This window comes from Amia ocellicauda, chromosome 7, assembly GCF_036373705.1.
Source record: "Amia ocellicauda isolate fAmiCal2 chromosome 7, fAmiCal2.hap1, whole genome shotgun sequence".
Lineage (NCBI taxonomy): Eukaryota > Metazoa > Chordata > Actinopteri > Amiiformes > Amiidae > Amia > Amia ocellicauda.
In genome coordinates, this window is record NC_089856.1 from 5,939,306 (window position 1) to 6,007,364 (window position 68,059).

At 40.1% G+C, this 68,059-nt stretch overlaps 1 protein-coding gene and 2 pseudogenes across 1 annotated transcript; all 3 read left to right on the forward strand.

Annotated features, from left to right (window-relative positions):
* The first annotated feature begins 19,955 nt into the window (after positions 1 to 19,955).
* Positions 19,956 to 24,029, forward strand: LOC136752623 (E3 ubiquitin-protein ligase TRIM35). The gene is made up of 6 exons (XM_066708106.1): positions 19,956 to 20,626; positions 21,474 to 21,569; positions 21,661 to 21,891; positions 22,014 to 22,036; positions 22,122 to 22,240; positions 22,659 to 24,029. Exons 1-6 carry the CDS (start codon positions 20,237 to 20,239, stop codon positions 23,195 to 23,197), a joined length of 1,398 nt encoding a protein of 465 aa, XP_066564203.1. The 5' UTR covers positions 19,956 to 20,236; the 3' UTR covers positions 23,198 to 24,029.
* A 1,493-nt stretch (positions 24,030 to 25,522) lies between these two features.
* On the forward strand, positions 25,523 to 50,775 carry LOC136753804 (beta-1,3-galactosyltransferase 1-like; annotated as a pseudogene).
* A 284-nt stretch (positions 50,776 to 51,059) lies between these two features.
* LOC136753806 (E3 ubiquitin-protein ligase TRIM35-like) lies at positions 51,060 to 58,129 on the forward strand (annotated as a pseudogene).
* Positions 58,130 to 68,059: the final 9,930 nt, after the last annotated feature.

Sequence of the window (68,059 nt, forward strand, 5' to 3'; positions counted from 1 at the left end):
CAAGAATCAAAGCGTCACCACAGAACATGGCCATTCTTATGTCCAATATTTTCCAACACTTAGACTAATGAAAATAAAGTCCAATCAAATGAAAAACAAGACAGCCTCCTAGTCTTAACATAGCTACAGCCAGAAGAACAGTCTCTTACAGAGCATCGTGGAGAAAAAGCACAGCATCCACAGAGGGATGTTTCAGTCCAGTCCTGCTTTCTTCTCTAACTCTTCCAGCTGCGCTGAAGACACGCTCGCTGCTGCTGCCGCTGGCGGGGACACTAAACACCGTGCGAGCCGGTCTGCGCAAGCGCGTAGCATGCTCTCCGTGGGATTCCTGTGTGCGTGTGAGCGTGAGCAGACTGTGTCATGCATGTCAGTGTGATAAGTTATAAAACGTCTTTTTATGTTTGTTTTACCATCATCAACTTCTCATAGTTTCTTTTAATTAATTAATGTCTAAAATATAAAAAGGACAGGAGCCTAAAACAGGCCCAATACACGGCCCGCGTGTGAACTATGGCGTGAAAATTGGCCCGAAGCCCGGCCCAAGGGGTGTAAATAAGACGAGGCCCGTCGGGCTCGGGCTGAAATGCAGGGCTCTACTGTCCACTGCCAAAAGCACCTACAATGGGCACGTGAGCATCAGAACTGGACCACAAAGCAATGGGAGAAGGTGGCCTGGTCTGATGAATCATGGGTTCAAGGTATTGACTTAACCTCCAAATTCCCCAGATCTCAATCCAATAAAGCACCTGTGGGCATGGCTGTATGCAGGGTTTAAAAAATACTGAGGTTGCTAGCGGAGTTGGGAGGCGAAGAATATTGATTTCCCTGATTGACATATGTGAATTTTAAGACGCTGGATAATAATAGCTTTAAAACCATGTCAGTGTGCAGTAGCACACTGCCTGTCCCTTTCTTTGTGACTTTGTGTCTCCTGCCAAAGTGTAGTAAAAATAATGTACCCAATAATTTGAACCTATAGGCTTCACTGTAATTACCAAAGAACACATTTCTCTGTGGTAATTAGCCTACATTGTTTGAATGGGATCAGGTCAGTTTTTGTTTGTGTTAAACAGCACAGTAACATAATGCTAATCATATTTTGGACACAGTGGGTAGTACCTGCTCTTCCTCTCTCATCTCCATCATCTCCTCTTTTTCTTTTTCTCTCAGTCTCATCTCATTGTTCCCTGTAGCTTCCCTTCCCAAAGCTGAGCTTTAATTGATATAGTCTTTTCATTTTCATCTGTGTCAGTAAAGAAAGTAAACACAGGGTAAATTTATATTTAATTGCAAATGTTACCGGCCTCTGCTAGGATAATCTTGCAATGAAAATAAAAATTTATAGTAGTACCTCATCATTTTAACATGCATTTCAACCTTACACAAACTGATATGAAAGAGATATGAAAGCATATCATAATATCAGTCCATCATTGGGTGTTAGCTGGTAGCTAGTTTACTCATGATGGACGGCCACTGTTTAATGAAGTGCGACCGTGCACTGGAGCTATTTGTCAGATGATGTCTGACTGCCATCAATCATGGCAATGAACTACAAGCAGAAGACTAATAAACTTCTCTAGGTACCTCAAAACGCTTCGGCGGATTAAGGTGCCTGCCCTGCCCGGTTTGTTGACAGTTGACAAATCTCTATGGCTCTGAGTCCAGCACAGTTGAGCGCAAAGCCCCCCAGCGCATTTCATTGGTCAACTCACGCAAGCAGTCACTTGAGAAGGTCGGTTATCTTTGCATTATACGGTCTTTGAGGCACCAAAGAGTTTTTATTAGGCAATTATTTTATGACTTTTAATATATACCTCGAAAAAAAATACAGAGGTCCAGACCTCGGTGTCCTCAATGGTGGATACGGCCATCCCTGTGGGATGTGCTGGACAAGGCCCCACCTTGCAACTTACAGGACTTAAAGTATCTGCTGCTAACATCTTGGTGCCAGATACCACAGCACACCTTCAGAGGTCTAGTGGTGTCCATGCCTCGACAGGTCAGGGCTGTTTTGACTGCAAAAGCGGGACCTACACAATATCAGGCAGGTGGTCATAATGTTGGCTGATCAGTGTATATGGCGTTTCAGCTGTTAAATTCCTCAAAATTAATGAGCTATAAATACGTTCTGTCCAACCGCCAGACCCGCAGTTCTTGTGATGGGGTAGTCAAGTATTTTGTGTCAGGATCCAAATTTCTTGGTCAAGGTATATTCAAGGTCCAGTCATCAGAGGGGGGGAATCACACACACAATTCCCTCACACACACAACTCTGTGAATTAGTAATATACCTAGTTGCTTATATTTAGTACATTCATGTGACAAAGTACAAAAATAAAACGATTAAATAAATGTAAATATTAGTATTAAAACATTTTCAGACCACTTTTAATTTAATTTGTTCAATAATTTTTTAGACATAGATAAACATAATATAAACTTTCAAGTATTTTGTGTCTTATAAGATTTAAGTCTATACCATTTCCTTTTGCCCCAACTGCACACAGCACAAAATTAATGTTGAAAAATTAAGGCAGGGTGGATTGAGTAATTCAGGGTGGAGTGGGGGGGTCCTCCCCCAGAAGATTTTGACAACTGGAGACCTGAAATGCGTGATTCTGAGTCATTTCAAAGTCAAAAAACATAGCTCAAACCTTTGCTTCACAACCACATATCACCAGTGAAAAATCACACATCAACCGACATTGTGCAGCAAACTAGATGCGGTTTCTGGTGATCGTCAATCACAGATCTATATCGGTGGGTCTCTGTAATTGAAAAGGGTGAGAATGCACAATTCTCGATTTGTGCGCTGCTAGAAATATGCGTCTTCATTGGAAACCAGCTGTTTCCGCCACTGATGTAGGAGTTTCTAGGTGAATACAACCAGAGGTAAACAGAAGTATTTACAAGTTGCCACAGAGGGAGACAGGAGAGTACAGGTGAGAGGTAGCCATCTTGTTGTTTGACTAGTTTCAGACCAGTCTTAGCATTGCTCATTTTGTTTTAAGTTTGCATTAATTGACGTTAGCATTGTCTGTAGTTTGCCTAAATTGAAGTCAATTCAGTTCAGCTGCTGAGTTGGGGAAAGTAAACGGGTTGGAGAAGAGAGATTTTGTCTAGGACTAGCAGGAATTGCCAGGTGGGGCCAGTTAGGTGTGAATTGGGGGTAGGTAGACAAAAGCTACTTAAAGCAGCTGTTGTGAAAGAGCTGTGCTGTTTCTCGCTGACAAAAGTTAGACAGTTGACTAGCAGCAGGAACCAAGAGAAGTATAAAGAAAAAAAAAAGAAAAAAAGTAACATTTAGAAGCATGTGGCCACTACAGTGTCAGGTTTGCAGAATGATTGCCTTCCTGGATGAACTCATCCAAGAAGGCTTCATTTGTGAACGTTGTCGGCAGGTTGAAATCCTAGAGATCAAGGTTCATGATCTTGAGGCTCAGCTTGTCGATCTGCGCTGTATTAGGGATATAGAAGAATTGGTCAATCAGCCCATGAGAGAGATGGTGTGCACGCCAAAACCTAGGAGAGTTGAGACCTGAGAGCAGGACAGCGTAGAGAACTGCTGGGTTACAGTAGGTCGTAACCGCAGAAAAGGACGCGCACAACACCTAGAGACACCCCAAGAGCTAGAATTGCCCAACAGGTTCCAACTGCTGGACACCGAGTTGGACAGTGACAGCTCAGAGGGTGATGGGAGGGCAGTTGAGCACCAGAGCACCATGGTGCCCACTCCCCCCCAGAAGAGGGAGGTAGTTATAGTAGGATAATCAATTCTTAGAGGTGTAGTTCACACAGTGTGTTCTAGTGACAAGGAGACCCGCATGGTATCTTGCCTGCCTGGTGCTCAGGTTGCAGATCTCCCTAAACTAGTAGACGGGATATTGGCCAAAGCCAGGGGGAATCCACTGGTCATGGTCCACATTGGAACCAATGACATAGGAAAAGGTAGGACAGAGGTTCTGCAAGACAAATTTAAAGAGTTAGGAACAAAACTAAGGAGCAGAACCTCCACGGTAGGAAATACTTCCAGTACCATGTGCATGGCCAGGGAGACAGGCAGAGATTAGAAACTTAAGCACGTGGTTGAAAGCTTAGTGTAGGGAAGAGGGGTTTAGGTTTATGGAGCATTGGTCTTTCTTCTGGGATAGATGGGACCTGTACAAACCGGACGGTCTACATCTAAACAGAAGGGGGGCTAATGCATTGGGAGAGTGTATGTGCAGAGAAATTGAGAATCATTTAAACTAGGAACCAGGGGGTCAGGGAGCTCTGACAATGGGAGATGTTCCACTAAAGAAAGAAAACCAAGGGAAACTGCTAGTAGGAAAGTCCTGAAATCTTTGTACCTCAATGCCAGGAGTATAAGGAACAAGACGTTAGACTTGGAAGCCACAGTGCTGGCATGTGAGTATGATGTTGTAGGAGTGATGGAAACATGGCTTACAGAAAATGATGGGGATGAATACAAGTTGGAAGGATACACACAGTTTAGGAGAGACAGGCAAAATCGAAGAGGGGGTGGGGTAGCATTATATGCGAAAAATGACATTGAGGCAGAAGAACTTGTATTAGATCCCAGTAACGGAACAGAATCTTTGTGGGTGAAACTTTTGAACAAGAGATCTGGAGGATTAGCGGTAGGAGTGTGTTACAGGCCACCAAACTCAGATATTCAGAAAGATGCTGCATTGTACAGTGTAATCAGGACTGCATGTAGCAAGGATGTGGCTGTTATAATGGGTGATTTCAATTTCCCAAACTTAGACTGGGAAAGCCCAGTGGGGACTACAGAAGCAGAAATATAAATGGTTGAGATGGTAAATGACTGCTTTCTAACTCAATTTGTCAGGGAACCAACCAGAGAGAGTGCATGAATTGACTTGATCTTTTCAAATGACCAAGATAGAATCAGGGGGACAGTAGTTAGAGAACCAATGGCAAATTGTGATCACAATATGGTTAGCTTTGAGGCATTCTTTCAAAAAACAAGGTCCAAGTCTAAAACAATGGTCTACAATTTTAGAAAAGCAAACCTCGAAGGTATGAGACAGCACTTAGAAGAGGTAGACTGGAGCACATTGGATACAGAGTTAGTTGAAAATGGATAGGTACACTCACCTAAAGGATTATTAGGAACACCATACTAATACTGTGTTTGACCCCCTTTCGCCTTCAGAACTGCCTTAATTCTACGTGGCATTGATTCAACAAGGTGCTGAAAGCATTCTTCAGAAATGTTGGCCCATATTGATAGGATAGCATCTTGCAGTTGATGGAGATTTGTGGGATGCACATCCAGGGCACGAAGCTCCCGTTCCACCACATCCCAAAGATGCTCTATTGGGTTGAGATCTGGTGACTGTGGGGGCCAGTTTAGTACAGTGAACTCATTGTCATGTACAAGAAACCAATTTGAAATGATTCGACCTTTGTGACATGGTGCATTATCCTGCTGGAAGTAGCCATCAGAGGATGGGTACATGGTGGTCATAAAAGGATGGACATGGTCAGAAACAATGCTCAGGTAGGCCGTGGCATTTAAAAGATGCCCAATTGGCACTAAGGGGCCTAAAGTGTGCCAAGAAAACATCCCCCACACCATTACACCACCACCACCAGCCTGCACAGTGGTAACAAGGCATGATGGATCCATGTTCTCATTCTGTTTACGCCAAATTCTGACTCTACCATCTGAATGTCTCAACAGAAATCGAGACTCATCAGACCAGGCAACATTTTTCCAGTCTTCAACTGTCCGATTTTGGTGAGCTTGTGCAAATTGTAGCCTCTTTTTCCTATTTGTAGTGGAGATGAGTGGTACCTGGTGGGGTCTTCTGCTGTTGTAGCCCATCCGCCTCAAGGTTGTATGTGTTGTGGCTTCACAAATGCTTTGCTGCATACCTCGGTTGTAAGGAGTGGTTATTTCAGTCAAAGTTGCTCTTCTATCAGTCGGCCCATTCTCCTCTGACCTCTAGCATCAACAAGGCATTTTCGCCCACAGGACTGCCGCATACTGGATGTTTTTCCCTTTTCACACCATTCTTTGTAAACCCTAGAAATGGTTGTGCGTGAAAATCCCAGTAACTGAGCAGATTGTGAAATACTCAGACCGGCCCGTCTGGCACCAACAACCATGCCACGCTCAAAATTGCTTAAATCACCTTTCTTTCCCATTCAGACATTCAGTTTGGAGTTCAGGAGATTGTCTTGACCAGGACCACACCCCTAAGTGCATTGAAGCAACTGCCATGTGATTGGTTGGTTAGATAATTGCATTAATGAGAAATTGAACAGGTGTTCCTAATAATCCTTTAGGTGAGTGTATATTTTAAGAATATACTACTTGAGGCTCAGGAGCAATTTGTACCAAAACTTAGCAAATTGAGGACCAAAAAACACTGGCCAAAATGGTTTAATAGAGGTATGCAAAAAAATATCAAGAGAAAGAAAATGTTGTATAGCGCATACAAAAGGGATGGTGACGAAACAAAATACATAGAATATGTTGAGCTGCACAGAGATCTTAAGAAAGGGATCATGAAAGCAAAGAGGGAAATAGAAAGAAACATAGCTCTTGGAGCTAAAACCAATGCAAAGAGCTTTTTTCAATATTACAACAGCAAGCAGTCAATAAAGGAGGAAGTGAAACAGATAAAGGGCAAAAATGGAGGTATCTTGGAAAACGAACAAGATGTGGCAAATATTCTAAATGAGTATTTCACAGAGGTTTTTACAAAATAAAAAACAGATGACATGCCACAGGTTAACAATCAGTCCAGTCAAACCCTAAAAGAGATCAGGATAAATGAGGAGGAGGTACTAAAGGGACTAGCAGAATTAAAAACAAACAAATCACCTGGGCCAGATTGTATATTTCCAAAGGTACTTAAAGAAATTAGGGAAATTATTTATAGGCCGCTAACTCAATTATTCCAAATGACACTTAGAACAGGGGATGTGCCAACTGACTGGAAGACAGCAAATGTCATACCAATCCACAAGAAAGGGGATAAAACTGAGCCAGGAAATTACAGACCAATCAGTCTCACCTGCATCACCTGTAAAATGTTGGAAAAAATGATTAGACAGAAAAAAGAGCAGCATCTCAATGTAAACCATATTCTTGGAGATAGTAAACATGTGTTTAGACGAGGCAGATCATGTCTTACTAATTTATTAGAATTAGAATCTGCAGCTGTAGATCACGTGAAAGCATATGATATGATATACTTAGATTTCCAAAAAGCTTTTGATAAGGTTCCACACCAAAGACTGATCCTCAAATTGGAAGCTGTAGGCATTCAGGGTAATGTAAGTAGATGGATTATGAACTGGTTGATGTATAGGAAACAGAGGGTGTCGATTAGAGGAGTCACTTCTAACTGGAGTGAGGTTGTCAGTGGAGTTCCTCAGGGGTCAGTACTAGGGCCTTTGCTTTTTCTAATGTATATTAATGATCTGGACTCTGGGATAGTTAGCAAACTTGTCAAATTTGCAGATTATACTAAAATAGGTGGCTCAGCAGATACAATCTTGGCAGCACAAGCTATTCAGAGGGACTTAGATAACATTCAGTTGTGGGCCGACACCTGGCAAATGAAATTCAATGTGGACAAGTGCAAGGTAATACATGCAGGTAATAAAAATGTCCACTATAATTACACTATGGGAGGAATAGAACTAGATGAAGTATTGCATGAGAAAGACCTAGGAGTCTATGTGGACTCCTCACTTTCTCCATCCAAGCAATGTGGGGAAGTAATAAAAAAGGCAAACCGAATGTTAGGGTATATTGTCAAAAGTGTAGAATTTAGAACAAGGGCAGTAATGTTAAGACTGTACAATGCGCTAGTTAGATCTCTTCTGGATACTGTGTACAGTTCTGGACACCACACTTCAAGAGGGATATCGCTGCTCTAGAGGCAGTTCAGAGGAGAGCAACCAGACTTATTCCAGGTCTGAAGGGAATGTCCTACTGAGAGACTGAGGGAACTGAACCTTTTCACCCTGGAACAGAGGAGACTACGTGGGGACTTGATCCAAGTCTTCAAAATCATGAAAGGCATCGACCACATCAAACCAGAGGAGCTTATCCAGATCAGCAGGGACACACGCACCCGGGGACACAAATGGAAATTGGGCTTCAAGGCATTCAAAACGGAAAACAGGAGACACTTCTTTACACAGAGAGTAGTCAAAATCTGGAATAAACTACCCAGCGATGTGGTAGAAGCTGAAAGTTTGGGAACATTTAAAAATAGACTGGATAGGATCCTTGGATCACTTAGATATTAATGGACACCAAACGAGCACGATGGGTCGAATGGCCTCCTCTCGTTTGTAAACTTTCTTATGTTCTTATGTTCTAATGGCACCAGTTGTGTGTATGCACTTTTATATTTTGGAGGCGAGGTTGAAATATGTCCACACGACAAACAATCTGCAGTTTAGCTGTTTATTTATAGAAATCAGGAAAACAAAGCGAATACCTTTTTTTTTGTTTTTTTGTTTTTTGAGGAGTACAAAGTGTCGCTCTTGCCCCAATCCAGAAAGTGTACAGAGACGCTCCCCGGACAGGGAATCTGCGACCAATCAATTCACTAACTTACTAAAGGGAACACTAGCTCTTTATAGGACAGCCTATATTAATATTTAATATCCTATTGTCTAATAACCAGGAATTGCTGCGACTAGGTTCCACACTATAACAAGCACTGAGTGCAACAAACCTCCGTAACATTACATTTAAAAAAAAAAAGAAGAAGAATGATAGAAAGTTAAAATTATTCTCGCGGTCCAGTCAAAAGCATCTGGCAGTCCGGATTTGGCCCGCGGGCTGCCTATTGACTACCCCTGGCCTATTGAATATAATAAATATAGCCAACAATATCGGCTTTGTAATCAAATGAGTAATTGTGAAAGATTTATAATCATGCTGATTGGTGAAACGCGCTATTTTCTACATATCATATATTAATTATTATAATTATTTATTGTATTAGATTTGCACCTGATATAGCGCTCGTCTGATCGTCTCGCCAAGTTTCTAACTTTCCTTTGGAATTCAATCTTGATCATGTTGCAAACCTGGGTCTCTGGATCAATGCCTTGATCAGTCACTGTTTGATCATGATGCTAATTGTGCATTTGGTCCACGGAAAGCAATGTACATTTTACCTTTCTTCCAAAATTGCCAATCACGAAATACGTGGGCATTTCGTGGGATAAATTGTGAATTATGTTCACAAAATGTGAATTATATTAACGAAATGTGCAGTTCGAGGGACAAAATACTCATTATGTGGACAAATGCGTTTCATAGATTAGGAGATGCATTTAAAATACTTTTGTATGTCACCACATAATTTCTCTGCCCTGCTACAATGCCTACACACAGACATCGCCCAGCACTGAGCGATTGGCCGCGGCTCTTAGAATCTCACAGCTCAGCCAATCAGTGCTGGCCTGACGTGCAGGACGCAGAGACCCAGAGACGCGCTGTTGAGATTTCGGATGAGTGACATCGTATATTGTAACCCACTTTGTCCTGGCAGGGATTTTGTAACCCACTTTGTCCTGACAGGGTTTTTTGTAACCCACCTTGTCTTGACAGGGATACTGTTATATGTCTGTGTTTCTGTAATCTGTTTATTTGGTCCAAAAAAATTATAATAATTGCATTCTCTTTAATTTATTTAATCAGTCGTAAACTGTATTTTAACTTTACTCTGACTTACATGTCACATGGGTTTTTAAAATAAATTTTACATTCAATATTAAAGCAGTAATGTTCAATGTAGTTTAATGAAGGATAATATACAATGTGTATGTTGGTGTGTGTGTAATCATGCTAGAGATTTTAGCATGATTACAAATGTATATAATTATCTACTTTTGTCTAAAATGGCGGGTAAACGAAGATTATAATGATATAGCAGAGTCCACCAAAAACATTTAAAACTGAAGGTGATTCCAGCAGCCAATAGCAGGCCGGGAATGAGAGCCAATCGTAATTCAACTCCTCATGGCCAATCAGAATGAATTTATGTGTGAGTCCTGGCAGGGATAGTCCTGACATGGACATTTCATGGTACCTTTCTCATGCGAGCGCACAATTTCTGCACAAGCTTCTCTGTTGAAGTAACCAATGTAATTGTTGTTTCTACATGTGATAAGAAATCTTCTCTCCACACTTCTACTGTCCGCCACCAGAGGTCCTTGTCTCCTGATTTTGAACCTTACATTCCTCAACACTAGGTGCAGGCACCTAATCACAGACTCCTGTCATTTGCTCAGATTCTCTATCAACTCCTCCCATTGGACTAGCACCACCTCCCACGGTTTTCAGCCCCCACTGTTCCTCTTATTTAACCCCCTCGGCTACAGACACTTATTGTTAAGTCTTGATTACTTCCTTTTAAGCATTCCCTATATTTTGCCTGCTATTTCCAATTTACCTTTTGATTACCGGCTTCGACCATCACTTCCTGGATTGCCCCTTCTGATTTGTTTGCCCAATCGCCTGACCTCCTGCCTGCATCCTCGACTACTCTTCATGTCCTACTCCTGTGGAATCTGTATGCTGGCCATCGACCCTCGCCTGTTTGACTACGCTGTGCTTCTCTGCAGATGGGGTCTACCCTTCTGTCCCACGCCATGCATCACAACGCCTTTCAAGCATGGGGGGTCATGTTCCATGACAGTTTAAATGTTTAAGCTCTTTTATTTTTATTGTTTAAACATTTATTATAATTATACTAAATTTAACATCACTACGAGTTAACTAACTGTACCAGTAAAATTATGCCAGATAGTTTGTTGATTAATGTATATGCTATATCAGTAATTTCAAGCCCTATTCAAGTTTTGTTGAACACCATATGATATTTCATATTTTCTTCATATTCTTACTATGTAGTGGAGATTGTGTCCTCAAAAGGGAGTACATACATAGTATGCAGCATTACAGTTATTGTGTATGGCCCTCTCATGATAAATAAATATGTCTATTTAGGTGGAAATCTGCATGTTTAAATTCAACAGGTTAATGTTGGTTAGGTTTGAAGTTCTACTATTTACATGAGTCAGTGCTTGAAAGGCACAGACGCCTTTTATTAATTGCATTCATGATGATTCAGCCTGACTATAAGCTAGTGCTTCCACTATGTTGCTATATTTATAATCTGTAGCTAAAACAACTATGGATTACTGAACTGAATTTTATTGCAAAGCTACTTTTCTCCTGCCCCATTCATGTTATACAAATACAAGTTTATTATTAATAATGTCAATTTTAATAAATGTATTTACGTAGTATTATGGAGGGAGTGAAAGCAAATATAAGTCACAGCTTTGACCAAGACCATGTGACCACAACCAAAGAATGCACCATTAAAGTGTTGGTGGCTGATCATGAACTGGCAGCAGATATGGGAATGAATGATGAACCAATAAATACTCTAGCACTTAATATAGCACAGCTATAGGAACTATATTTGATCATTTTATTTTATTAGAAAAAATATTTTAATTAATTTATCAGTTATAGAAGATGAGGGCAGTAGCTAATGATACATTCTATAGTAATCTATATTTTATAATTAGTAAATGATACTATCTAAGTTGATAAAGTTATTTTATTTTATTAAGTTAACTGTGGGGAAACTAAAAACATTTTTAAACTACATAAACAAAAAAAGCTCATCTTGGCATTATTAGCCATATAACATTCTAGTCAAAATTGTGCGTGGAACTAAGCCTTTCATAAAGAGGAGTGTTTTAGTCACTCACTTCTGCATTTATTCAACAAGACATCTGGGTAAAACCATGAACTGTGCCAAGAAACCAGGAAACTGGTTCAGTGGATTATTGACACTTGGTCCAGTGACCGCATCACAAAAATCCACAACCAGAGGACTTGGTCATAGCATCAAAATGCACCTTAATGACTAAGCAATTCAATAAAAGATTAATTGTAATTATCACAGTCAATAATTCTAATCATATATCCCAAAATAGATTTTTTATTATTAATTTGATTATTACAGTAGTTCAGTACTTTCAAGAGAAACACTTCAATAGCCTAAGGAATTACACTTTTTAAAGTAGTTAAAATTTCCCCATTGAGAATTTCTTATAGATCTTGATATGTATTAGTTCAGCAAGTCTACATCAAATTAAACTATTTACCTTTACTACATACATCTATTGGGGTTGTGCGAACTACTGAAATGTTATATTGACAGGTTTATATGAAACCTTTAGGAATAGGGGAAAAGACAGCTATAAAAGATGCCTAATTAAGGGAAAATGTGATCCAGCACATTCAAACAATATCATTTAAGAAGTAACAGTATGTGTGGAATATGAGAATCTTTAACACTGACTTTAATGTTTCCATACCTATGGCTGGAGTTCCAAGATAATATTTTTTCTCCAACTGCCCGTTTATACACAAATGTTTCACCAGTTCCTCTGCAGCTTTCAGGATATTTTGTCCAGCCTTTGGTCGCTCATATTCTTTCATGTTTTGCCACAAAATAGAATAATCTAACAGTGTCAGTAAATATTTAGCCCCCTCCTGAGAAAAAATATTAAAACAAAATATTAAAACAACAATGAACAAAAGTTTTGTAGATTCATTCAATTATAATTGATTTTATGTCTCTTTCAAATTGTCACGGCTCTAGTGGCACAATCAGTGGAATAGGCCTATATTTCCAACATCAATGGTTTGAAAGTCACTTTGGTCACAGCTGACTGTGAATCTGATTGACTGAGGGGTGGAACAGTGTGCTACAGTGCTGTCAGGGTTGGGTGAGATCAAGTCAGTCAGTTTCCTTAGCACAGGGGTCTCTAAACCTGCTTGTGGAATGGATCAATCCAGCAGGTTTCATAGATACCTAAGAGGTTCCCAAACTTTTTGTCTGGCGCCCCCCCTATACATTTGGGTCACACGTTCACATTTATATTAGCACTAATGCTTAACAAAGATGAATACATTTTAATACTTGTTTGCATTTTACTTTTCACACTTTTATTTGTCCATTTACATTGGAATCTCTCTATACATACATCTATTCTTACTCCCTCTTTCCCTAATGCCCTCTTTCCATTTCATATGATTTTATATATATAATATATTGTAGCAGGTTGGGGGGCCTGTCACAGAAAGGGCTTGTTTGGAAGTGGGGTCTGGTCTTGAAACACACAGTAGGGAGGCAGGCAGAGAGTACAAAACAGGCTTGCAGTTGGTTTATTGCTTCCCACAATGGCAGGCAAAGTGTCAATACTAACAAAACAAAACCTAGCTCTGTTGGAGCACTAATTAAACATAATGGTCCCTAACTACAAACAAAACACTAATTATAATGACAGTAAATGCCCGGGTCAGCAGAGCCGAACACTGGGCAGATAGAAGTATAAAAGGGGTACGGCAGGTTTGTCATCAAAGTCCGTACCCGGTGGGAGGTTGTTAGACAGTCCAGGGTTCAAGAAGGAAAATGGTCCAGGTCCAGAAAAAGGGTCTCAAGCCAGTGTATCAGTCAACTTCAACTTCGCCCTTCTTTCTCATGCTCTTCCATGCTCTCGACTCTCGACTCTCGACTCTCGACTCTCGACTCTCGACTCTCGACTCTCGACTCTCGACTCTCGACTCTCGACTCTCGACTCTCGACTCTCGACTCTCCCTCCTGTGCACCTTGCTACTCCAGCCAAGAATACACACACTAGTCTGTTTCCTGCTTCCTTTTATAGAGGAAGTAGTGGGTGGGGCTATGGCCATCAGGAGTCCTGCTGGCTTCTGGGGTTTGGAGTTTTGGAGGAGAGGTTTTGAAGTCTCCTGCACTGAAAGATTCGCCCTGACCCCGGCCTTGCCTCTCACACTGGCACAATATATAGAATGACTTTTTTTAAAAGAGATTTAATTGAGTAAACTTCAGCAGTTGCCAACTTTTAAGAACTGATTTTCCTCTTAACCACTTCAACTCCAGATGAGAAAATGAAAACCCTTCTGCGGTACCAGATTTTGAAAATAATTATGTTTTAACACCTGAAATTGCTAAATATATGATGAAAAAAATAAAGGGTTCCTGTGTACTACATGTCCATGTTCAAGAGAGAAAAACAAGTGCAATATAAATAACTTTACAGTTTACAATAATTATACTTTATAATAACGAACGTTTGTAGTATAAACAAAACACTAAAATGCAAATAAACAAATGCACATAATACGCAACGCAAATGAAAATACACTAATAATAATAATAATAATAATAATAATAATAATAATAATAATAATAATAATAATGTCACCACTGATGGGTGTAAGGGGTGAACATGCCAAACCCGACTACCCCACTTTTTACGAGGGAAGAGCTTGTCACACCCAATTAGATAAGAACATAAGAAGAACATAAGAAAGTTTACAAACGAGAGGAGGCCATTCAACCCATCAAGCTCGTTTGATCCAAGGATCCTATCTAGTCTGTTTTTAAATGTTCCCAAACTTTCAGCTTCTACCACATCGCTGGGTAGTTTATTCCAGATTGTGACTACTCTCTGTGTAAAGAAGTGTCTCCTGTTTTCCGTTTTGAATTCCTTGAAGCCCAATTTCCATTTGTGTCCCCGAGTGCGTGTGTCCCTGCTGATCTGGAAAAGCTCCTCTGGTTTGATGTGGTTGATGCCCTTCATGATTTTGAAGACTTGGATCAAGTCCCCATGTAGTCTCCTCTGTTCCAGGGTGAAAAGGTTCAGTTCCCTCAGTCTCTCAGTAGGACATTCCCTTCAGACCTGGAATAAGTCTGGTTGCTCTCCTCTGAACTGCCTCTAGAGCAGCGATATCTTTATTGAAGTGTGGTGCCCAAAACTGCACACAGTATTCCAGATGAGGTCTAACTAGCGCATTGTACAGTCTTAACATTACTTCCCTTGTTTTAAATTCTACACTTTTGACAATATACCCTAGCATTCTGTTTGCCTTTTTTATTGCTTCCCCACATTGCTTGGATGGAGAAAGTGAGGAGTCCACATAGACTCCTAGATCTTTCTCATGCGTTACTTCATCTAAACCTGTACCTCCCATAGTGTAATTATATTGGACATTTTTGTTACCTGCATGTATTACCTTGCACTTGTCCACATTGAATTTAATTTGCCAGGTGTCGGCCCACAACTGAATATTATCTAAGTCCCTCTGAATAGCCTGTGCTGCCGAGATTGTATCTGCTGAGCCACCTATTTTAGTATCATCTGCAAATTTGACCAGTTTGCTAACTATCCCAGAGTCCAGATCATTAATATAGATTAGAAAAAGCAAAGGTCCTTGTACTGATCCCTGTGGAACTCCACTAACAACCTCACTCCAGTTAGAAGCAACTCCTCTAATCGACACCCTCTGTTTCCTATACATCAACCAGTTCATAATCCATCTACTTACATTACCATGAATGCCTACAGCTTCCAATTTGAGGATCAGTCTTTGGTGTGAAACCTTATCAAAAGCTTTTTGGAAATCTAAGTATATCATATCATATGCTTTCACATGATCTACAGCTGCAGTTGCATGTTCAAAAAACTCTACTCTACCTCGTCTAAACCCATGTTGACTATCTCCAAGAATAAGGTTTTCATTAAGATGCTCCTCTATTTTCTGTCTAATCATTTTTTCCAACATTTTATAGGTGATACAGGTGAGACTGATTGGTCTGTAATTTCCTGGCTCAGTTTTGTCCCCTTTCTTCTGGATTGGTATGACGTTTTCTGTCTTCCAGTCAGTTGGCACATCCCCTGTTCTAAGTGTCATTTGGAATATTTGAGTTAGCGGCCTATAAATAATTTCCCTCATTTCTTTAAGTACTATTGGAAATATCCCATCTGGCCAAGGTGATTTGTTGGTTTTTAGTTCTGCTAGTCCCTTTAGTATCTCTCTTAGGATTTGACTGGACTGATTGTTAACCTGTGGCATGTTATCTGTTTTTTCTTTTGTAAAAACCTCTGTGAAATACTCATTTAGAACATTTGCCACATCTTGTTCGTTTTCCAAGATACCTCCATTTTTGCCCTTTATCTGTTTCACTTCCTCCTTTATTGACCACTTGCTGTTGTAGTATTGAAAAAGCTCTTTGCATTAGTTTTAGCTCCAAGAGCTATGTTTCTTTCTATTTCCCTCTTTGCTTTCCTGATCCCTTTCTTAAGACCTCTTTGCAGCTCAACATATTCTATGAATTTTGTTTAATCTCCATCCCTTTTGTATGCGCTATACAACATTTTCTTCCTCTTTGTATTTATTTGCATACCTTTATTAAACCATTTTGGCCAGTGTTTTTTGGTCCTCAATTTGCTACGTTTTGGTACAAATTGTTCCTGAGCCTCGAGTAGTATATTCTTAAAATATAACCATCCATTTTCAACTGAATCTGTATCAAATGTGCTCCAGTCTACCTCTTCTAAGTGCCGCCTCATACCTTCAAGGTTTGCTTTTCTAAAATTGTAGACCATTGGTTCTCTAACTAGTGTCCCTCTGGTCATTTGAAAATATCAAGTCAATGCATGCACTCTCCCTGGTTGGTTCCCTGACAAATTGGGATAGAAAGCAGTCATTTACCATCTCAACCATTTCTATTTCTGCTTCTGTAGTCCCCACTGGGCTTTCCCAGTCTATGTTTGGGAAATTGAAATCCCCCATTATAACAGCCACATCCTTGCTACATGAAGTCCTGATTACACTGTACAATGCAGCATATTTCTGAATATCTGAGTTGGGTGGCCTGTAACACACTCCTACCACTAATCCTCCAGATCTCTTGTTCAAAAGTTTCACCCACAAAGATTCTGTTCCGTTACTGGGATCTAATACGAGTTCTTCTGCCTCAATGTCATTTTTCACATAATAATGCTACCCCACCCCCTCTTCGATTTTGCCTGTCTCTCCTAAACTGTGTGTATCCTTCCAACTTGTATTCATCCCCATCATTTTCTGTAAGCCATGTTTCTGTCACTCCTACAACATCATAGTCACATGCTATCACTGTGGCTTCCAAGTCTAACATCTTGTTCCTTATACTCCTGGCATTGAGGAATAACATTTCAGGACTTTCCTACTAGCAGTTTCCCTTGGTTTTCTTTCCTTAGAGGAACATCTCCCATTGTCAGAGCTCCCTGACCCCCTGGTTCCTAGTTTAAATGATTCTCAATTTCACTGCACATACGCTCTCCCAATGCATCTTTTGTCCATCCACACGGATGAGTAAGGTAAGTACAAGTTTTATTGTTACACTATCAACAACTGATACAGTGCACAAAGTCTGTTCAGTAACACACACACAGAATATTACAGTTAATTGCACACAGGATTATATAATAGTAGATATAATACTAACACTAAAACTATCTAAAATGCCTTTAATAGATGTGGGCAACTAAAATCCTAAAACCCGAACCTAATCAATAATAATAGAAAGAAATATAAAAAATACTAATAAAATATATAGCTAAAAGTTCATTACTAATCCTAATCTCACTAACTCTTCCGATGTCTTCCCATGGCACCATGCACAGCCTCTGCAGGTTAGTGCAAACCGCCGTTGTATAAATTAAACCTTTGCCTTTCATAATTGTACCTGTAAAGACAAAAGTTTGGAACTCTTAGAGATAGGAGATTAAGGTAAGTCCTGTGCAAACAAGCAATGTAAACAAGTCCTTGTGCAACGATACAGAATAAGGGAAGTCTCTATGCAAAAATACGAGAGAAATCTACTAATATCTGTCTCTCTCTCCCTCAGAAGCAGCTACTGCAGCAACCCCTGTCACCGCAAAGACCAGTCTCTCCAGCAGAGGGAAAAGCACTTAATATCCTAATTCTGATCAAGGGCAACGAGACAGGGATTATCATTCCTTTAATAAAAGCTTTTTCTTGCAACTGTGTTCACACTTAGTTCATTAAGTTCCACAATGCATGCATAACCTTGGTTTCCAGTCCCAGCCTTCTCAGGAGCCTCTCGCTGTCTGCTTGCTCTGTGGGTTACTTCTGCAGTCCCGTCCGATTTCTCTTCAATGATTTGTAATCCACAGGATAAGTAACTGTTTGCACAAGCCCGTCTTCCTCCACCTCTTCCCTCCTGCTCTCTGGTCTTTGAGATTTGAGGTGACTCTTCTACTATCTTCCCTGCAGCTTACTGCCTGCAAGAATACGTTTCTTCCCCTTGTGAAAGGAGACTCCCAGGCTTTTGTAGCCAGTTCCCTGGGTTTGGGGGGACAGGTGAAAGCAATTGATTGGATGACAGGGAGATCCATGTGGGAATGTCCACTGGTAGGTGCAAAAGTGGTCCAAAGAAGGAAAAGCGGTGAACCGGCGACAGGGTCATGGGCGGCCAAGGCACATTGATGCAAGTGGGGAGCGAAGGCTGGCACGTGTGGTCCGATCCAACAGACGAGCTACTGTAGCTCAAATTGCTTAAAAAGTTAATGCTGGTTCTGATAGAAAGGTGTCAGAACACACAGTGCATTGCAGTTTGTTGCGTATGGGGCTGCGTAGCCGCAGACCAGTCAGGGTGCCCATGCTGACCCCTGTCCACTGCTGAAAGCGCCTACAATGGGCATGTGGACCACGGAGCAATGGAAGAAGGTGGCCTGGTCTGATGAATCACGAGTAAAAGGTGTTGACTTGGCCTCCAAACTCCCCAGATCTCAATCCAATCGAGCATCTGTGGGATGTGCTGGCCAAACAAGTCCGATCCACCTCGCAACTTACAGGACTTAAAGGATCTGCTGCTAATGTCTTGGTGCCAGATACCACAGCACACCTTCAGAGGTCTAGTGGAGTCCATGACTCGACAGGTCAGGGCTGTTTTGGGACCTGCACAATATTAGGCAGGTGGTCATAATGTTATGGCTGATCGGTGTATATTTGAAGTTTAAGGGCAATCCTTGCAATGGTTCTGGTTATTTTAGTTTGCAACTAAAAAAATCTTACAATACCAGTCCTCCAGCCATTCTGGTTTGGAAGACTAAACTTGATACAAAAATATCTTGTAAATATATTGGACAGTGTATGTGTAGGGTTTCATTGGTTAACTGTGCGGGAACAGGGAGAGTACCGTGATTGGGGTAGCCCGTGAGTTTTTCAGTATTTGTTGTATGATCTAGCTATTCATTTCCTTATGTTATGAATGTGTGAATTAAGTAAATGTAATATTCTTGATTGAATTAAAATGTGACTCACTAAAATGTGACTCATTAAAGTGTTTTTTCATTGCATTCTATAATTTTATTCATGTTAAATTTTACAGTACACGCAATGTTTTTCGCCACTATTTTGGAAGTTTGACTGTCATGTGTGTAGGAGTATGGCACCTTTGAGGCAGTAGCCCAGGACACCAGTAATTTTTGATCTGGCCCTGGATGCTGGTAAATAATAATGAAAGTGTTATTTAAAAAAAAAATATTTTTAACATATTGCTATTGATAATCACTCTTCAACCCATTGTACAGTTGGAGTTTATTACTAAATGTTTCTGCTTAATCAACAGGCCTATTTTATTATTTATTTATGTATTTATCATTGTTGTTCTTATCCATTTATTTCTGAATAAAACCTGATTTCTTTCAAAATATTTATGTATTTTTTCATATTAACAGTCTACCTCTTTTAAAAATCATTAATCTGAATTTGTAAAACATATTCACCCAAAAATCAGAAACCCTACTTTTAACTCAATAAGTTAAATAGAACAAGTAAGCTTTGTGCATTGCACAGCTTCTATATAGACAGAACATATTATTTAAAATTAATAGCACTTATGACGTTACCTAGATATGTAAAGGCACTTTCTCACATCACACCGCACCCATGAGAAAATCGAGAAACAAAAAACAGCTATTGCATCCATTTAAAACTGAAGCAAGAAGCTGTCTAACTGGTTGTTGCTGCTTCTCCGAGGATCAGGTATGTCAGCCACAAAGTGAGAAAGCGTGAAAGAGTTTTAAAATCATTTGTGAAAAAGCAATAAAAAACTATATATAAAAAAATCTGTAGATCACAGGCAGATTTTAATGAGAGGTCAAAAGACATTATACTACCAAACAGCTGATTTTAACTGCTTGTTCAAAAACAGCGAAAAAGAATGTGAACAAGTCTGAGCCTGTCTAACTGTAGTATCGGGGAAGAGATCATCATTGAGAACAGAAGGGGCTGTACGTCTGGGAGGAAAAGGCAGCAATACCTTCCGAAATGGAAGAGGAGCTCTACTGTCCTGTGTGCTGTGAAATCTACAAGGAACCCATTGTCCTGAAGTGTAGCCACAGCTTCTGTAAAGCCTGTCTAGAACAGTATTGGAGACAGAAGGGCTCTCGGGAATGCCCTTTGTGCAGGAGAATTGAATCATCTATAGACAATCCAATTGTCAACCGGGCATTAAAGAATCTCTGTGAGTCCTTCTTAAAGGAGAGAAGTCGGAAACCTCCAGCAGGGTGTGCAGCAGCACTCTGCAGTCTGCACTGTGAGAAACTGAAGCTCTTCTGTCTGCAGCATGAAGAGCTTTTATGTGTTGATTGTGTCACTTCAAGAAGACATGAAAAACACAAATTCCAGCCTGCTCAGGAGGCAGCTCAGAAGTACAAGGTTAGTACATCTATTTTTATTGACAAAGGAGAGAGGATTGAGGAAGACAGTTCCATTCAACATGGAACGTTAAGGTAAAAAACCCTAAATACTTTGTACTGACAGTATCTAGGCCCAACTTTCCCCTGTGCTGTGTTTCTGATACCAGAAGTCTATCCAGATATATTTCAGAACTGCATATCATGTGTTCATTGCGTTTACACATTGTCAGCAAAGCTTTTAAATTAGAGAAATAGTCAATAATGACTTCAGTTACAAGATAATAGACCTGATATCTGTAGAATAATCACATTACAGGTATTTATGCTTTTAAAGGCTCAACAAGTTAAAACACATACTATTCAAGTCATTCACCAGTGACTCAGATCATGGTTTAGAAATTACATGATACATTGGAGAGCTATTTTAAGTGTGGTGAAGTATACGTGCAGAGAAAAAAGTGTTGTAGTTTCAATTGGGCAGTATTCAGTACAGTGTGTAATGCTGGGTGGTGCTCAACTATAATGGTGGTCTATGATATTGTTTGTTAGAGCTCAACCATTTAATAAAAGAGAACCCAAGAAAAAAAAAATATATATACATGTATTAAAAAAAGGCTTTGTCCATCTTCATATAGACAATCACAAGTAAATAAGATTTACAGTGAAATATTACAGTTCAGACATTCACACGTATAAAACTTAAAATTAAAAGTTGAAATGTAACTACAAAACTTGAATTCAGCAATAATTAATTAGATTAGTTAATTATGACATGAATTATTCTCTGTGATTCCTGTCTTTATTTTCTGCATTGGCCTATTAGTGTGTTTCTCCAATACAGTGTAAACTTTATCACTTAATTTCAGGAAGAACTCAAGACTGCATTGCATCCCCTGCAGAAGAAGCTGGAAACGTTTAATAAAGTGAAAGAAACCTGTGATCAAACAGCAGAACACCTTAAGGTAAACTTCCTATATTATGGATTTAAAAATAAATACTTGAAAACAAACTAAAAGCAAATTTCATACATAATGTAAATACTTTCCTCTCCAGACCCAGGCCCAGCAAACAGAGAAGCAAATAAAGGAGGAGTTTGAGAAACTTCACAAGTTTCTACGAGATGAAGAGGCAGCCAGGATAGCTGCACTAAGAGAGGAAGAGGAGCAAAAGAGTGGCATGATGAAGGAGAAGATTGAGAACTTGACAAGAGAGATATCATCCCTTTCAGACACAATCAGAGCCCTAGAACAGGAGATGGGAGCTGAAGACATATCATTCCTGCAGGTGAGGACTGTTTTCTCTGTTACAATAGTCTGAATGCAGACTGATGGTCACTGTTTAATCACAGACTTATGTCAGTGTTTGTGTGGCAATATTTAGTAACTGGCTATGTTCTTGTTTTCCAGAACTACAAGGAGTCAAAGAGCAGGTTTGTAAACTCTAGCCGGTCTTCCTCTTTTCTGTTGTATTGAATCCAAAGCAACAGCAGCATTGATTCTTGAATATTTTTGCAGAGCCCAGTGCGCAGTGCAGGATCCAGAGGGGGTTTCAGGAGCGCTGATAGATGTTGCCAAGCACCTGGGCTCTCTGAAGTACAGAGTGTGGGAGAAGATGCTGGGGATTGTTCAATACAGTGAGTACTGGAAGGCAGGGGCAAATTCAATACTTTTACAATTAAAATGTTCAGCAGCATTTTGTCAGTTAAATTAGCCCATAGCCAGTGTTGGAAAAAAAAATCACATTTGTTTGTCTGACATTGTTTTAAAAAACCAAATACGATTGGGTGCTAAAGCTGTATTGTAAGATATTTCAAGACAATTATTTATTAATTTATTAATGGAAATCTGTGCCATTCCATTAACAATCTTTTTAATTTGAGATGTCAAACCCAGAAGTGTATTCCCCAAAATTTGATGTATTCAAATAATTAAATATACAGTAAAGACTTTATGATTTCATTAATCAATGTTTGGCACACAGTCCTTTTAGTTTTCTTTGTCACTGCCTTTACAGAATATGATTTTGTAATCCTTTCTCTCTTACTCTTTCAGCTCCTGTGACTTTGGACCCCAACACAGCAGCCACCCAGCTCTTACTGTCTGAGGATCTAACCAGGGTAAGACGGAGTGCTGAGAGACAGCAGCTTCCTGACAACCCAGAGAGGTTTGATCTGTATTGTTGTGTGCTGGGCTCTAAGGGATTCAGCTCAGGGAGACATTGCTGGGATGTTGATGTGACAGACAGTTCTTTCTGGTGTTTGGGTGTGGCCAAATTGTCCAGCAACAGGAAAGGAGAACTCCTTCTGAGCCCAGCAGGAGGATTCTGGACTATAGGTCTGTGGGGAGGGAAATACACAGCACTGACCTCAGCACGGATACGACTCACGGTGAAGAAGATACCCAGGAAGATCAGAGTACAGCTGGACTATGACAGGGGGGAGGTGTCATTCTCGGACCCCAGTGACAGGACACATCTCTACACTTTTAAAGACATGTTTACACAGAGGCTGTTTCCATTATTTTCCCTAGGTGACACTGACCTAAGTCCTCTACAAATCTGCCCAGTGAAGGCATATATTATAGTGGAATAGCACAGTGTGTTGAGGGTAAAGATCATGGCAGAGCTTATGTGAAGAACACTACTGAATGTAGCTATGACCCTGCTGGCCACTGTAGACCCATAGGATGTGAGAAGGGGGGAAATCCTGTTATATGACCACCTATAGTAAATTAATAATGAATTACTGAAACAAAGCCTTTATTTCATAAACCTGTACTGGGACACTCAAGTTACTTATGCAAATTCATATGCAAAGCTGTGTTTCTGTGTGTGGTGTTACTGTTAGTAGAAAGACTGTTCCAGTTAAACATGATATAATAATAAATCTACAATGTAAATAAAATGTACACTTCCCAGTATCTCATTTAGTAGTATTTTGTTAACAGTAAAACCCTGATGGAAGTTTTTACAGTATATGACTGTACATTGCTCAGATTTCTAGGACACACATTCTCTTGTAAGGAAGCAGCCTTTAGTAGCTTTGTTACATGGACATCCTGTTATGTAGTAGTGGAAGTAGTGTGAATGCAAAACTCAGCAAAATATTATGCTGAAATAATTACTGGGCTTCCTGAATGGCATTTAAGTCAAGTTTGAAAAGTTGCAGCCAAATCTATCATTGAAGGCTTGGAAGACATTATGGGAATTGTTCAGACTTGTGTACTGGTCTCTAAATCTCAAAATACACATTGGTATCTTCCCTTGTGTCACAGGGTTGTGTAGAAGCTTAGAAGCTTAGTAGCTTAGATGCACATTTGTGGTGTGGAAATTTGTGGATTCAAATTCTGGTAAATCCCAGTCATGTCCTTTGTGAAGCTGTGTTTCCTTGTGAATAATTAAATAACTGTACCTGGTGTCATATAGACCAGTGGTTTTCAAACTTTTTTCCGGTGATCCACATATTTAGAAAGACGAACCTTCACGACCCAATTAACAATGACTACACAAAAGAACATTGAACATGCAATCAGACAAAGTTCATATGCCCCAATGTCTTATTAAGTACTATATTGTTAACATATCACCAGGGAATTTAATCTTAACTAGGGATCTCCAACCTTTTGAACATGAGAGCTACTTTGAAAAAATCTAAGATGTCGCAAGCTACTTTTTATTTTCTTCTCTTTTATTAATCATCAGGGACTTGACACTGCATGCACAGATTTAAAGGCACATTTAAGACACATCTAACATTAGCTCTGCTAGTGCTAGTGATTACCTCCTCTTCTTCTCCAGGTTTATAATATTGCTGTCAATTAATTGGCAGGCATTGTATTATGTTGGGCATTTTTAGACAATCGTCGCTAATCAGAGGTGGGATAATGGAAATGTAGATTTGATGGGATAGTAGCTGTGAGTTTGCGTGTCTGATTTGTAAGATTTGTTTTTGTGTGAACAAAATATGATTAGCCTTATCTGCATGCCACTGCTCACAGCACACGTCCGACACATAATTTGCGTCACCTGATAAGTTGTCTGTCAAGAACATTGCACATTGGATATGTTTAAACCGCACCAAGTACACAGCCTTTCCTGTTTATTACACTATGTGTTTCGCAAACTATGCCACTGTTTCTTTACCTCCTCAACAACAATATGTTTTATTTATAACATCCTCTAATCATACACATAGCACTACGAGTCACACATTATAATTACCTTGTTTTTTGGTTGTATTTTAGTTGCAACGTCAGCCAACCAAAATATAACCAACCCACAATGTGTAATTGCTGACGCTGATTCAGCATCTGTTTTAGACATAATTTATTGGTTATATTTTAGTCGATACTTTAGGTCAGGGGTTCCCAGAGTGCTGCGCGGGGGCCATATGCGGCCCTTGAGGATGTTTGGTGCAGCCCTCCAAAGCCAACCCCCCTTTTCTGAAGCTTTTCTTTATTTTTACACTTTATGACAATTTTCTGTTATAAATTGTATATGTAATTTGGGGAAAAATAATAAAACAACAATTAAAGTTATTAAATATTCCCTAACAGAAATGTATAGGAAATAAAATCGGTGGTTCATTTTCTACTGTGGCCCCCCTATCCCAAGCAACCTCGGGAAATTGGCCCATCCATCACCAGACATTGGGAACCCCTGCTTTAGATTAAATAACCAATACACAATCTTGGTCTGTGTTTAAGACACCCACACCCATCGCTCATTACTGTTGGGCAGTACAGCTGTAAGCCTATTCTGACATATTATTTCACAGTTTTACACCCTGTGTCATTATTATTTACCAATTGCTAATACTTTAACCCGAAATGGCTGACTTTTAATGTTTTTGATTGGCTAATTTTCCAATAATAATCTGCCAATTTAGCCAATCAGAGCTCGACTGTTTCAGGTAGCCATGGCTACTGGACACTTGGGCAACCCAGCTGAGAAGTCACTCAAGTCGCCGCAGCTAAGTATTTCCTAGTTTAGTTAAGAGTTACATTGATTGTTTACGTGGTTTGTTGTTTAGCTACGAATTATATATCTTGCACCTGTTTTGTAGTAAGAGCAGCGAATATTTGTTAGTGAATTTAGCAAGTTACTTAGCACACTCGACACGCCCTCTCTGTAATCAGAAGCGTTACACTGTAAGCTGTGATTATTTAGCATTTATTTAGCATTACTACGAGCTATTGTTCAGTGTAACTGCGTGTGTCTGGCACTGTCTTTGTCTGTATTCAGATATTAATTGTGCCATTAGCAGTCCTGCGTGGGAGGGAGGGCCATCTTGACCAGCCTTGTGTCATTCAACATAGCACAGGTGTGCACTGTCCTCATTAGTTACAGGTGACGTATTTAACAGCCCCCTGGAGATCTGCACCAGCAGTCAGCAGCAGCAGCTTTCAGTGCCCCCCTTGCACAGGGCCCCGTCTCTAAAAGGCAGGGACTCGAGCTGCGGGGACTCCAGCGAGGAGAAGACTGCCAGGAGACGCTACACAGCAACAACAGGCAACCATGATGATCTCTCCGATTCCCGTCCTGCTCTCTCCGTCTTCTCGGCGTGCAGCTGCACGCCATTGCTTCCCTAATCCCTCTAACCTCATCTCTCTGCCTCCTCCCTCCCCTCTACTCCCCTCAAAACAGAAGTATTTACAAGTTGCCACAGAGGGAGACAGTAGAGTACAGGTGAGAGGTAGCCATTTTGTTGTTTGACTAGTTTCAGACCAGTCTTAGCATTACTCATTTTGTTTTAAGTTTGCCTTAATTGACGTTAGCATTGTCTGTAAATTGCCTAAATTGAAGTCAATTCAGTTCAGACTGCCAACAAGGGTTTTGCCACCAAGTACTAAGTCAAAGGGGTCAAATACTTATTTCCCTCATTAACATGCAAATCAATTCATAACTTTTTTGAAATGGGTTTTTCTGGATTTCTTGTTGTTATTCTGTCTCTCACTGTTAAAATACACCTACCATTAAACTTATAGACTGATCATTTCTTTGTCAGTGGGCAAATTTACAAAATCAGTAGGGGATCAAATACTTTTTTCCCTCACTGTAGGGACACCTGGCAGGGGTAAATCTGGGCAAAGTGGATGCCCAAACTGGATCAGCTTCTGTTTTCCATTGCTGGAAAAAGAAACAGAATTAGATTTTTTATTTTTTTTTACTTTATTGCACATTTACCACTTATTATAATACAGTACATAATACATGCATAGCTGAAACTGGTCTGAATCCATAGATACCACATATACAGCAGTAGCATCTATTATAGCTGAGTTATAAGTATAAGTTGAGTATAAGTCTCTCTCTCTGCTGGCTCTCCCCATCCTCTGGCGCTGCTCGGTCTGTAACCCGACACTGATCAGTTTATCTATTCCAGCTGCCTGAGACAGTGTTTTTTTGATTGGTTAGTAAAAGCAGATCTCCATGGCTCATGACGCACACAGTAACACCCTCTCCATTGGGCAATCCATGTGGTGCATTACGCATTGAACTTCTAAAATCAGGAAGTACATGATGTAAATAAACCACACATGGTTCTTTTCAGTAGAATCTCAGCTATGCAGCTAAAAAACCTGCATGTCTTTATCTCAAATAATTTCTCAGATAATTTATACTTGATGCCCAAATTTTGGGCGGATCTGCCTAAATCGTCCTCAGGGTTGTGATTGCATTCCATTTTCAAGAAAATGTCTGTGCACAATACAAACAATTTTCTAATGCATGAGAATTCCTAAGATCTTAAAGGAAAGAATTCAAAGTCATATGCCACTGTCATATGACAAGGGTGTTCTGGCACAGGAACACTGGACTACACCACCCCTCGTTTAAAGAGAAGGGGAGCTAGAACCACCCTTAACCTCCACATGCCAGCCCGTAATGTACAAATGTAAATCATGTGAAAGCATATGATATCATACTTAGATTTTTAAAAAGCTTTTGATAAGGTTCCACACCATCCTCAAATTGGAAGCTGTAGGCATTCAGGGTAATGTAAGTAGATGGATTATGAACTGGTTGATGTACAGGAAACAGGGTGTCGATTAGAGGAGTTGCTTCTAACTGGAGTGAGGTTGTTAGTGGAGTTCCACAGGGATCAGTACTAGGGCCTTTGCCTTTTCTAATCTATATTAATGATCTGAACTCTGGGATAGTTAGCAAACTTGTCAAATTTGCAGATGTTACTAAAATAGGTTGCCAAACAGATACCATCTCTCGCATCACAGGTTATTCAAAGGGACTTAGATAATATTCAGTTGTGGGCTGACACCTGGCAGATGAAATTCAATGTGGACAAGTGCAAGGTATTACATGCAGGTTACATGGTTTCTCCTACCACTTCTAAGCTGATGATGCCCAGATCTTCCTGTATTTTCCCTCTTCCGACCCTCTCATACCCTCTTGCATCTTTTCCTGCTTGTCCACTATTTCCGCCTGAATGCACTCGCACCACCTCAAGCTCAACCTCTCCAAATCGGATCTCCTGTTTTTCCCCCACTCTTCCTCACCTTCAGCTGACATCCCCATCTCGATCCCCTTGGAATCCACCATACCCTCTACCTTCTTCTTCCGCTAAAAATCTAGGAGTCACCCCTGATCCTGTGCTCTCCTACACCCAGCACATCACCACGCTGACACGCACCTGTAGATTCTTCCTGAGCAACATACACCGGATCCGTCCCTTCCTCACCGACTACTCGACTCAGCTGTTCATCCAGTCCCTGGTCCTCTCCTGCCTGGACTACTGCAACTCCATCCTGGCCGGCCTGCCTGCAAATACTACCCGCCCGCTCCAGCTCATCCAGAACTCTGCGGCTCGTCTGGTATTCTCTCTGCCACAATTAGCACACGCTACTCCACTGCTCCGCTCCCTTCACTGGCTCCTGATACCGGCACACATCCAGTTGAAGACATTGACCCTCACCTACTGCTGTCTCAACCACACTGCTCCAAGTTACCTTCAGACACTCATCTCTCCATACATTCCATCCAGACCACTGCGTTCCTCCAGTGCCAGAAGACTAACTCTACCTCCTCTCCACTCTCTTTCCTCCAGAGCCGGCTCCTTCTCATCCCTGGCCCCTAAATGGTGGAACGACCTGCCCACCGAAGTCAAAGCGGCAGAGTCCTTGACCTCATTCCAGCGCTTACTCAAGATGCATCTTTTCCGACAGTACTTTTATCAGTCCTTTTATCCCTGCTAGATAGCACTTCACAGTTTTATTATGCTCCTTGTGCTTCTGATTGTTTTCCTCCTTGCTCCCTTCCCGTTGCCCTTGACTGTGACCCTACATCTTGACAGTACTTAGCTTTCACCTTCCAGGATGTAGGACCTCACTTACTGTACTTGTGTAAATTGTAAATTGTAATTTGTAAATTGTATTTTGTATTACTATGTTTTAGTTAACTTGAATTTGTAATGATTGATGCCTTTTTTGCACTTTGTTTTGTACTTAAGTTGTAAGTCGCCCTGGATAAGGGCATCTGCCAAGAAATAAAAATAATAATAATAATAATAACAAAAATATCCACTATAATTACACTATGGGAGGAATAGAACTAGATTAAGTAACGCAAGAGAAAGACCTAGGTGTCTACATGGACTCCTCACTTTTTCCATTCAAAAAGCATGTGGGGAAGCAATAAAAAAGGCAAACAGAATGTTAGGGTATATTGTCAAAAGTGTAGAATTTAAAACAAGGGCAGTAATGTTCAGACTGTACGATGCACTAGTTAGACCTCATCTGGATACTGTGTACAGCTCTGGGCTCCACACTTCAAAAAACATATCACTGCTCTAGAGGCAGTTCAGAAGAGAGCAACCAGACTTATTCCAGGTTTGAAGGGAATTACCTACTTGGAGGGACTGAGTGAAATTAACCTTTTCACCCAGGAACAGAGGAGACTACGTGGAAATGCCAAAAGTGGGGACTTGATTCAAGTCTTCAAAATCATGAAAGGCAACGACCACATCAAACCAGAGGAGCTTTTCCAGAGCAGCAGGGACACATGGACCCAGGGACACAAATGGAAATTGGGCTCCAAGGCATTCAAGACGGAAAACAGGAAACACTTCTTCACACAGAGAGTTGTCAGAATTTGGAACAATTTCCCCAGCGATGTGGTTGAAGCTGAAAATATGGGAATATTCAAAAATAGAATGGATAGTATCCTTGGATCACTTATTATTGGACACCAAACGAGCACAATGGGTCAAATGGCCTCCTCTCGTTTGTAAACTTTCTTATGTTATTATATTCCAATGTCAGGCGAGGTGCCTTATCACTTATCACTTATTTTCTTTTCTTTATTTTTACAATTACTATTACTTTTACACTGTTTTACTTATTTTTCTATTGTCTCCACATGTGTTTAATGATTTTCTAATTCACTGATTTGTTGATTGATTATTCACATTGTTTTCTAAACATATGCACCAGTAATTGTTTTGCATCTGATGCGGCACACCTGCCTAATTAGAAGAGGCGAAGCGTAATGACAGGCAAGGCAGGCATGTGCGAGTTTGTTTTAAAGCAAACACATTTACCTACAATGAAGAGGATGTATCTATCACAGAAAGCCCAAAAAGTAAATTAGCAGTGGGGGCTTCTTTTTTTTATGGATGTAGCTAGCTAATGTAGCCCAATGTTAGCTGCTAGCTAAGAAATGTGACAACATCATTGGCACTGTACTAGCAAAGCTAAAGTTAATAAAATAGTTTGCCAACTTAGCTAAGCTTAGCTAGACTGCTTGAATATTTTTCTACAAGCTGTCATCCAAATTGACTTGTTTTTGTTTTTGGTTGTTGGCGCAAAAGCTATTTTGCATGAAAAGGTGTCTAGTGTAAAGTCTCATTTGTATTTGAACTAAATCTAAAATCTAAAACTGTTACATAGGCCTAGGGCTGGGCGGTATACCATAAAAAACGATATACCAGTATTGATTTACCGACCGGTTTGGAATTTTACTATATCTTCATATCAGTATTTTAAAGTTTTGAATAATTTACTATTTACTGTGTCATTGAGTCATATAATTCAGCTACCAATAAACTGGATCGTGTTCGCGTATCCCACAACTTGCTGTGCCGGCTGAGACTGCGCTGTCTGACATGAGACGCATCTGATAAAAAAACGTTGATAGTGTTCATGTAATGCAAATTTCCACAGACCTGCGCAGATCTGTACAGCTCCACCAATGGGATAGGTTGGATCCTGCAGATCTATGCAGAACATGAATCATGTTCATATTAATGTTACCTGCAGAGCACACAGCACCAGACTGATGTAGATCACATCATTTAGCAAGAGGCAAATGGAGGGGCATCGTATTCATTAAGAGTATGTGATGTCCCAGTTTATGTTTAGGCAAGAAACGCACACACACATACATACATACATGCACACATACACACATGCACACATACACACTATGTATATATATATATATATATATATATATATATATGGACAGTCACCTACAAAATTACTGGCGCCATTGATAAAGATGGCGAATAAAGGCTGTATGAAATAAACACATGTAATATGTAGAAAGTGATTGTCCACAACTTTTATTAAAAGCATGCTTTGTTTATAATTAAATTTCGAGGCATGCACCTCTCAGTCCATGGGTCAGTCTGTGGTGAAGTCAGATGTGTTGCAGAGTGGAAACTGTCAGACCAGCCCAGTCCTGCTCACTGATTGGGTTAGGAAGAACTGTCACTTAAACCTGCTGGACCAATGGGGACCCATGATCCACGCCTCCCTGTAAATCCTGCTCTCATGACAAAACAGTGACAAAACTTGTAAACGAAAAACAAAAAAATCGAAAGCAAAGAAACTGGTGGCGAAAGCAAAAATTGCAGCATCGCAAGCAAAGACAGGGACTGCAGGTGAGTTTTGCTATTGTTTTTTTTTTTTCCTTTTGATACTTTTTTTTGTTTACAATTCTATACATTTTGCTTTCGATTTTTTTATTTTTGATCTTAAGTTTTTTTTATTTTTTTTTTATTTTTTTTTTTTTGAATGCGATACTTATGTCGCTAATTTGAGCCCATACAGCTCGCCTCCCGCCAGCGGCTTCTCAGAGCTTTGCTGTGCGATTCTGTGCAGATTTCTGTGGCTGGGTCTTAGTGGCGTGTAGTAGTGTAGTGTGAATCTCTGCGCAGAGCTGCGCTTCTCGAACGCGACCCTTGTTCTGGAATGAATGCGCCTCAGCCAAATATCGAAAATACATTCCATGTGTATTGCGTGTTGACATAAACAAACAAAAGTGATTAATGCATAATCAACAAAGACGAGATGGAGGAGAGTAGTGTGGCTGAAACTTCACAGCAAATTGACCCCAGTGAATCTGTCCCAAATAAAGGTGCGTCGTCAATAGTGTGGACGTGATTTGGTTTCAAGATAACTGACACAGAACAGGAAATGTAATTCAATATCAGTTGTGTCCTACTATTTTTGCTTTATGAACAGTATAAAATGGCCATTAAAAAGTACCGTCATACTGTCAAGAATGTGAAAAAAACGGCAATATTGTATTTTGGCCATATCGCCCAGCCCTAGCTAAGGTGCATAAAATACAACTAAAAACTTTATAGAAACAGTATGTTCTAAAAAATACACTTGCTTTGGAAACAGTCCAAATCCAACATGGCTATCCAGCTACAGCCAAATATTTGCCATCTACAACAATCACACGTTTCATTTGATCATCTGCGATTCATTTACGATCTTCTTCATAATAATGAATATTTCAACTGAAATGAGAAAATAAAATGAATATTTACCGACGTGGCATAAACACTCAATTACTGCTTGGTGCTGCATATAAATAAATGTGCAAATAAATCGACTCGACATTATATAGTAAAACGTTGTGATGATACTGTGGCAATTAGCAAACTACATACAAATAAATGTAATAATGTAATACTAAATACAAATAAGCTAAAAATAAAATTTCACTCACCTTTAGTAAAACCAAATACTGTTCTGTCTCTGTCTGGTAGCAAAAGTCTATGGTAAACCTTTCTTGTGGACATCCAATTGGTGGGAAGTACGTGTCTGACATCCAATATTACTGCCTTCCCGTGCCTGCAGTTTAAACCAATGGGGGCAGTATTGAACATGCATGACTTTCTTGTGCGTTTGTTTTCAACTCAACACAGCATGGTTAATTATTTTTACTCGATCATGGATTGACTTTATTTCACTCCATGAAAAGTGAAAATGTCTTGTCAACTAAATTATTTCAATGCTTTTGTGTTGACCTAACATATAAAAACATGTTGGTACAAATAAAAGGTACAAAATATGTTTACAGTGTAGCTGCAGTGAAACCTTCCATATAGCAAGTCTGTGCAGTTTGTGTGTTTTATAAATACATACATGTTTGGACTGTTTCTTCTGGTATAAACTTGTATTGCATTTCTGGATTTTCCTAGACAATGTATCCATCAAAGAATGGTAGAAACTGACTTACAGATATTCCTTTATGTTTTAAATGTCTACAGCACTTAGTAGTTGGGGGATGGTATGTGATGAGACACCTCCTTGAACTTTTTTCACATTTTGTTTTGTCAGTGCTTCCAAGATTCATTAATTCAAAGTATGATTTTTTTTTACTTATCTACACACTATACTCCACACTGTTAAGGGGATTTTTTCATATTATTGTGTATTACTGCTTGCTCTTATAAGAAGGGAAATGAATGCCATTTCCTTCCATGATATACCCCTTCTGGTGGGTAATAAAACTGCATGGAACCAGGAAACAGGACAGGATCTTGTGGTTTTATTGAGACGCAGGGTCTCCACGTGAATTCATTCGAATATAAAGCTGACTTACTAAACCTCCTGTCCCAAGAATGATTTCCAACAGTTGATATATGAACACTGAAATCTTTCAAAGTTATTGTTGGATTCACAGTCACAGCCCTAACCAGTTTCCTGCTTGCCCAGCTGCTCAGTTTGGAAGGGCGACCTGATCTGGGTGGTGACTGGGCAGTATGAAGCACATTCCACTTCTTAAGGATTATTCAGTGACTTTGAAATATCCTTGAAACCTTCACCTGGTCCTGATGCTCTATCACCTTATCCCTGATTTGTTTATAAAACTCTTTGGTCTTCCAAACCAATGTGAGAGGATCTGCTTTGAAAGTGCCTCACGCTCCATAGGACACAAACAGTTGGTCACAATCCATGTAGCACCTAAGGGACCGCACAGGGCATACTAGGTGTGGCCGACTCTCCTCCTCCAAATAGAAGGGAGGAGGATGGAAAGCCTTCAACCTTTTCTCATGGAATGAGGACAGCACTTTTGAGAAGAATGCAGGGTTAGAGTGGAGCATAACCCTGGACCCATCTCCCACGAAACGTACACAAGAAGGGTGTGAAGTTCGCTAAAGCATTTGGCAGAAGTAATCGCCAACCAAAACATGGTCTTCAACGTCACCATGAGGTCAGCTGATTGCAGTAGCTGGAACAGGGCCTTGTAAAGTGCTTCCAACACTACATCAAGGTGCCAAGCAGGCAGCGAAAGGCCATTGAAAGGCCTGAGCCTGCATGCTCCTTTCAAACAGGCACGGCCATGGGAACCCAGGTGGCTCGCCATCTATTCAGATGATGCCAGACATTCTTTGATCATGGACTGAGACTCCTCATCCAACAGCTGGCCCCTGCTGAAATCTGATTGGCCCCTTGAGTGCCCCCCTATATTACCTTGTTATAGTGTTAAAATGTATTTTCATATAATTGCATTTTGTTTCTGAAAAGTTTTTTCATAGTAGTTAATTTATTAACTAAAACATGCACATATTTTTATGTTATTTGTGTTATTGATTGTTAAGTTATGTTTTAGCACACATTTTTGTGTTTTTTTTTTCTTGGTAAAGCATTTTTGCACCTTTTTGCCATACAACCATGTATTGAACAAATAAGTGCTGTTTTTTATTTGAACTATTTTAATGTATTTGCACTGTATATAATGTTACATAAGGGTCCAGGGATTGAATGTTACTCTCATAACTTCTTGTTCAGGCATTTTTTGGCATTTAAATATTTTTTTGAGGTCTTTGTTGTGAACACCTCCAGCCCCCCACTGCCACCAGTGCAAATTTTGGCAGCTATTTTAGATTTAGTTTTAGTCTTACTCTTTTGACTAAAATGCTTATCAGTTTTAGTCACATTTTAGTAATTTCATCTTTCATTAGTTTTAGGTAGTATTAGTCGATGAAAAATAGTCACATTTTAGTCCATGTATTTTATTTTTACTATATGTCTGATGCCAGATGTTTACAGCAATTAGTGGAAGGATGCAAAACAAACATATTGATTTACTTAATTTGAAGTGTATTTGAAATCAAGTCACAAACAGGTATTGTAAATGTCATGGTCACAAATTAGTGTAATTTTTTTTTAAAGTTTGAAGTCTCTCTTGAAATTATGCCCCGTTTCCACTGGCGGACGTGCCCGGCCCCGGATGCTTAAACGGGTGTTTCCACTGGGTGAGCATCTGGACGCGTCCGTGTTTTGTGGACGTTAACTGTCTGGTGCTGGACATGTACATAAGCGTCTGTTCCCACTGAGGACATGATTCACTTTCAGCAGTGGAGGTGTGTGTTTGACTTGAGACACAGGGAGGAGATCAGATACATCTGCTCACTACCTAGCAAAGCAGCCTTAATAAATGACACTGTAGAACCGTCTCGGAAATAAGTGGAGAAGTCGTGGAGATAAAGCAAATAGAACTTTAATCAAGCCGGCTCAGAAGCTCCACGTCAGGAAAAATTCCTTCAGTGAGACTTAATGTTTACAAACATGAGTACAACTTTATAGGAAAATGACGTAACATCTTATGGCCGTTCATCCAATCAGAAGATACAGGTCCGGGTCCGTTTACGATCTGTCCTCCCGTGAAGAGGTGATGGATCCAAAAAGCAGATGTCTGTCTTTGATGTGCACTAGGAAGATGCGATCCCACGGGCGTCATTTACCTAGTGTCAATCGCTCAAACAATTCCTGCCTATCTGGAGAAACGATTAAGTCATAAACAAATTTTCAGCAAACAGCTGTAGGCTATTTCGGCATTGTGTGATCTTTTATTACTGACAGGAGTTTCTAGCAAATGAACCTTGTTGACCTTTTGCTTAGCCTGCTAAAGCTAATCTGCTCAGTCTGTATACAAACTACTTCTAATGCTAGTGTTAATATAAAACATTATATAATTATCACAAAACACTATCTTCAACTTTCCTATACAGAGTCTTCAACACCATAACTGACACACACATATATGTGCTCATCTTGACTGAGACTTGGTTAAGACCAGACAACACTATTCCATTAGTAGAAGCCTCCCCTAATGACTTCTCTTACTGCCAGAAGGCCCGTACAACAGGCCGTGGGCGGGGGGCTGGCCACCATCTACCGCACAGACCTGCGCCTGTCTACTAAGCCATTAGACAGCTTTTACATCTTTTGAAATTCACCAGGTAGAATTTAGGCTTAATCAACCTCTTCAGCTTATAGCTATTTATAGGCCACCAGGCCCCTATTCCTTTTTTATGACCGAATTTAGCAATCTCTTATCTGACTTAGCCATACATTATGATAAACTCATTATTTTGGGGGACTTTAACATACATATTGACATTAAAGACGACCCCCTCACTGTTATTTTCTTGTCCCTATTGGAGTCTGTAGGCTTCACTCAGCATGTGTCTGGACCCACACATCGTCACAATCACACACTAGATCTAGTTATTACCCGTGGGGTACAGATTCACAACCTAATAATATCACCCTAAAACCAGACGATTTCCGACCACTGCCTTATTACATTTGAGCTGTCTGGAGTAGAATTATACACACAGGAGAGGAATATAGAAATCCCACTGCTATTCATAAATTCACTACCCTGTTGCCAAATGCTAGTTTTATCAAAACAGGATCTGCAGATGAATTATTAAATAATTTCAACAATACACTAAGCACTGCCTTAGATACAGTAGCCCCATTAAGGACATGACAAATTAAACCAACAAAACACTCACCATGGTTTGACGAACACACTCGCTCACTTAAAACAGAATGCCGTAGATGGAGAGAAACAAAACTACAGTATAATAAGATACAAGCAGGCCCTGTCCTCTGCTAGGTCTGCCTACTACTCCAATTTAATAGAGATGCATAAGAATAACCCGCGTTTTCTTTTTAATACAATAGCGACACTTACTAACCAGCAGGTAAAGCCTTCAGGGGTTATCCCCCCCAATTTAATGGATCATTTCAATAGCAAAGTTAACAGCATTATAAAACAGATAGAAAAGGAAACATACACAGATACTATAGCCGACACATGCAGTCCTTCACAGCCCCTGCCTACCTTGGACTTGTTTAACGTAGTAAATCACCAGGAATTGGTCTCCTTAATTACTAAAATGAAAACCACAACCTGCGCACTAGACCCTATATCCACTAAACTGCTATTATTCACAGAATACACACTATTATCAATGTCTCTTTATCCTCAGGATCTGTTCCTGATTTATTTAAAATAGCTGTAATTAAACTACTTAAGAAACCCAGTGCCGACCCCAACCAACTTAAACACTATCGACCTATCTCAAACCTTCCCTTCCTTTCTAAGGTTCTAGAGAAAGTAGTTGCAAACCAACTGCAAGCCTTTTTTTAACCAATAATCATCTTTATGAAGAATTTCAATCAGGCTTCTGTTGCGGCCATAGTACAGAAACGGCCCTGTTAAAAGTATTGAATGACATGTTTTAGTCCTCCGATGTAGGGCACGCCAGTGTTATTATTTTATTAGACTTAAGTGTGGCTTTTGACACAATCGACCACAAAATCTTGTTACACCGCTTAGAAATCTCGCAATGTGCTTTCATGGTTTAAATCTTATCTGTCAAACAGACTCCAATATGTACAGATTAACAAGAACCACTCAAATTTAACTGAGGTTAAGTACGGAGTCCCACAGGGCTCACAGGGCTCAGCCTCGGACCTATACTTTTTTCATTATACATGCTCCCTTTAGGTGATATCATTCGATTACATAATATTAACTTTCACAGTTACGCAGACGACACACAATTATATCTGTCAGTTAATCCTAACAACACCATAGACCTAGGAAAACTAATGTGCTGTCTGTCTGAGATTAAAACATGGATGACAAAAAAAATTCTTATGCTTTATTCTGACAAAACAGAAGTCATAATTTCAGGAGACAAAAAATGAACTGTTCATCATGCACTAACAAAACTGAGTAATGATAACTTTAATTTCTCCCCTAAGGAGATGGCACGAAACCTGGGTGTCATCTGTGATCATAATCTATCTTTTGAATCACACATTCAGAATGTGTCGAGATCTTCCTTCCTCCAGCTTAGAAACATTGCTAGACTAAGACAATTCCTCTCGTCACAGGACACTGAGAAATTGATTCACGCATTTGTTACATCTAGATTGGACTACTGTAATGCCATTCTGTCAGGCAGCACAAACAGAGCTATTTGTGCACTTCAGTCCAAAATGCTGCTGCAAGAATCCTAACAAAAACAAAAAAACATGAACACATCACTCCAGTATTGGCTTCTCTTCACTGCCTGCCCGTGCACTACAGGGTAGACTTTAAAGTGCTCTTATTAACATTTAAAGCACTAAAGGGACTGGCACCTCCCTACCTAAAAGATCTCCTTATGGAATACACTCCAGGTCGGCCATTGAGATCACAGGGAGCCGGTTACTTAGCGCTCCCTAAAATACACAAGAAAAGTGCAGGTGGTAGAGCATTCAGTTATAGGGCACCGAAGCTGTGGAACGATCTTCCAGCCAATGTAAGACATGCCCCCTTTCTCTTAGCCTTTAAATCACGGCTGAAGACTCATCTATTTAGTCTCTGTTTTTCTAGCCCATAGCGCCGCCGGTGTGCCATGGACATGCAATTGCACAACTGTCTTTGGAAATGTCCTGCACTGCATGACCAGTATCTGAGCACGACTGCCCTCTTGTCTTCCAGCAACAGCCTCCTCTGAGGGTCCAACGAGGCACCTCATCCCCCACCATGGTCGTCTGATGAGGCACAACCCATCCCAGAAGCACCTCACCACGGAGGGTCAACGGGACATTCACACCCAAGGCTTGACGAGCCATCGCAACCCAAAGCCTGTTGATGGTCCAAACCCTCCACCCCCGATGGCCAGAGAGAGGCCTCCTCCAGAGGGAAGAGCACAGCCAGCAGCACCGATAAAGAACTTTCTGATCTCCTTGCTGCTGTAGTAACAATACTGCCTGGAGGGGAGGCAACCATTAGGCCTAGGCCATAAGCCGTGGACCCCCAGAGATTAATTTTCTCCTACATGCCATCTATAGGAGTTTTTTGTTTTTCTCTACTCCATGCCTAAATGGTTTATTTACTTAAATGTTCACTCACTTTATTCAAGATCATGTAAAATGTTTACAGGTCTATATTTGATTTTATTTATGTTTTTTATTTTGCTATACGTTTGTTGTATGTTTACCAGTCTGTAAAGCGCTCTGTGGCTACCCTGCGAAGGGCGCTATACAAATAAAAAATGATTGATTGATTGTATCGGAAGATATAATCTCAAGTGCCGTGTGCGATCACGAAGTAATTACAAGCAGCATGGAGTGATGGAGCATGGAGTGAAATCCACGTACAGAAACAATGACTGCTTACAGTTAATAGCCGAGTACTTTAAACACACCGGTGCAGTGACTGACTAGTTAAACTGAAGGATAATAATAATCAGATCAGTAGCAACCGATTTTATTAATATTGTATGACCAGCTGGCCGGTGTTGTGTGAATGGTGTGCAGGACAATCCGCACAGACAGTCCGTATGAAGGCCAACACGATTAAGTTAACGTGTGTCCATTACAAGTTAAATTAATGAATAAATAAATACAGCAGATCTGGGTTTCCCTCTAAAATATTAAGGACTGGTTTAATAAATGCGTCCATAAACGCCATGACTCAGACGCGCACACTTTAGTTCATTATAAGCTGCTATATTGTATCTGGATGATTAATCGTGAAACGTGTTTATTTTGTTTCAACTCTAACTTGCCCGGGTTAAGGACGTCTGATAAGTACATTATAAATAATACGGCAACAAGTATCGTTTGCAGTTACAAATCTGTAGTAAGAGTAATAAATTAAAGGAGTCACGCTGTGCCGTTTAAAATACATACATACTAGCACAAATTATGATAATAATACTAAATCGCAAATATGTACTGTTATTGTTGCAGATGGAAACGTATTCTCATGGGGACGTGCTTGTCTGAATATAATGTTGTCTACACGTTTAGCTCTTCCTAATATCTCTGAACAGAAACGTGTATTTATTATGCTGTTTACAACCATGTAAAGCACAAAGAATAAAACAAAGACAAAAGTCCTCTCCACGTCAGGCTGTATCGCTCGTAGTGTTTCCTGTCTCTGTTTTTAAAACACGCTTATGTACAATCGGGTCACATTCCGTTTCGCAGATTTCTATGGTTCAGATCCCATTGGTGGAGCAGCGCAGATCTGCGCAGGATTGCGATAAGCTGCGCTGCACGAACGCGATGACCGAGTCAAGGCATGCATGATTATGATTAGACCATGAAACAGCTCCCTGACCGGCCGACTCGCAAAATACTGTAATTTATGTCCAATATTCTTGCGTTGAATTTTCTTTTCGTCATTTTCTTTCTTTATTTTTGCATATTAAGGGAACCCTATTTTGTTCACTAATACGATTCCCTCTTACACCTTACAAATGCTCAGCGATGTATCCATATTGAAGCACTTTTGGAGGTGAGGTGGGTGAAGTTGTCTATATTGTCTAAGGTATCACTCTTAATGTGTTAATGTCAATTTTATAATAAGTTTGTCATTAGCAAATTGGTACATTTTTTTTTGCTGGATTTGTATGAATTTCCCATTTTATCATTGTAATTTGTTTCAATCTTAACTTACAAACTGAGTTTTTAAAAACCATTTTACAAAAAACAAAAAAACAAAACTGCACACCGCGGGACCCCACAACCTGTGTCCACTCCATTTCCAAAATCCTAGAATCGCGACCAACTAATGTTCAATTTATATTAAATGTATAATTCATATATATATATATATATATATATATATATATATATATATATATATATATATATATATTACAGTGATACAACGTAACTGCAATAATTGAACAGAAACACATTCAAACAAAGCAACAAATTTACCATACTTTAATTTTACTAAATTGAAATTGAACTAAACACCCCTGCTAAAGTTGTGTTCATTTACCTAAACTAAGCTTGTTAGTCTGCGTTTACTGAAGAGACTGATGGTAGGAAGTGGCAAGTCCTTCGCATTTAAAACTGTAGGGCGCGACTGCGCAAATTCTTAAACGGTATAAACTCACATTTGACTGCATACATTTCGAGTAAAACCGAGAATCAGCTACAAGGACACCAATATATTTCTTGCGTCATAACAACAGTTAAGTTATATGATTTTATTTTGTTTAGCAGATGCCATTACACAGGGAGACTTACAGTTGTGAAACAAAACATTTTCCAAAGCATTGCACAATGCAGCGAGTGCACAAATAATAAGACAAGCAATCGCCCTGACCATACACACACATACACACGCACACACACTCATATATATGAAGTCAGTGCAAAGCAGGACAACTTTATCTTAGGAGAAAAAAGTTAGTCATGGGAAACGCAGTTATTTTTTTGGAACAACTTTCGTTCTTTTTGGTTGCTTTGTTTTGTGTAATGGTATTAATACTGTTGATTTCCTGTCTTCTCACAGTTTCTATTTTCTTGCCTCCTGAAACAGGCTTTTACATTTAATTAATATACACATAACGGTCGCTACATTGAGTGTTTTGTACGCAGATTAAGTAAACAATTATGCATTTTCTTAAACGATATTTATTTATTTATTTATTTGGCGCAGGGTTAGACACTTGAGAAGTCAGAATAATACAGCATTACTAGTGGGTTTAGTTTTGACTACTCAAGGTGATATTGTGTTTACTGTGGTACCTTCTGTGTTAAGCAAATGCTGGGCTTGGTGAATTATGAGGTTCAAAAGATAGGGGGAAAACACTTTAATATTTCTAGACCTCTTTGCTTGGGCTGGATCGGGATCTTTTCAATCAACTAGTTAGGTCTAGTTCTGCAACTAAGACATCAACTAATACTATTACTACTACTACTACTACTACTACTACTACTACTACTACTACTACTAAGCATACTGGTAATACTTTTTTAATCGGTTGTAATTGCATTCCTTTCTCAAGAAAATGTCTGCTCACTATACATCCCTTTTCTAATACTGAAGATTTCCTAAAATAATTGCTGGAAATAATCTAGTCATATGCCAGTATTTAGCTTGAGTGCAGTAAAACCTTTGGTAATGCTTTACAGGTGTGCATGTCAATTATATTATGTTTCTGGATTTTTTTAGGCATTTGTAAAATTATACATTTAATGGTAAATAACAGGAAGTTCTCATGTTCTTATTATCTTACAAAACTCAGAAGGGTGTAAATGAACTTTTGGGGGAACTGTCAGTTTAGGGTTGTAGTTTTGAATGCTACATAGCCCTGGTTAAAACTTATCTAGATAAATTTGGCTAATATTAGATAATGAAAATGAAACCAACAAAAAGTTATGTTTCTGACTCATGTGATCTTAGCTGTAGATCCATTCTCGCTGTCTGCTGTCTTAGACTGAGACATGTGTGATGTGGAGATAGCACTGCCCATCAGCGTTTAGAATGGGAAAATGGAAAACGAAGAGTCCTAATACCTCCCCCTCATATAACCACTCCTCGTAATCTGTCACAATATATATGTATACACACCCACACATTGTATATTGAACTAAATTAGAGCTAAAATCCAGCAGTCAGAAAGTTCTTCATTCAATGTAGCTCTGTGTCTCGGAACTTACAATACACTTACACTTGCAATAATAATTTCTTTGGAAACAGACAACCTTAAATTCTGGGTTAATTGGTTCCTACCTTTGTCCTCTTCTAAATACTAATAGATTATTCTCATTTCTATTTCATTAATATATAGGATGTAAATGTGGTTATATTTCTCAGGTATTCTGTTGTTGTTTATGTGTATGTTCTGACCAATGCTTGTATCCTTTTTAATCTGCAGTTTCAATGAGCAAAGTAAATCACACAGCTGGAAACTCTACACAGAAGATCACTGCATTGCAATGACTGTAAAAAGGTACCTGTTCTTTTAGCATTTGTGAGAAGTGTGCCTGTTGTGTAAATTTTAAATACACCAATAATTAAAAGGATTTCTTGTTTGTTTTTTAAATTATAACTGGGTTTGAAGGTTAATGTATTGCCATTCATATTTATTGTCATGCAAGTAAAACTCTGATTATACATGTATCATACATATCAACAGAGTGGTGTAGTAGCACATTCTCTTACAGCAGTATGTTGGAGTAAAGTAGTTGAAAAAAGCAATAAAATGCATAGAGGCTCCATCTCCCACATTCTTGCAAAAATCTCACAAATCTCTATTTCAATGTATTAAAAAAAAAAGCCTACATATAGCCTATTGTGCACCACAGAGCATGCAGTTTCTCACAAAGCAAGCAGCAGCTACAGAGAACTTCCCAACTCCCTCTGCAGCCCAATAAATATTATTAATATTATTAATTGTGTCCTGATAGTTTGAAAAAGGTTGACACAGCCATCACTCTTGTGTAACCAGGTGCATATAAGGTGCATATAAAGAATAAAGCAGGATGGCACTTATGTGACTCCCTAGTTATACTGCAACACTCCAAGTTTTGTTGTTGTACTTGCATTTATTTTAACTAGTCGTCTGCTGGTGTATTAACATTTAACAAAGGAATGACATTTTGCACAAATTGTGTAACTTTGGGTATTGCCTGATGACTTTAAAATAAAAAAAGATGCAGGTAGGGAACAGAAAGTGTTTGAGAGAGAGAGAGAGAGAGAGATGGGGAGGAGGGTGTGTGTTTAAAATAGGGCTATAGCACAATTATTGACACATTATATTTTACAATGAAAAACATTTTATAGATATTATTTTATTAAACTCAAAATTTGAAATACCTATTTTACTTTTGAAAGACAGAAGTACTGCAATAAAAATAATGCCAGCAGGGTACGTGTTCATGCCTTAAGGCTAAGGTTTCATGCTCTCCATTTTGTCAATGTGTGTATTGTGAAAATTGTGAAGGAAAATTGTGAGGAATTATACCTTGTGTTAACTGATTAAATAGATGACCGTCAGTCTGAAACAGGTGAAAGTGACACTGATTCATGATTATGTGTTCATTCTAACAATCACCGACTCAACCTTAACCTTGCTGATAATTATTCCGTGCAAAATTGTTCAATCTTATGACCTATAGAGATTCTGCAGATAACTTCAGAATCCCAGCAGGCTTAGCGGCTGGATCAAAACAGTCACCATTTTGGCAGGCAAACTAATCGTGTTACTTGACAAAGTTATTCTACAATGCTAGAAAGTTGTTGTGCCCCAGGTTGTAACAACAGGTGGGGGCAAGGGAAAGGATATGTGAAAGGAAGATCTTTTTTATAGACTATCTACTGATAAAATCTGTGGTGATAGATGTATTTCAGCCATAAAACAAGCTTAAACACTGAGCGACGATGGAATCTTACTGGGATACATTGACTGCTGTGTAGAGATCATTTCATTTTGGGTCACTTTTTTTTTTTACTATTGTTAAAATTGTTACTATTATTTACTATTGTTGCCTCTGTCTTTGAAATACACTGATCCATATTCTTATATCCTTTTACCAATCCTCTGGTGAGCTCTGTGATTTATAAGTTGTTCTTACAGAAAACATTTTTTTTTATAGCTACGCCCCAGGTATACCCAACTAATCGAAAATGAAATTAGTTTCCAATAATAATAATTTAATAATCTAAGTAATTTTAACGATTATTTGTTGCAGCCCTACTAAGGTCTGTAGGACCTTCAACAATCAGCTTGTTAACTGTAGAGCTACAAAAGGTATGGGATGATTTTTTTTACAAAAGCTGAAATACTGACAAGTTACACATGGATAACTTTTATTTCCAGCTTAAGTAGATATTTGAGTTAAAGAAATTATTGAGAAAATTTTATCCCAAAGTTTTTGGAACTGAACCATATTTCTAGCCAGATTACAGCATGAATTACAGTTTATGGCCTATTTGTCAACTGTTGAACTTAGTCTCCATAACTGGCTTCGTAGCGGATCATCAAGCGGGGAGTTTAGCAATAGCAATCAAGAGCGGGGGGCAGAGAATGTGAACATGTGTTTTAAAGTTGTTTTGATGTTTATTTATTTTTTGGCCAATCACACATGTATTTTTGGCCCTGTTATAGCCCAAGTACCCTGCACTTAGGCACTTTTTTGCGGTTCTAAAGTGCAGGAGAAGGACAATTGTCATCATTTTGGCTCTGTACGCCACCACAATGGTTTTGAAAGGAAACTATCAAGATGTGCTTTAAGTGTAGACTTTCATGTTAAATTTGAGGGCTGTTACATCCAAATTGGTTGAACTGTGTAGGAATTACACCCATTTGTATAGGTGGTCCCCCCACTTTTTGGGGCTCAAAAGTAATTGGACAATTGGCTGCTCAGCTGTCTCAACTGTTCCATGGCCAGGTGTGTGTTATTCCCTCATTAGTTCAATTACAGGTAAGCAGATAAAAGGTCTAGATTTGATTTGAAGTGTGGCATTTGCATTTGGAATCTGTTGCTGTTAAGCCTCAATATGAAGTCCAAAGAGCTGCCACTGAGAGTGAAGCAAGCCATCATTAGGCTGAGAAATCAAAACAAACCAATCAGAGAAATAGCAAAAACATTAGCTGTGGCCAAATCAACTATATGGTAAATTTTTAAAAAGAAAGAATGCACTGGTGAGCTCAGGATCACCAATAGGCCCAGAAGACCATGGAAAACAAATGTGGTGGATGGCAGAAGACTTATTTCCCTGGTGAAGAAAACCCCCTTCACAAAAGTTGGCCAGATCAAGAACACCCTCCAGGAGGTAGACATATCTGTGTCAAAGTCAACAATCAATAGAAGACTTCACCAGAGTAAATACAGAGGGTTTACCACAAGATGTAAACCATTGGTAAGCCCCAAAAACAGGAAGACCAGATTAGAGTTTGCCAAAAAACATCTTAAGAACCCTGTACAGTTCTGAAACAACATCCTATGGGCAGATGAGACAAAGATCAACTTGTACCAGAATGATGGGAAGAGAAGAATATGTTGAAGGGAAGGAACTGCTCATGATCTGAAGCATACCACCTCATCTGTGAAGCATGTTATGGCATGGACATATATGACTGCTGACAAAAGCAGCACGATGAATTCTGAAGTGTTTTGGACTATATTATCTGCTCAGATTCAGCCAAATGCTTCAAACCTCATTGGACGACGCTTCACGGTGCAGATGGACAATGACCCGAAGCATACTGTGAAAGCAACCCAAGACTTTTTTAAGGTGAAAAAGTGGAATATTCTGCAATGGCCAATCACCTGACCTGAATCCAATTGAGAATGCATTTCACTTTTAAGGCAAAATGGAAGGCAAAACACCCCAAGAACAAGCAGGAACTAAAGACAGCGCAGTACAGGCCTGGCAGAGCATCACCAGGGAAGAAACCCAGCATCTGGTGATGTCTATGGGTTCCAGACTTCAGGCAGTCATTGACTGCAAAGGATTTGCAACCAAGTATTGAAACTCACAGTTGAATTCATGATTATGTTAGTTTGTCCAATTACTTTTGAGCCCCTACAATTGGGGGACCACATATAAAAATGGGTGTAAATCCTACACCGTTCAGCCAATTTGGATGTAACTACCCTCAAATTAAAAGATGAAAGTCTACACTTAAAGCACATCTTGATTGTTTCCTTTCAACTCTATATTGGTGGTGTACATATGTATATATGCTGTCTGTTTATCAATCTGTAACATGCTCTGTGGCTACCCTGCGGAAGGCAATATACAAATAAAATTCATATCTGTTTGCCATGCAGACATTGTGATGCTAGGCTTTCATTTTCTGGTAACACCATTCCTGAAATGGGTGGGGTGTCTGTGCCACGCTTGTGTGGCACATGCTGCCATTTTGACACCTTGATGTAGTGCTGGGGGCACTTTCCAAGGCCTGATTTGAGCTGCTTCTGTCAATCCTCCTCCTGAAGACAGCCTTTATGTTAGCCATTGTATTGGCTAAACAGGAGTGGACTGTGGACTGTTGCCTGCGCTCATTGTGCATCCTTCCCGTCTGAAACTTGCCCTGTTCAAGAGCCTCCCTGTGACTGAACCTCGCTTTCCTTCCTTACATTTTGTCGCTTTCCCATGTCAATGGGCCAGTGGACGTAATGGCTTTTCATCCTCCCCTCCTCTCGTTGGAGGAGGATTGCAGGCTGTATGTTTCGAGTTCTGTTCCATCCCTGTCCTGACTTCTGCTGTGATCCCAGAGCAGGTTTGAGTTTCTCTGTCTTGATGCTTGCTATTATTCATTGGACATGGAATCCACTGTTCCATACTATTCTTCTACGTGTGTCTTTGACGATTATGCCTCCCTTACAACAGCATGGGTACACAGTATTCCATAATCCCTTCAGAACTGTTTAGAAATTGAAAGATAACGTAGAGAGAGATAGGCGTAGGTTGAGAGAATTAAATTGTCCACCCAAATAATGTGGGCCCAGCACCATAGGCGAAGTGGACATGTCCCTCCCAATATTGATAGCCCACCTCCCCCACTCGATAAGAATATCTCCCGCTGGACAACTCTGCTCACCCCCTCCTCTGCTCGTCAAATCCACAACCACCCCCACCTGCAGAGGACTCGTAATGCATGTCCCCCGCCAACGAAACCTACACCACTGATTTCAGATAACCAAGGTTGCATCTGCAACCCAATGTTCTGTTAATGTTTTGATGTTATCTTGACAGATTACTTGTGGCTGGCCAATAGGGCACAGCTATAAGGCTGATGTGTTGCATGTGTGCATGTCAAATATAAAAGAACTGTGCTCTTTATTGTCCAGGAGAGACATGCACTGGAAAGAAGTCATAACTCAGCCCAACAAGAGGATTACTCTGTAAATCTTGGGAGCTCTTATCCTCCCTTGCTAGAATCTGGGGTGTGAAAAATCACAAAATTCCTCAGACTTTGGGACTGAATTAATGAAAAATGTTTACAAGATGCTAACGCAAAAAGTTGTGGAAGAGTCGCAGGAGGGAATGGTCAGGCACTGTGAGCCAATAACAGTGTTTGTTGTTCAAGAGAAAACTGGCAGAAGAGCAAGAGCTCCCTGCGAGAAGCAGTGATGGCTCCTGAAAGCATATAAACTGTAAATCGAAAGCTTTAATACTCACTGATACAAAACTATTGCATGTGTAGGACGTTTTGATGAAATCCCAGCCATGGTATTGTGATATAAATGCCTTTATTGTAGTGTGATGTTTTTATTATCGTCTGAAACTGAACAGTGACCACTACAAAATACATAATTTTAATATCACTTGATGCCATATTCATTTGTTTTGAAAACTCTCCTATATTAGTAATCTACTGTTAGCTAAGAGGCAATAAAGGTACACAGTTGTGCTGGGTGTCACAAGGGGCAATACTTCACCTGAAGAACTCTGCAGTACAGCGCACCTGTGCACTGGTCATATTGTCTCCAAAGAATGTTTGTATTGTGGCCACACTGACAGTTAATGCAAGAAACCAGTGTTCATTTTTAAAGAATACATGTTACATACAGTATGTGATTGTGCTAAATGTATGCTTTTACTGTTTAATTTGCATTAATTTGCAGTGAAGAAACTGATGGTAAAGAAGAGAATGAAAGTGAAACTACATTTTCTTCCTCGGATTTTGGGATTTTCATTTCACACCCCTGTAGAATTTCATTTGAATATGAATGTATTATTTTAGTTTCTTCATTCCAACCATAGTAATTTCAATAAGGAATTTAAAACGAAATACAAATATACCATCTAGTACAACCATACTGTAACGGGGCCCAGGAATAGGAGAACCCAGTTCTGGTGTGTGGTAGAGGTGGTCAGATACCGGCAGGACAGGGCAAACAAGGGCAAGATGAAGACGTGGTCATGGTCACAGGCAAGGGTTGGGCAAACAGGCAAACAGAGTAAAGAGGAAAGTCCAAAGTTTGTGGTCAGGAGTTTAGGCAAGGAATCCAAGTGCACAAGATATTCAGGAATGTTGATTGATTGATAGGGAGCTGGGAGAAGTGACTGGGAAGAAAGGGCGAAGGTGACATCTAGTGGGGATAAGTGGAGCTGCAGTTAGACAGGGAGTGAGTGCTGGGCAGTAACTGTGACCCATACCCATCTGAAGGAAAGAATAAGATATTTATTGGCATGATTATTTTTCATGAATTCGAGTCACAGACAGAACAAGACTGGTATATTATTATCTGACAAACGTTTCCTAAGTGGAAAAGCAGATATACAAGTACAAAGCATATCATACAGTAATAGGATAAATAATTTCAGGCAAGAATACACTGCTTTATAGAGAACAAACAACAATTAAACAAAAAGTACATAGAACCTACATGGTTGCAATATACAACAATACAATTACTGTGAACAATATATATATATATAAAGTTGATTTGTAGTCTCACAGCTGTAACACAAACCCCTTTTTTATGTCAGGGATTGTTTCAAGAGCAGGGATCCTCACTGCCTAACCTACAGTTTTAGCATGCTCCAAAATCAAACATCTAAACATGTTTTTAAACTTGTCTTGTCTGGCTTCATGAAAAAAGAACAACTGTGGGGGTCGCTGTCCTCAGTTATTACATATATTTATTCACAGAGATAATCTATGTTATCTGTTTATATATAATGTTTTACAGTTATCATACAAACCGTATACCATACTCCACTGCAGTTTTGCACTCGGGCACTTTTATAAGAAGTAAGATATTCAATGTTAACTGTTAACCATGTCTTCTGTTTTCACAGCCAGAAAGAGAAGACAGCAGGAGTTAGGAGAAGCTTTCCAGTTTGTTTCATTACCCTTTTTCTATTGGTGATTGTTGGCATTATTGTAACCCAGTTATTCATTGATAAGTGGAATCTAAAGGTGATCACATGGTGGCTGAACAAGCAAAAAGTGCAAGCTGTAGAGAATATTACCTTGACCACCTTGAGCACCAACAGTCCACCACCTCAGCATGGGCCGTTTTATATAGTGTATCCTTATAAGTACACCTACATCCTGAATGAGCCTGAAAAGTGCAAGGGAAAGACTCCCTTCTTAGTCCTCATGATCCCAGTTGCTCCAGATAACCACAGGGTAAGAGACGCCATCAGAAAGACCTGGGGCAATGAAAGCTTGGTCCCAGGGTGAACATCCTCCGGATCTTCTATGTAGGCCTATCCTCTGGGCAACAGGCCCCTCAGGTCCAGAGAAAATTGGAGAGGGAGAGCCGAGAGCATCGTGACATCATCCAAAAGGATTTTGTGGACAGTTACAGCAACTTGACCATCAAGACCATGATGATGCTGGACTGGCTGGTCTCCTACTGCCCAAAATCTTCCTACGCTATGAAGATTGACACAGATTCATTTCTCAATGTGGACAAGCTGGTCAATGGTCTTTTGGACCCCCGAGCGGTACGTGTCAAGCTGGACTACATCACAGGGGTGGTCATAGAAGGTGGAAGAGTTAGAAGAGACAAAAGTTCAAAGTGGTATGTGCCTAAAGAGGTGTATCCCTACAGCACATATCCCTTGTATGTCTCAGGGATTGGCTATGTCTTCTCTGTGGACCTAGTTAAGAAAATTTTGAACAAGTCCCAAAGCGTTAAGCCCTTTTTCTTAGAAGATGTCTATGTGGGAATGTGCTTGGAGGCACTGAAAATTAAGCCATCCCATCCCCCAAGGAGATCCTACTTCCAACTCTATCCCTTCCCCTATGATCGCTGCTGGTTTTATGACATTATTCTTATGACGGATATCAGCATCTCTGATCTTTTAGATTACTGGAGTGATTTTCAAAAGCCTGGTGTTCATTGTTAGACAAACAGGCAGTCAGGTGTGGGGATGGACACAATAGTTTATTTATTTATGTATTTATTTTTTTCAATCTGGAAATGCTAGGTGTGTGTATCATAGGCACCCAAAAAGCCATAGATATTAATATTTGGAGATGATGACATTGTGTACAAAAGTTGGGGCTCTGGAATTGGAACCAGAAGGTCATGGATTTAAACTTGGGTGAGAAACTGTTGTTGTTCCCCTTTGCAAAGTAATCTGTGCAAATTGTTCCAAAAAACAAAAACAATACATAATATTTAAATACAATGGAGCCCCCAGACACAATTGTTTGTAAAGCAAAATAGGACTTTTGAATTGATACCAAATAAGTAGTGAATTTTCAGTTTCTAATGTTTTTTATGGAACTGATTAATGATTTTATGAAACCTACAGGGTTATTTATTGTACTGTTATTACTTTTGAAGAGATCACACAAATTGATGTGTGAAGGCAATTCAGCAAAGAGAATGCACTTTTCAGGGTGGAATAATTTATTGAAATAATTGAGGAACTAAAACCCTAGTTTGATTGTAACTGTTATTTTAAAGAAAACTGTGATATAAATACAAAGCCATTTACAGCAGGGAGGGGAGGGCGGTGTTATGGTGGCCTTGTCCACATGGCTAGGTCATCGTTCCCTCATGAGTCCCCTCATGCAATTTGTATTTGTACACTGATATATTACACTGAATAAAAATCACATTCACCTTACATGTACACATATTTCAACTGTTCAAATATGTTTGCTATACTTTGATCTCTGGATTGATTCAGTGTATTAATATATGACCTAGCTGTTTAAGCAATTATTTACACTGACCAAACATAAGAGTGAACCGTTTGCAGTAATCTTTTTCCTTCGTGCTTGATATTTTGGTTTACAGCCATACAATAGTTCACAGCCCAATTCCCGGTTCTGTTTCTCATGAGTATTCATAATTTACTAATGGTTTTCCATTCTAGGCCCAGGCCAAGGAGACAGAGAGGCAGATAAAGCAGGAGTTTGAGATGAAGAAGAGGCCAGGATAGCTGCACTGAGGGAGGAAGAGGAACAAAAGAGTCAAATGATGAAGGAGAAGATTGAGAACTTCACAAAACAGATAGCAACCCTTTCAGACTCAATCAGAGCCCTAGAACAGGCGATGGGAAAGGATGACATATCATTCCTGCAGGTCAGGGCTGTTTACTCTCTGACAATAGTGAATGTTCATAGATCACAAATCACAGAAAGCATCCTTGTTCTGCTCAGCATTTATTGTAGGGCTTTGCCCTTGTCCATTCACGACCCGATTACTGCTATTGTCATGTCACTGGCAAAGCTTTCTGATCTTAAACTTCTACTTTTTGAAACTTGTTTCCAGAATGCAGTCTGACACTGATTTTTGTTCACATTTATATACTTTATATATGGAAATAATTGTTTTTTTTTCAGAACTACAAGAAGACAAAGAGCAGGTAAGTAAACATCAGTAGCGTAGATTAGAAGGCATTCATTTAGGGGATCATCACTCATTCATTTAAGAAAAGGAAACCTACATATCTTACCTACAAATATGTAATACAATGATATGTTAATTGAGAAACAAGATGCATTGCATCCCCTTATTTAATTTATTATGCTGATTTCAGTAATATGTTATAAAATCTTTTTTCTTTAAGTCTTAAGTTTAGACCTTCACCATATATTGTCATTGCTAGATATCTAAGGTTATATGGATTAAGTAACTTATTTATAATAAAGTTAAAATCCAATGTATTTTCTTTAAATCTGCTACATTTTTCAAACATTACAAACACAGTTAACTGTTTTAATTCACCAGAGAAGGAAAACATAACATCTTGAAAAAGGCAATTGCAAATCAATTCAATATAATGCTTTCTATGAGGCATCACCTCCATATTTGCCAGTTAATATGTTTTAAAGGGTTTACATGTGACAGCATGGTTGATAGTCAAAGCATACCAATCCTATCTTCCTCTTGTGTATTGTGTATTGAGTCCTGAATATTATTGCAGAGCCCAGTGCCCACTGCAGGATCCAGAGGGGGTTTCAGGAGCGCTGATAGATGTTGCCAAGCACCTGGGCTCTCTGAAGTACAGAGTGTGGGAGAAGATGCTGGGGATTGTTCAATACTGTGAGTACTGGTGTAGGGGTGGAGAGTTTGGAGCAGAGTTTACATATCACCCACCCACAACACCACGCCTGAGTTTGCTCAGTCCGGACTATATTGCTGCTGTAATAGCTATACACATACATTTTGTCAGTGTGGGTCATTTTTCAATCACCATTACTTACAGTTATTAGTGTTTTTTTTGTGGTAGCTCCCCCATGTGCTCCATTGCTGTATGCTGCTCCACATGCAGACATAACACTCCCCTGCTGGAGGACAGACATGCTTCCTGCCTGAGCTGCCTGGGACCTGACCATGGCCATCAAGCTCTGGAGGATCCTTTCTTCTGCTGAACAAGCTTCCAGCAGCAACCTCAGCTCCAATTATTGGCAAGGTCCATGGGTGCCTGACACCAAAGCCTTGGAGGAGTGGGAGATGGCGAAGGGAGACTGAATTGCTTGCCCTCCGGTGGCGTCACCGGTGAGATTTCCTGGCCATCATACAACAAGCTATAGATCAGCTACAGATTCCCTGGCCCATGGACACTGTTCCCCTATATTCTATTTATGAAATAAGGTGGCCCACACAGTCTGGCTGTAATTGATCTGGTGTCTCAGTCTAGGGCTGGGCGATATGGCCAAAATACAATATTGCAGTATTTTTCACATTCTTGACGGTATGACGGTATTTTTAATGGCCATTTTATACTGTTCATAAAGCAAAACTAAAGGACACATTGAATTACACTTCCTGTTCTGTGTCAGTTGTCTTGAAACCAAATAATGTCCACACTATCAACAACTCACCTTTCTTCGGGACAGATTCACTGGGGTCACTTTGCTGTGAAGTTTCAGCCACACTCCTCTCCTCCATCTCGTCTTTGTTGATTATGCATTAATCACTTTTGTTTGTTTATGTCAACACGCAATACACATGGAATGTATTTTCAATATTTGGCTGAGGCGCATTCATTCCAGAACAAGGGTCGCGTTCGAGAAGCGCAGCTCTGCGCAGAGATTCAGAGATGTACGTGACTGCGTGACACCACTAAGACACAGCCACAGAAATCTGCACAGAATCGCATAGTGCAGCTCTGAGAAGCTGCTGCGGGAGGCGAGCTGTAGCTGTGAGACAAAAGATTATGCAGAAATAAAGAGGGACGTGTTAAGCTGAATGAAAACTACTACAGTCCCCTTGTTAGCAGAGGCGAATGTCTACTTTCATTATACAATGAAGCTGTGAACAGCATTGTCAAAACCATGAATATAGAGTTCTACACTCACCTAAAGGATTATTAGATACACCTGTTCAATTTCTCATTAATGCAATTATCTAACCAACCAATCACATGGCAGTTGCTTCAATGCATTTAGGGGTGTGGTCCTGGTCAAGACAATCTCCTGAACTCCAAACTGGATGTCTGAATGGGAAAGAAAGGTGATTTAAGCAATTTTGAGCGTGGCATGGTTGTTGGTGCCAGACGGGCCGGTCTGAGTATTTCACAATCTGCTCAGTTACTGGGATTTTCACGCACAACCATTTCTAGGGTTTACAAAAAATGGTGTGAAAAGGGAAAAACATCCAGTATGCGGCAGTCCTGTGGGCGAAAATGCCTTGTTGATGCTAGAGGTCAGAGGAGAATGGGCCGACTGATTCAAGCTGATAGAAGAGCAACTTTGACTGAAATAACCACTCGTTACAACCGAGGTATGCAGCAAGGCATTTGTGAAGCCACAACACGTACAACCTTGAGGCGGATGGGCTACAACAGCAGAAGACCCCACCGGGTACCACTCATCTCCACTACAGATAGGAAAAAGAGGCTACAATTTGCACAAGCTCACCAAAATTGGACAGTTGAAGACTGGAAAAATGTTGCCTGGTCTGATGAGTCTCGATTTCTGTTGAGACCTTCAGATGGTAGAGTCAGAATTTGGCGTAAACAGAATGAGAACATGGATCCATCATGCCTTGTTACCACTGTGCAGGCTGGTGGTGGTGGTGTAATGGTGTGGGGGATGTTTTCTTGGCACACTTTAGGCCCCTTAGTGCCAATTGGGCATCGTTTAAATGCCACGGCCTACCTGAGCATTGTTTCTGACCATGTCCATCCCTTTATGACCACCATGTACCCATCCTCTGATGGCTACTTCCAGCAGGATAATGCACCATGTCACAAAGGTCGAATCATTTCAAATTGGTTTCTTGAACATGACAATGAGTTCACTGTACTAAACTGGCCCCCACAGTCACCACATCTCAACCCAATAGAGCATCTTTGGGATGTGGTGGAACGGGAGCTTCGTGCCCTGGATGTGCATCCCACAAATCTCGATCAACTGCAAGATGCTATCCTATCAATATGGGCCAACATTTCTAAAGAATGCTTTCAGCACCTTGTTGAATCAATGCCACGTAGAATTAAGGCAGTTCTGAAGGCGAAAGGGGGTAAAACACAGTATTAGTATGGTGTTCCTAATAATCCTTTAGGTGAGTGTATATCGACACTTGACAATGCTTTATTAAATAATTACATCAATTATTTTTACAAAATTGAATGTAAATCTGTGATGCACAATAATTAAGTAGTTACTTAAATGATTGGCAATTCTATTTTTAAAAATAACTAAAATATAAAAATAATAAATCATCCAATTACATAGATTTCTGCAGGGTTTGTGAAGAAAGGTGGCGCAGATTTGCGCAGTTCTGCAGATCTGCAGGATCCAACCTTTACCATTGGTGGAGCTGTGCAGAACTCCACAGATCTGTGGAAATTTGCGTTACACAAACACTATCAGCGTTGTTTGATCAGATTCCTCTCATGTCAGACAGCGCAGTCTCAAGCAGCCAGCACAGCAAGTTGTGGGATATGCAAACACGATCCAGTTTATTGGTAGCTGAATTCTATGACTCAGTGACACAGTAAATAGTAAATTATTCAAAACTTTAAAATACCGATATTGAAGGTATAGTAAAATTTCAAACCGGTCCGTAATTGAATACCGGTATATTGTTTTTTACGGTATACCGCCCAGCCCTATCTCAGTCTCAGCACTGCTCCAGAAGTGCCCCACCCACAGAGTCTCAAACTGCCCCTTCTGGCAGAGCTTGAGGTATTTTATTCACCATATTTCCTGTTGCCCACAAAAGATGGTGGTTTCCACCCCATGTTGGATCTGAGTAGTGGTGAAAAAAAAAAAGGTTGTACATTGCAAAGTTTATGAAGTGCACAGTATTGTAGGTTTCGTGCATAACAATGCACAGTTCACTCTGGCGGATGCTAATAACAGGCATTAAACAAACAAGTAACATCACGTCTATGGCAAGCCATCCAGGTCAAACGGTACTGAATGCAGGTGAGCAATCATGAATTTAGTTGGTGGGGCCGGCCCCTCATTCAAACTGAAGCAATAACAGTGTACTGTACAGAAATACAGCAAAGATGGCAAGTCACACATGTGCTTTACGAGTTTTAATGAGGTCAGAAGGAGCACTCGCCTTACTGCAAATGAACTTGCCATTTCCTGCTGGTCAGTGAAGTTGCGTTCTTGTAGTGCAGATTTCAGCAGTTCTGTGCTATCAGAATGCGACCTGAGATGCTGCTATTTTGTGTACTGTACAAACGTGATCAAGATGAACAGTCAGTTTCATGTTAGAAAATAGTTTTGTTTTTTTTGTCATTTGAAGAAATTATTTAACTCCCAACGTTTAGGTCCCCATCAAGTAACAGATCTTGTGATTACCCAAAAGGGAAAAGAAAAAAATAGGGCTGTTAATAAGGCATGGTTCAAAAAGTTTTTTTTAGGGGAGAAACTGTGTGGACAAACTCTGGCTACAAGGACTTAAAACACTTGTAAGAGAAACCAGGAAAATATGAAAGTGCTTAAAGGGACATCCAGAACAATCCAGCAATCACATATTGAAGAGACCCTACATCTTGACAGCACTTAGTTTTTACCATCCAGGATGTATGAGCTCATTTACTGTACTTGCCTGTGTAAATTGTAAATATTTTGAATTGCTATGTTTTATGTAAATTGAATTTGTAATGATTGATGCGTTTACCAAACTGTATTTTTGCACTTTGTTTTGCACTTATGTTGTAATAATAATAATAATATAATAATAATAATAATATAATTTAAGGTATACTTATTTTTTGCTGTTCAAATGTTATTTCTGTTACAGTTCTGTTCTCCACCAGAGACAATGAGTTATATATGTTCATTTTATTTACTTTGATATTCTTTTTACTGTTGAATTACTGAATTACTGAATTACTGAATTAATTTTTATACAAGTTGGAGCTAATGTCTACTGCCTTTTCTCTTTTATTTTCAGCTCCTGTGATTCTGGACCCCAACACAGCACACCCCTGGCTCTTAGTGTCTGAGGATCTAACTGGTGTGAGAGACAATGCAGAGAGACAGCAGCTTCCTGACAACCCAGAGAGGTTTGATCGTGGCATATGTGTACTGGGTTCTGAAGGGTTCAGCTCAGGGAGACACTGCTGGGATGTTGAGGTAGGGGACAGAACACATTGGATATTGGGTGTGGCCAAAGAGTCAATTAAAAGAAAAGGAGAATTCACTGCGGACCCAAAAGGAGGATTGTGGACTTTTTGTCAGTGGGATGGGGATTATAGAACTGTGAGTTTATCGTAGACACAACTCACTATGAAGAGGAAACCTCAGAAGATCAGAGTGCAGCTGGACTATGACAGGGGGGAGGTGTCATTCTCTGACCCCAGTGACAACACACCTATCTACACCTTTAAAGACACATTCACTGAGAGGCTTTTTCCATTCTTTTGCCCTGGTGCCAGTAATCCTGTTTCTTTGCTAATCTTTCCAGTGAAAGTGTCTATCACAGTGGAATAGTACGGTGTATTGAGGGTAAGGATCAGGGCAGAGATTGTGAGAAGAACACTACTACATGAAGCTGTGTCTATGTAGGGTGATAAAATGTATGAAGAGAGAAAGTTTAAGGGTAAAGAGGTTTAGTTAAGCTCATTCCATCTTGGGTTAAAAGACAGACCAATCACAGAAGCCAACTGGAAAGAGAGATGAAGATGTTTTTTTTTTTTTTTTTTTCAACTATTAAATTAATACATTATTTAAAGAACTTGACATACCATACTTTATGCTAGAATACATAAATTTGATTCACGGTCAAACATGACATGTCTTTTTGAAAAAGGTAAAAGACAATGGGTTGTGTAAACCATAGCATTGATTTTTAAAACCATGGTTTGTGCACACTCTATTGCAACTCAGTTCAATATTTTTCCCGCATCGGGAAAATTCCTTCAGTGAGGACTTAATGTTTACAAACATGAGTGAAGCTTTATAGGAAAAATGACATAGAATCTTGTGGCCGTTCATCCAATCAGACGCTCCAAAAGATGCAAGCCCTGGAAAGTTTGTAGGCTGCCCTTCCCAAGGGAGGAGGTAATCATAGAAGCAGATGTCTGGTCCTGTTACAGCATACAAATTGTACAATGTTGTGGTTTTCTTAAAAATGAGGTAACATCTTTGGCTTTGAGAGGAGAAACAGGAAATCCACACACAGACAAATCCATGGGCGATACATTTGGACAATCTTAGCAGTTACACAATGAAAAGAAAAAAACAAAATTTGCTTGCACAAGCCATGTTGTTATTTTTTAATTCAATAAGCGTTTATATTTTTTAAAGTATAGTGGGATTTTAAGACAATGTGTCACATTAATACAGTAAGAAGAGTTAATTGGAGAGGCAGTTTGAAAACAACATTATAGTCTGATTGAACCCCTTTTTTAATACAAAATGCACACACTGCAATGTTAATTTGGCATCAATGGTTAGATATAACTTCAGTTACAAGGGGATTGTGTATTTGCAGCTAACACGCATACTCTGAAATGTATGCTACCAAGCCGTCCACTTATTTTCACAGTGAGATTATCACAGTGCAAACAGCAGAGCTATAGCTCTGTTGGGAGAACTGATGTAGCTCTCACTGTGAATGCAATTAAACTCACAGATGCCAGGTAAGATGCAAGAGTCGCTGTTGTACAGAGAGCCATGCAAACCCACTCAGCCCCAACCTTGGCTAATTGATTATCATCCTACCACCACTATGACAGTGTGTCTGAATGCTATTCGTGCATGATTCCTGTGCCTTCTTTTTTTATTATTTAATTGCTTAACATTACTGAGCCCTTGCTCAATTTTTTTTTGTAGTGAGCTAGAAAAACCATGGGTCGCTCAACCATGCAACCTGAATTGATAAAATCTAAATTACATGCTCACTGTAAACTAACGGGTGTGTGTAAACATAGAAAGTGGCAGTTCAAAGCTTAACAATAATAGTTTTTTTTAATAGTAATACAAAAAAATAGTTAGAACATGATGATAACATTGTGAGTTGTGTGTAACATTTTGTCCATTGAGAGTCTGGCTCCTCTGAGTTCTGTCTCAGGTTGTCTAGTTGGAAATGTAGCTGGGCAAACATAGATAGTTGTGTTTTGATATTGTTGAACTCCTAAATAAATTCAAATAAGTAAACTGTACACAATGAAAATAAATGCACACACAAACACACACACACACACATATATATATATATATATATATACACCGATCAGCCATTACATTATGACCACTGACAGGTGAAGTGAATAACACTGATAATCTCGTTATCATGGCACCTGTCAGTGGGTGGGATATATTAGGCAGCAAGTGAACATTTTGTCCTCAAAGTTGATGTGTTTGAAGCAGGAAAAATGGGTAAGCGTAAGGATCTGAGCGACTTTGACAAGGGCCAAATTGTGATGGCTAGACGACTGGGTCAGAGAATCTCCAAAACTGCAGCTCTTGTGGGGTGTTCCCGGTCTGCAGTGGTTAGTACCTATCAAAAGTGGTCCAAGGAAGGAAAAGCGGTGAAGGGCGACAGGGTCATGGGCGGCCAAGGCTCATTGACGCACGTGGGGAGCGAAGGCTGGCCTGTGTGGTCCGATCCAACAGACGAGCTACTGTAGCTCAAATTGCTGAAAAAGTTAATGCTGGTTCTGATAGAAAGGTGTCAGAACACACAGTGCATCGCAGTTTGTTGCTAATGGGGCTGCGTAACTGCAGACTAGTCAGGGTGCCCATGCTGACCCCTGTCCACTGCCGAAAGCGCCTACAATGGGCACGTGAGCATCAGAACTGGAGCAACACGGAGCAATGGAAGAAGGTGGTCTGGTCTGATGAATCACGAGTTCAAAGTTGACTTGGCCTGCAAATTCCCCAGATCTCAATGCAGTCGAGCATCTGTGGGATGTGCTGGATAAACAAGTCCGATCCATGGAGGCCCCACATCGCAACTTACAGGACTTAAAGGATTTGCTGGTAATGTCTTGGTGCCAGATACCACAGCACACCTTCAGAGGTCTGGTGGAGTCCATGCCTCGACGGGTCAGGGTTGTTTTTGCTGCAAAAGGGGGACCTACACAATATTAGGCAGGTGATCATAATGTTATGGCTGATTGGTGTATATGTATGTATATACACTCACCTAAAGGATATATATACAGTACTGTGCAAAAGTTTTAGGCAGGTGTGAAATGAAAATGCTGTAAAGTAAGAATGCTTTCAAAAATAGACATGTTAATAGTTTATATTTATCAATTAACTAAATGCAAATCAATATTTGGTGTGACCACCCTTTGCCTTCAAAACAGCATCAATTCATCTAGGTATACTTGTAGACAGTTTTTGAAGGAACTCAGCAGGTAGGTTGGCCCAAACATCTTCTGTGGATTTAGGCAACCTCAGTTGCTTCTCTCTCTTCATGTAATCCCAGACAGACTTGATGATGTTGAGATCAGGGCTCTTTGGGGGCCATACTATCACTTCCAGGACTGCTTGTTCTTCTTTACACTGAAGATAGTTCTTAATGACTTTCGCTGTATGTCTGGGGTTGTTGTCATGCTGCAGAATAAATTTGGGGCCAATCAGATGCCTCCCTGATGGTATTGCATGATGGATAAGTATCTGCCTGTACTTCTCAGCATTGAGAAGACCATTCATTCTGACCAAATCCCCAAATCCATTTGCAGAAATGCAGCCCCAGACTTGGAAGGAACCACCACCATGCTTCACTGTTGCCTGCAGACTGTTGCCTGTTGCCTCATTCGTGTACCGCTCTATAGCCCTTTGATGAACAAACCGCCTTCTGCTACAGCCAAATATTTCAATTTGGCACCTGCTTCCATTTTTCTGCACCCCAGTTCCTGTGTTTTCATGCATAGTTGAGTCGTTGATGCCTATCAGTATGGAAAGAGTTACAAAGCCATTTCTAAGGCTCTGTGGCTCCACTGAACCACAGTCAGAGCTGTATTGTCCAAGTGGAGAAAGTTTGGGACAGTAGTGAATCTTCCCAGTAGCCAGAATCTTGTCAAGACCCCAATAAAAAAAATCCAGGATCTGCAGGGCTTTCTTGCCTTGGCTAAGGTCAGTGTTCATGACTCCACCATCAGAAAAACAGTAAGCAAGATGGGTTTCATGGTAGAGTAGCAAGGCAGGAATCACTGCTCATTAAGAAGGATATGAATGCTCATCTCAAAGTTGCCAAAAAGCCCCTGCATGATCCTCAAGATTCCTGGAACAATGTTCATTAGACGAATCAGTCAAAAATGTCTGGTGTCTGGTGAAAACCAAACACTGCATTCCATAGTAAGAACATTATCAGAGGAATGAGACAGGCAGTAACTTCATATAAATATCTTGGAATTTAAATTGATGATGACCTCTTTTTCAAATTGCATATACAGCAACTTGCAAAAAAACGAAAGTTGAAGTTGGGATTTTATTTTAGGAATAAGGCTTGTTTTTCTTTTAAAGCTAAAAGGAGACTTGTTTTAGCTACTTGTATGTCTAAACTGGACTACGGTGATATTTTATATATGAATGCTTCTGCTCAGTGTTTGAAATCAATTGACACCCTTTACCATGGAATATTGAGATTTATTTTAAACTGCAAAGCACTTACACACCATTGCACTTTATATGCTGTGGTTGGCTGGCCTTCCCTAGTCACCCGCAGACTCAGACACTGGCATTTTTATTCTTAACAAACATGGTGGGTACTGTCTCTGTTAACAGAACTTTATTTTGTTAACTGTCCCAAATGTTAGAACAGATTTTGGAAAAATGTCTTTCATGTACTCTGCCCCATCAGCTTGGAACACCTTACAAAATAGATTTAAATTGGAAAAACTTGTCCCTCTTGGTATTTTTAAATCATTGATGATAAATTAATAATAAACATCTCTGCATTTTTTTTTTGTAAGATATGCATTTGGGAAACTTGATACACAAAAATACAAATTTTGTTTAAGTTATAAGAGGCTGTCCCGCTGTCAGAAAGTGATTTCTTAGTCAGGACAGCCCTTTTTTTATATATGTAATTGTGGATGTCCATTGCTCTAATAGAAAATATTTCAGTTGTGTAGTTGAGACACTGTTCTTACCTATGCCATACACAATAGGCCAGTGATTCCTTTCCTTGAAAACATCATTGAGCTCTACAAAACAAGACTGTTACACCGTACTGTAAAAAACTGTTATATTGATTACCTATCTGTATGTCAGTTAATGAAAGAAATGGCATTACCTGACACACAAGCTAGCTGGAGACAAATGCACATTTCCTGCTTCCTAAATTTACCTGAAACAAGGTAAAAAAAAATATTAATCTTGTCACAAGCTATAGGGTGACTTAACCGTAACATGAGACTACGCCACCTTGTGTTAGAGTCAAGGAACTCACGCCGCACCCTCCCCGCACAGAGCCCTCGGATCTTGGCACACCAACACAGGACAACCAGAAAAGTACGGTTATATTTATTTTTACAATACACACAGGAACAAGGTAGCACAAAAATAAACAATTTTACATTTCATAAAAACCAACTAAAACTGCATTTATAAAATATGGCACCAAACTAAAACATACAATATAAAATATTTTAACTAAAATATAACAATTAAAAATATTAGTATTTTTAAAAACTTTAAGATCTGGTGCTATCAATCTCACACAAGTTCCTGAACAATTTAGAGGTTCCACTTCCAATTCTTCTCCCCGTGTTAAGTTCTTCAGACACCTGTAGGACCCCAATCACCAACAGGTAAGTAGAATTGCAAAAAAGATAAATACAAATCTTAACAATAATAAATAATATCAGTCCGGCAAAAGCTGCAGATGAAAGATAATGCGACGGGTGCTTAATGTTCAATAAACAAATCCCAGTTCGTTAGCTCCATAGAAAAGGAACAATGTCTTGGGGCGGGGGAGAGAGATATAAAGTACAATAAAGCCAGTTCAACACACTCAATCCATCCACTGTGAAGAATCCCCTTTTAATTACTTGTAACAGAAATCAGACTGTAGAGTAGATTGAATCAGAGTCTTTATTCAAGAGGCTTGGAGGAAAGTAACACTCAGACATGCAGGTCGTTGTCTCAACTTCCCTAAAAACATAGAGCTTACATGATGTTATATACATACTGTGATATCCTGGACAAGGTGAGTTTGAACCAATAAGGGGGTGACTGCCTATCCGTATCTAACGTACAGTGAGGTAAAAAAGTATTTGATCCCCTGCTGATTTTGTACGTTTGCCCACTGACAAAATGCAAATCAAACTTTTTTGAAATGCGTTTTTCTGGATTTTTTTGTTGTTATTCTGTCTCTCACTGTTAAAATACACCTACCATTAAAATTATAGACTGATCATTTCTTTGTCAGTGGGCAAACGTACAAAATCAGCAGGGGATCAAATACTTTTTTCCCTCACTGTAGTACAACGGAGACTTTGAACCCAGAAACGGCGACGGGATATACTACGGACTGGGCAGCAGAGCAGTAACGGCGAGAGTTTTGAGCAGCTAAGTTAATGGGTTTTTGCTGACTGTATGCGCCAGAGAGTAGTAATTAGTAAGAGCACGAGAGAAGCGACTTTGAACATGGGAATTAAGAGCCATATGCAATTAAGAGCCATAGTACTGTTAAACTGTTTTATTTGTAACTGGGTGCATCCACTCTCCCCTGGTTTTCTATTTCCAGTCTGCGGCTGTCCGTTTGGCCAACGTGGTGCTTTCAGGCTGTGAAGAAGGAATCACATGAGAAGTAGAACTGACTTACCTGAGTACTGGAGTGTTGATCTTACCTACGAGAGAAATAAGTTATCTGTCTTTTGTATATGAGATATAATTGCATAGAAATAGTTTTATAGGATTTTATTAGTTTTCTTTTCCTTTCTTATTTTTTTGGGATATATTATTGGGCAGGGTTTTTAGTGTTTTTGCCCTTTTCCATTAAAGGCGATTTTTAGTTAGGTTTTATACATTTATTCTTTATAATTCTGTGCTATTATCCAGGACAGTCTTCAGTCTTCCCTGTCTGGAGCTTTGTTAAATAAATATTGTTACATCTTACCTGCCTGTGTGAGTGTCTTGGGGTCCGTCGAGCCTGCTGGGGAGAACATTAGAATGGGTAGACAAGTTCCTCCCTCGTATACCAAAGGAGGTGGCGTGGTCGGATAGCTTAGTCACCCTAAGCACCCACTAGGGTGTGACACTATCCAGGTTTGCAGCTTATCTTTCCTGCCTGGAGTAGTGTCTTATAGGATCCACAGACACAGAGCATGCAAGTCACACAATGGTTTGATTCTTATCCATATGCCATGGCCTTCTTAGTCACCAGAAGAAGACCCCACTTCTAGCAGGGAAGATAAATTGAAAAATGGGATGAAAGTAATCAACAGAATCTTTAAGTAGTAGGGGTGTGAATCTTTGGCTTCACAGTGATTTGTTTCAAATTTTGATTCAATTCAAGAGCAATTTGTATTTATTTGTAATGATTCGATTCAATTCAGAGAATCTTTAATCGTATTTCAAATATCCACAAAATCAATACATGAAATGCTGTGAGAATTCCTTAGCTTGTTCTGTTGATTTGAAAAAAGAATGAACAACAGACAACATAATTACTTAAACATATTTATATTAACAACACATCAAGGACTATGTATTCAGCTTAGATTGGATTTCAAGGTGTGTGTGTGTGTGTTCCCTGTAAAGTGTTTACAGTGAACAGTGTCATTATACAGTGTATCCGGAAAGTATTCACAGCGCTTCACTATTTCCACATTTTTTCTGTTACAGCCTTATTCCAAAATTGATTAAATTAATTATTTTCCTCAAAATTCTACAAACAATACCCCATAATGATAACGTGAAGGAAGTTTGTTTGAAATCTTTGCAAATGTATTAAAAATAAAAAACAAAAAAGCACATGTACATAAGTATTCACAGCCTTTGCTCAATACTTTGATGAAGCACCTTTGGCACCAATTACAGCATCAAGTCTTTTTGAGTATGATGCTACAAGCTTGGCACACCTATTTGTGGGCAGTTTCTCCCATTCTTCTTTGCAGGACCTCTCAAGCTCCATCAGGTTGGATGGGGAGTGTCGGTGCACAGCCATTTTCAGATCTCTCCAGAGATGTTCAATTGGGTTCATGTCTGGGCTCTGGCTGGGCCACTCAAGGACATTCACAGAGTTGTCCTGTAGCCACTCCTTTGTTATCTTGGCTGTGTGCTTAGGGTCGTTGTCCTGTTGGAAGATGAACCTTCGCCCCAGTCTGAGGTCCAGAGCACTCTGGAGCAGGTTTTCATCAAGGATGTCTCTGTACATTGCTGCATTCATCTTTCCCTCGATCCTGACTAGTCTCCCAGTTCCTGCCGCTGAAAAACATCCCCACAGCATGATGCTGCCACCACCATGCTTCACTGTAGGGATGGTATTGGCCAGGTGATGAGCGGTGCCTGGTTTCCTCCAGACATGATGCTTGCCATTCAGGCCAAAGAGTTCAAACTTTGTTTCATCAGACCAGAGAATTTGGTTTCTCATGGTCTGAGAGTCCTTCAGGTGCCTTTTGGCAAACTCCAGGCGGGCTGTCATGTGCCTTTTACTGAGGAGTGGCTTCCGTCTGGCCACTACCATACAGGCCTGATTGGTGGAGTGCTGCAGAGATGGATATTCTTCTGGAAGGTTCTCCTCTCTCCACAGAGACCCGCTGAGTCAGAGTGACCATCGGGTTCTTGGTCACCTCCCTGACTAAGGCCCTTCTCCCCTGATCGCTCAGTTTGGCCAGGCGGCCAGCTCTAGGAAGAGTCTTCCATTTACAAATGATGGAGGCCACTGTGCTCATTGGGACCTTCAATGTTGCAGGCATTTTTCTGTACCCTTCCCCAGATCTGTACCTCGATACAATCCTGTCACGGAGGTCTACAGACAGTTCCATGGACTTCATGGCTCGGTTTGTGCTCTGACATGCACTGTTAACTGTGGGACCTTGTATAGACAGGTGTGTGCCTTTCCAAATCATGTCCAATCAACTGAATTTACCACAGGTGGACTCCAATCAAGTTGTAGAAACATCAGTGGAAACAAGATGCATCTGAGCGCAATTTTGAGTGTCATGGCAAAGGCTGTGAATACTTCTGTACATGTACATTTTTATTTTTAATACATTTGCAGATTTCAAACAAACTTCTTTCATGTTGTCATTATGGGGTATTGTTTGTAGAATTTTAGGAAAATAATTAATTTAATCAATTTTGGAATAAGGCTGTAACAGAATTTTTTTTGGAAAAAGTGAACCGCTGTGAATACTTTCCGGATGCACTGTATATATTCAGCTTGATAATCATTTAAGACCAGGTTAATATGCCTTTCATCCTCATCATAATATACATTTTAACATCCCTATGCAACAATGATTCCACGTAAAATTGCAATTTAATGATCTGTGCTGTTGAATTGTTAAGAATTCTGATATATATAAATTAATTGTTACACCCCTATTAAGTAGTGATTAACATTGTCTTTGCCTTCTAATGGGGTGAGACCAGCTAAGCCACGCCAGGGAAAGGCACCCAACATAATTTATCCAAGAGCTTCCACCTTCTTGGAGATGCCTGTATTGTGTTTATGTATCGTATGTTCAGTTATTGCCAGGATTCAAATCATAGGAAGAAGGAAGCTGTGTTGTGAGGCCTACCCTACTTTATGAGGGAGAATCTCTCCGATTTCTTCAAGATGTGGGAGGTATAAAAAACAATATTACCATATTATCCAAATAAAGCATGTTCGTTCATTCCAGTACAACTAGAAAAACGATTTGGGTTGGGCAACTCTAATCCTGGTGAGCTATTGTGTGTTTAGGCTTTTGTTTCAGCCCAGCCCACACACCCATTTGTAAAATCAGATGTAGTAGTCATGAGTTGGAACAAAAGTATGGGGCTGAAGAACCCAGGTAAAGAACTGAAGTCTTCAAGCACAGAGGATAATTGGGGCAGGCCAGGTCATGTGGCTCCGTGGACAGCGGAGGCAGGGAGACAATCGTGGCTATGGTGAAATTCACCCAGGGAAATCCCACCAAGCCCACTTCTGCTGCGCCCAGGGTCCTGGCATAAGCCTCCCCTCTCCTGACTAGGGAGGGGGCTGTTGCCGGATGATCCCAGGTGGCCCTCAGTTCTTCGAGGAGGTCAGGCAGCAGCGGGAGGGCCCCTGTTGGGCCGCTGTGAATGCTGACCCCTCTTGAATCTGGAGCGCAGCAGGGCAGGATCAGAGGGCCTGGGGAGAGACTCCACAGTCCTCTGGATTACCGCCCAGAACTCCTGGTCCTGTACCGTAGGAACAGGAGGGGTGTCCACGCTCAACAAAGGAGGAGGGGTGTGTGCAACCGTGTGCGGACCCAGAGACAGGCGGTCCTCCTCCCAGGTGGCCCGTCTACTGCCCTCATCCTGAGATGGGGCAGACAGACTCCCCTCGGACTCCAGTGGTGTGGTGTGAGCCGACGGTGGAGCGTCAAGGTGTGGGGGGGGCGGCACCTGTTGGTCCATCCTGCTGTTTAAGGCAAGGATGGCCTCATCACGCTCCCTGCCCGCGAAGCCTGACCTCTGCTGCCGAAGGTGTAGCAGGGGACAACCCAGAAGAAGGGGATGGAGCCCGTGTGTGTCGCTCTACCGCTCTTCCCTGTCGGTCACGTGCATGCATTGGCACAGCAGGCGGGGGGGCACAGCTGCCGTGGCAAGTGGAGACACAAGCACGGGAGG

What these genes read in the sequence shown, in the direction of transcription:
- LOC136752623 (XM_066708106.1), top strand. Translation starts at nt 20,237, where the DNA reads ATGGAAGAGGAGCTCTACTGTCCTGTGTGCTGTGAAATCTACAAGGAA. An exon ending in AAGACATATCATTCCTGCAG is followed by an intron (nt 21,892 to 22,013) that starts GTGAGGACTGTT and finishes CTTGTTTTCCAG; the next exon opens with AACTACAAGGAGTCAAAGAG. An exon ending in TACAAGGAGTCAAAGAGCAG is followed by an intron (nt 22,037 to 22,121) that starts GTTTGTAAACTC and finishes ATATTTTTGCAG; the next exon opens with AGCCCAGTGCGCAGTGCAGG.